Source organism: Rutidosis leptorrhynchoides, chromosome 10 (assembly GCF_046630445.1).
Source record: "Rutidosis leptorrhynchoides isolate AG116_Rl617_1_P2 chromosome 10, CSIRO_AGI_Rlap_v1, whole genome shotgun sequence".
Lineage (NCBI taxonomy): Eukaryota > Viridiplantae > Streptophyta > Magnoliopsida > Asterales > Asteraceae > Rutidosis > Rutidosis leptorrhynchoides.
The window spans coordinates 82,956,815-83,028,903 of NC_092342.1; positions in this window are offsets into that span (position 1 = coordinate 82,956,815).

Genomic DNA, 72,089 nt, shown 5'->3' on the forward strand with positions numbered 1-72,089 from the left:
TATAGAATAAACTTATTAACACGAATTATATAAATATTTACATATAATAAATTATTGATTTTCAACATAATATTAATCACGTAGTTATATATAAAACTATCTAAATATTTATTATTTTAAATGAATATGCAAACTAAGTATAAAAGATATACAAGTTGAGATATAATATATAAATTTGTTCGACTACAATTATGTGTGTTAATATATACATAAATGATATAGGTTCGTGAATCCGAGGCCAACCCTGCATTGTTCAATATAGTCATATGTATTTTTACTACAAAATACATTAGGTGAGTTCATTTGATTCCCTTTTACTCTTTAGATTTTTGGGACTGAGAATACATGCGCTACTTTTACAACTGCTTTATTAAATGCTTTTGAAATACATTTTGAATTGCGAATACATGAAATGCTTTTATAAATGTTTGACGAGATAGACACAAGCAAAACATTCCTCGAATGAATTATGTGGACATGATAATTGCCACCATTGAATTATGTGGACGTTTTATGAATCTAAATAGCAAAAATATAAGTTTATAGTCAGAAATATAGGTTATAAGTTGTTTTTGTAAAGGTAGTCATTTCAGTCGAAAGAACGACGTCTAGATGACCATTTTGGAAAACATACTTCTACTTTGAATTTAACCATGATTTTTGGATATAGTGTCATGTTCATAAGAAAAATCATTTTTCCAGAAGAACAACTTTTAAATCAAAGTGTATCATAGTTTTTAATTAACTAACCCAAAACAGCCCGCGGTGTTACTACGACGGCGTATATCCGGTTTTACTGTGTTTTTCGTGTTTCCCGGTTTTAAATCATTAAGTTAGCATATCATATAGATATATAAAATGTGTTTAGTTGATTTTAAAAGTCAAGTTAGAAGGATTAACTTTTGTTTGAGAACAAGTTTAGAATTAACTAAACTATGTTCTAGTGACTTCAAGTTTAAACCTTCGAATAAGGTAGTTTTATATATATGAATCAAATGATGTTATGAACATCATTACTATCTCAAGTTTAGTAGGTAAACCTACTGGAAGTGACAAGAAATGATCTAGCTTCAAAGGATCTTGAATGGCTTTAAAGTTCTTGAAGCAGAATCATGACACGAAAACAAGTTCAAGTAAGATTATCACTCGAATTAAGATAGTTATAGTTATAGGAATTGAATCAAAGTTTGTATATAAGTATTACCTTGATTTAGAATAATATCTTACTGTAAACAACAAGGATTTATTGAAGTTGGATGATCACTTTACAAGATTGGAAGTGAGCTAGTAAACTTGGAAGTATTCTTGATTTTATAAAACTAGAACTTGTAGAATTTATGAAGAACATTTAGAACTTGAAGATAGAACTTGAGAGAGATCACTTAGATGAAGAAAATTGAAGAATGAAAGTGTTTGTAGGTGTTTTTAGTCGTTGGTATATGGATTAGATATAAAGGATGTGTAATTTTGTTTACATGTAAATAAGTCATAAATGATTACTAATATTTTTGTAATTTTATGAGATATTTCATGTTAGTTGCCAAATGATGGTTCCCACATGTGTTAGGTAACTCACATGGGCTGCTAAGAGCTGATCATTGGAATGTATATACCAATAGTACATACATCTAAAAGCTGTGTATTGTACGAGTACGAATACGGGTGCATACGAGTAGAATTGTTGATGAAACTGAACGAGGATGTAATTGTAAGCATTTTTGTTAAGTAGAAGTATTTTGATAAGTGTATTGAAGTCTTTCAAAAGTGTATGAATACATATTAAAACACTACATGTATATACATTTTAACTGAGTCGTTAAGTCATCGTTAGTCGTTACATGTAAATGTTGTTTTGAAACCTTTAGGTTATCGATCTTGTTAAATGTTGTTAACCCATTGTTTATTATATCTAAAGAGATGGTAAATTATTACATTATCATGATATTATGATATATTAATATATCTTAGTATGATATATATACAGTTAAATGTTGTTACAACGATAATCGTTACATATATGCCTCGTTTCGAAATTCTTAAATTAGTAGTCTTGTTTTACATATGTAGTTCATTGTTAACACACTTAATAATACACTTAATTATCATTTTATCATGTTAAACATAGTGTATCAATATCTTAATATGATTCATATGTATTTAGTAAGACTTTGTTATAACGATAATCGTTGTATATATCGTTTTGAGTTTCTTAATTCAATAAACTCATTTTTATGTATATCACTCATTGTTAGCCATGATGACCTCAATCAAATTTTGGGATGAAATTTCTTTAACGGGTAGGTACTGTGACGACCCGGAGATTTTCGACCAAAATTAAACTTAATTCTTATTTAATTTTGATACGATAAACAAAGTCTGTTATGTTGAGTCTCAAAAATTTTGAACTAATTCATATATTCAATTGACCTTCGACTGTTCTCAACGATTCACGAACAATTAATTGTAAATAGATAGGTGTATATATATATATATATATATATATATATATATATATATATATATATATATATATATATATATATATATATATATATATATATATATATATATATATATATATATATATATATATATATATATATATATATATATAAGTAATAATTGGGAATATAATTTGAAATATTATATGAAGAAATTGTTAGAATTAATAATGTAAAATAAAATAATATATATGATTATTATTTAAAACATATCTATGTATATAAATGGAACATGTTGAATATATATATAGTTTTGAATTTATTTTATAAGCGACAATAACGTTCAAGTGTCATTCGATCGATATTAAGTAAGTTAAAACCAAACTTATATTATTTTAAAATAAATTGTGATCCGAAAATGAGTGATACAAATTATAGGCTTATTAAAAATGTATTTAGGAAGTATTTGTTAAATTTTGAAACTTTTATATTTTACTTGGGATTGGGAGTGAATAATTAATGCAATTTTTATTTAATAGTAAATAACCGAATTTTATACTATAATTACTAAAATAAATAAATATAATTACTGTAAAAATTTGGGAATTTTTCGGAATACTTTTATCCGCCACTAATTAACAAAGGAGCACGAAATCCAGTTCGCGAAGGAATAATTACAACAATAATGCAGACGGCTAAAAACTCTTGCACGTTTCTTTCAAATGAATTATATATATATTAATTATGTACAATGCATTCAATCATCACATTTCAGGTAGACAAATTGATCGATAAAGTTAGTGTGCACTGTATTTAATTGATTCATTTCACCCGATCACTTGCTATATGTTGAAATATGATATATTATTATATTATTATTAATATTAATATATCATTATTAATCTTAAGGGTAACTGTATTTGTATGCATATCTATGAGAATGCATATTGCATTCATTCTTCAACCAATAACCATCACAATCTTAACCACTTATTTTGTGAACCATCTTTAACTTTCACCACCGTCACCCATATCTCTAAATCATCACCTTCTCTTTCTGGATTAAATAAAACTTAAACCCGAGCCATAAACCAATCGAATTACTAGTTGTTTTTGGTTCCTGTTTTCCTATTTTGGCCAACCTACGAACCAAACCAATCTTCGAATTTCAACTAACCAAATCGTTACTTCTCGATTTCTACTTGTTGTGGACCGAAGCAAACCACTACACCTCAACTTCATCGACCCATCATCATCTTCAAGCTACCTTACTCGTACCATTGAACCCACTTCTGTGACTATGTTTCAATCGAGCTCCACCCATCGGCTACAACCATCAACCATCATGAGCCATCCTCCACCACCGGTTCCATTAAATATTTTTCTTGTTAGAAGACCATAAGAAACTTCAAGTACAAACTAACTTGATCACCATCTATTCTAGTGATAGTTCGATGATCAGATCAAACACACCTGTAACTATTCAAGGTATACGTTCTATTCGATAATTGATTATTGTTTCTTTTTTTTGTTGATCTCACAACAACCCAAACCAACTTGCTGTGCTACTACATAATTCGTTCCTGTCAATACTTGAGCACCGTCAAGTTTTCCATTGCGAGAACCATCATGTATTATGTTTAGTTTCGGTTCATCTTCTACAAGGACCACCACTACTTCCACAACCGCCACCTTCACTACACCGGACCACTATCACCATGACCTCCACTCTCGCCACCTTGTAAACAACCATCACTTTTGTCACTTCCATAACCGAACCCACTTATTCCCACTATTTTTTTTCTCTCCTTTTTGTTCTGTCACCAAGAATCACTATTGGACCACCCAAAATCATTGATATTATTCCGAATATTGCCTAAACTTTTTTTGTTCGATATAATTTTGACAAAGAATGAGAGATTTGAGGAGGAATAAGGGACGATAATGATAATGGTGACGATGTTTATTGGTAATAAAAATGAAGATTAACGATTAAGATTATAAGATGATAAATAAAGTTCGAGGATGATGTTGTATTGGACCTTTAATTATTTTTTTGTGAGGTTAATAATATTGGTGATTTTATAAGCAAAAATAACAAAAGTATTACTTTACCGCTAAGAGAGATTAGTGATGATAGTAGACAAAATAAATCAAAGGAGGTAATGTTTTCAATTAAGACCCCACGATTTCAACTAAATTGTTTGGAAGTCTTTCATTTGCAAACGTAAACAACCAACGATTAGATCTTGGGCTTATTTTAAACTGTTGGGTTGTGTTTGCACTTGGGCCGAGTTTGTTTTTCTGTTGGGCTGATATTATTGTGTTGGGCCGTAAAAAGGTCTAGTCTCTTTATTGGGCTGTGCTGGCTGCTGCTAGTCGAGTTAAATAGAAATAAACTATGAGTAAAACAGAAAAGCAGAAGGCAGGGGAGTTGTCTGAGGAGGTGTTTGGTGTACAAGAGGTCGTGGGTTCGAGCCTCGTCTGCGGTAGTTCTTTTTAGAAAAAGATTATAAAGGGTATACACTTTTAAATAATTTTATTATTATTATTATTATTATTATTATTATTATTATTATTATTATTATTATTATTATTATTATTATTATCATTGTTATTATTATTGTTATTGTTATTGTTAATATTAATTAAAATTATTAGTATTACAAGTATTACAATTATTATTATTATTATTATTATTATTATTATTATTATTATTATTATTATTATTATAAAAAGAAACAACTTTTTATTTACTATTACCAATATTATTTTATTATATAAATATTAGTTACTTAAAAAATATATTTAATACACATAACAAAACTATATTAAAATTTTTATAAATAAATATTAACTATTTATTTAAAAGTTTATATAAAATAAACATACTTAATTAATTAATAAAACCTATAAATTATTAAATATAACAAATATATTACCAATAAAAATATGTAAACTTATTCAATTACAATTCTATGTATTAATAAATATATGAATAATATAGGTTCGTGAATCCGAGACCAACCCTACACTTGTTCAATGACGTCTTATGTATTTTTACTACAAAATACAGTATGGTGAGTTCATTTGCTCCCTTTTACTCTTTACGTTTTTGGGTTGAGAATACATGCAAATGTTTTATTAACTGTTTTACAATATTTATATGCGTGAGTTCATTTTATTCCCTTTTACTCTTTACATTTTTGGGACTGAGAATACATGCACTACTTTTACAACTGCTTTATTTAATGCTTTTGAAATACATTTTGAACTGCGAATACATGAAATGCTTTTATAAATGTTTGACGAGATAGACACAAGCAAAACATTCCTCGAATGAATTATGTGGACGTGATAATTGCCACCATTGAATTATGTGGACGTGATAATTGCCACAATTGATATGAATATTTTTCCCCTGATTATTATTGCTTGGTAACCTAAGAATTAGGGAACATCACTAATTTTGAGAATTAGTGCACGCCTAATTGACGCGAATCCTAAAGGTAGCTACCGGGTTTAACACCCCCACCCAGAATGTTCACTAGACGGAAGAGCTAGTGGGCGTGGTGTTTAGTACTTCGAAGTTTATATGATTATTATACAGATGAGATGTTCTGTTTTGGGGATATTATTATGTGCATTATATGTTAAGGTCGGTTACCAAGCTAAGCTAGGAAAGCAATGAAAAGTGAATGTTATGTATCGAGAGAATGATTTTATACACATGTTATGTGTATGTTATTTTTGTACACAATATATGTGTACGGTTACTAAGATTTATGAAAGATGATTTCGTACACGAGAAAGGTGTACTGTATTTAAAAGATATCGCATGTTCATTACAGGTGGGTATAGGATTCAGGCCCATTTGTACCATGCAGGATTTAAATCTTGTGGTCTATCAAAATGATGAATTTTTATTGTTTTATGATAAACTTATGAACTCACCAACCTTTTGGTTGACACTTTAAAGCATGTTTATTCTCAGGTATGAAAGAAATCTTCCGCTGTGCATTTGTTCATATTACATAGAGTCGTTTATGGTATATAGAGGTCAGAACCTCGCAATGGGACCAACTGTTGAAGACTTCGTCCAGATGGATTAGGACGGGTCATTTCAGTATTATGATAATACTAAAATAATGATAATAATACTAATATTGATATTGATAATAATAATTTTTATAGTAATAATAATAATAATAGTGATAAAAATAATAATAATGTCTTTAAAATAATACAATTGTTAATAATAATAATAATAGTAATCCTAATAGTACTAAAAATGATGATTTTACTAAAAGTGCTACTTTTAATAATTAATAATAATGATAATGATGATAATAATAATAATAATAATAATGAAAATAATGATAATAATAATAATAATAATAATAATAATAATAATAATAATAATAATAATAATAATAATAATAATAAAGATATTTATATAAGAAAATATAGTTATTACATATATCATAAGTATATCTAATTTACTATTTTAATACAAAAACAACATACATACATATAGTTATATGTAGCATTTGAAATAATAAATACATGACTATTTTAAATAAGTAAAATATTATATGATTAATAAATATAAACCAAATTGAATATCATTATATGTTCATTATACGTGTTAATATATATATATATATATATATACTTGATATAGGTTCGTGAATCCGAGACCAACCCTACACTTTTCAATGATGTCATATGTATTTTTACTACGAAATACAGTATTGTGAGTTCATTTGCTCCCTTTTACTCTTTACATTTTTGGGACTGAGAATACGTGCGCTACTTTTACAACTACTTTATTAAATGCTTTTGAAATATATTTTGAACTGCGAATACATGAAATGCTTTTATAAATGTTTGATGAGATAGATACAAGCAAAACATTCCTCGAATGAATTATGTGGACGTGATAATTGCCACCATTGAATTATGTGGACGTGATAATTGTCATAATTGATATGAATTTTTTCCCCTGATTATTATTGCTTGGTAACCTAAGAATTAGGGAACATCACTAATTTTGAGAATTAGTGCACGCCTAATTGACGCGAATCCTAAAGGTAGCTACCGGGTTTAACACCCCCACCCAGAATGTTCACTAGACGGACCAACTGTAGTGACCCGTTATATACATGTCTCAGACTCGATCACAACTCAAAGTATATATATTATTTGAGAATCAACCTCAACCCTGTATAACTAACTCCAGCATTACTGCATATAGAGTGTCTATGGTTATTCCAAATAGTATATATAGATGCGTCGATATGATATGTCAAAACCTTGTATACGTGTCTCGATATTTAAATGCGTAAAATAAATAACAAAAATTAAATGACAATAAATAAAATTGCGAGAATATAAATTGCGATAATTAAATTGCGATAAATAAAATGTAATCAGTTAGCTAGGAACAGTTAGCTGGAAACAGTTAGCGTGAATTCTTAACAAAATTTTTCTCATAGTTAATTCGTTTGTTTCTAACAAATTTTATTTTGTCAAATGTTTTTGTTCATTTTGCCACTTGTTGAATTCTGATAAGTCAAAATCCAAATATGAAATTGAATGAAAATGTTTATTCTGTGATGAGCGGATTCGTACTTCTGTGGTTGTAAGTAGGATAGTAAATGACTATTGAATCAGATTCAAAGAATGTACAGTGTAACTTATTAATGCGAAATCTACATATTCCTCGGGTATTACCTACCCGTTAAATATTTTCAACATTAACAGTTTGTACGAAAGAATTTTTAATTACAATCTTTATGAAAATATACTTACATATATATTTTCTTCAGATTTAATCATGGACTTAATGAATTAATATGATATTAATCTCATTTACTTTTCGGTTTGAGCTAGAATAACTAATCTCTAAGACTTTAGAGATTACATAATCGCCATGTTCAGTGAAGATAAATGATATAGAACGATTCGTAAAACGAAAATTAATCGATGTAGAACAAGGTGTAAAACGAAGATTATGCTCGAGGTACAGAATGAGATGTTGAGGCATGGATTGTCGATGGTACTGGTGCTGTTACTGATGGTACTGTTGATGATGGTGATATTATTGAAGCTGGTAAGTTTTGCACCATATTTTTTTTAAGGCTATAACTCGGGCGCGAAGCTCGTTGACCTCTTCCATTATTCCGGGATGATTGTCGGTCGGAACAAGCGGACGAATAAGGTTTAGGATTGTGGATAGAATATAATCGTGACGAGCTACTCTGGAAATGAGAGAGAAAATAGTATCTCGAATAGGTTCGCCGGTAAGTGCTTCAGGTTCTTCGCCAAGAGGGCAATGTGGTGGATGGAAGGGATAACCTTCTTCTTGTCTCCAATGATTTAATAGACTACGAACCCATCAGATGAATTGGGGATAACTGATTTATTACTTCATTCTGGTGACACTGCTTTCGGAGCTTAGGTGAACATCCATGTCGGAATAGCTATCGGGTTCCGAAGAATTTGAACTATTTGTGGGTTTCATAGCATACTAGTGAATAAAGGATTTTTCGATATGAAATGAGTTTCGGATATCAGATGATATTATAATTACATCGAATACCTGTATTTAGTACAGAAGATCCCGTAGATTACGGAGAAAGTTAAGGAAACGTGTCAGATAAAGTCTACAGTAACAGATACGCTAAGATATGAATTTTTGTCTCTACACTATTCATGCAATCAATGCAATAAGAAGTGTCTAGACTAAGAATGATAAGCAGGTAATTTCCTAAGGATGATAAGTAGATGATTTTCGACACTAAATGATAAGCAAAACTTTTGACATGCAGATACGGTCGAAGTCCAGACCCACCAATGCATCTAAACAACTATCAGTTAGACACACTAATGCAAGACCTGGTTCGCTAAGACCATCGCTCTGATACCAACTGTAATGACCCGTCCTAATCCATCTGGACGAAGTCTTCAACAGCTGGTCTCATTGCGAGGTTCTGAACTCTATATGCCCTGACTGACTCCATGTAATATGAGCAAATGCATAGCGGAAGGTTTCTTTCATACCTGAGAATAAACATGCTTTAAAGTGTCAACCAAAAGGTTGGTGAGTTCATAGGTTTATCATAAAACAATAAAATTCATCATTTTGATAGACCACAAGATTTAAATGCTGCATGGTACAAATGGGCCCGAATCCTATACCCACCTGTAATGTACATGCGATATCTTTTAAATACAGTACACATTTCTCGTGTACGAAATCATCTTTCATAAATCTTAGTAACCGTACACATATCTCGTGCACAAAAATAACATACACATAACCTGTGTATAAAATCATTCTCTCGATACATAACATTCACTTTTCATTGCTTTCATAGCTTGGCTTGGTAACCGACCTTAACATATAATGCGCATAATAATATCCCCAAAACAGAACATCTCGTCTGTATAATAATCATATAAACTTCGAAGTACTAAACAACACGCCCACTAGCCCTTCCGTCTAGTGAACATTCTGGGTGGAGGTGTTAAACCCGGTAGCTACCTTTAGGATTCGCGTGAATTAGGGCCATACCCTTTTCTAATTCTTAGATTACCAAGCAATAATAATCAGGGGAAATATTCACAACAATTAGTGGCAATTATAACGTCCAACTAATTCAATAATAATCCACAGAACTTCTGTCTGCATAATAATTCATTCGAGGAATTTTTTGCTTGTGTCTATCTCGTCAAACTTTTATAAAAGCATCTCATGTATTCTCAGTTCAAAATATATTTCAAAAGCATTTAATAAAGTAGTTATAAAATCAGCGCATGTATTCTCAGTCCCAAAAATGTAAAGAGTAAAAGGGAATCAAATGAACTCACCATACTGTATTTTGTAGCAAAAATACATATGACGACATTGAAAAAGTGTAAGGTTGACCTTGGATTCACGAACCTATATCATTTATATACATTAACTCATATGATTGTAATTGAACGAATTTATATTATTAGTGATATTCTTGTTATTTTAATAACTTATGTATTATATGTTTTAAATATAGTGTTATGTACTAATTGTTATTTGGCAATATAATATTAATACTAGTAATTAAAAAGTTGTAATCGCTTTATAATGTTAATAATAATGATATCAATAGTGTCAATTCAGAATAATAATAAAAATGATAATTTTATTAATAATATAGTTTAGTAAGATGATAATTTTAACAATAATGATAATAAAATAAAAAGTTGTGTTAGTTTTACAATATAGATTATAATTGTGATAATAACTCTTAGTACTAATAATACTTATTAATAATGCTTGATAGTACTTGATGTTAATAACAATAATAATAATAATAATAATAATAATAATAATAATAATAATAACAATAATAATAATAATAATAATAATAATAATAATAATAATACTAATAATAATAATAATAATAATAATAATAATAATACTAATAGTAATAGTAATAGTAATAGTAATAATAATAGTAATAATAATAATAATAATAATAATAATAATAATAATAATAATAATAATAATAATAATAATAATAATAATAATAATAATAATAATAATAATAATAATAATAATAATAATATTAATAGAATAACTACCTCAAAAAGCTTTTCTTGAAAGGATGACTCGGACGGGTTCGTGGACAGGGCTCGAACCCGCGACCTCACGTTAAGCACAAGTACACTAAACCATTCGACTGTCTTGGTTTATCTGATATGATCTCATATGATAACCTATATAACTTATATTTTAATTTTTGGCCCAACAGCAATTACTCGGCCCAACTAATATTATAGAAAACTTGGCCCAATGGATTAACCTTCCCAAGCCCAACTATTTGATTAACCCACTAGGGAATATGATCTACAAATCCACTAATCCTATTAAAAGACTCGCCTGGTAATGGATCAAGTAGACAGTGAGATCGCTGTAAAGCAAAGTCATGACTTAACATCAATAATTCCATTGTTACTCCCATCATCTTCCACTAAAACTACATCATCATAAAAGAAATATAACGCATCATAAAGGAGTCCCATATTGGTCGGCCTAAACAAGATAGGTAGTTCACGGCCCATCATCCTAGTCCCAAGAGGACCCTTCGGCCAAACATAAAAAAAACAAATGTACAGCTTGATAGCAATTCTAAAGAAAATACTTCGGTCCCTTTTTCCTTTTATATTTGAGTGGGGATGGCCAACAACTCCTCATAGTCCCATATGTATAATTACATTTGATGTAAGATAATAATGCATCTATCCACGTCCCCACTGCCTAACCGAATGCTAGATCACAAGCTTAATAGGTGAAAATGTCATTGGATTGTTTTAACTTATATCATCCCACTAACTTAAAGGTGAAAATATCGGCCACCTTTGTCCAAGAGATTGGAATCCAAATTTCTTTATACAACACCCTTTCCATATATATATATATATATATATATATATATATATATATATATATATATATATATATATATATATATATATATATATATATATATATATATATATATATATATATATATATATATATATATATATATATCGTGTACGATTCAAAAGGGTATTGGAATTGATGAAGGTGGTGTTTTAATAATCGAAAGAAACAAGAGTTGGTTGGTGAATAGAAAGAGAACAGAAATAAGGAGCTGTAGTAGAAGAAGCTAACATTGACATAGCAGCATCAAATTCAGAGAAGTAGTTGCAGTAGCATTTTCATAATGCATCATCATACTTTTTAATCAGATAAAGAAAAAGAAAAAAAATTATGCAGCTGTAGCTGCCTTCGAACAGAAGTTGGAAGAAACACAAAATTATTGCAGTAGGTAGTTGTTTATTGGGTGATGTTGGAATAGAAAACGAGTATAGGATAAGGAGATAAATATCTATGATGATTGTGTAAGATCATATGTACATGTATATATAATTTTTTTCAAGATAGAAAACAGAAATAATACATGGTGGTCATCAAGGTGATAATAGGTGACGGGTTTTGCAGCAATTTTAAACTGAAAAGGGAAACGAGTGAAAGAGGAAAAAGAGAAGAGAAATAGAGTGGTTTTCTTTGAAGATGGGGGTGGCGGTTATGATTAATAAAAACAATTTTAGTAATGGTGATGGTTTTGGTAGTTGAAGAATTTTATCTGTTTTCTTTTAGAGTTTTCGTTTTTCTCCAACAAGTATAATAATTGATGATATAAATTGAGTTGTTGAATAATTGATGTAGCAGAATAATTCATGAAGACTGTTTTATGATGCAAGTGTGTCGACTGGAGATTCCATCCAGGAGGAAGAAGCCAAAAAAATAATAATAATCAGATATCAGATAGATAGTGTACGATATGTTGCTATAATATCATAAATAATACAGTTAATATAAATATAAATATCTTAATAATAATATTAATAATATTGTTATTATAAATATGTTTAATAATAATAATACTGTTAATAATAAATATTCATTGAAATATTAGTATTGATATAACAATTTATATTATCATCTAATTATGGAATGTTATAAATTTATATATATCAGTGATTACATATTTGTTTATAAAATTAAATTTTTAACTAATATTATTATTATATTAATTAATGATAATATTAATTTTATTACTAATAATAATGCTAAATACAACAAGTTATATATATCAACTTTCATTTTTATATGTATTAACCAATCAAACTAAAAAAAAATACATTACACCTTTAATACATTGATAACGTTAACAAATTATGTTTGAAATCATTTATATCCAATACGCTCTATCTATTTAAAGTAAAAATTTTTATTTATTTAAAAATTATCTTTTATAATAACTAATTTACATAATGGTTCATTTATATATTTAATATAATTATGTATATATGTAATTATTTATTTTTACATTTCTGTTTACGATTAAAGGTTCGTGAATCATTGAAAATAGTCACGGTTAAATGAATCCAAGTAAACAGTTCAAAATTTTTGAGACTCCACTTTACATACTCAGCTTATCGTGTCAAAACATATAAAGATTAAGTTTAAATTTGATCGGAAATTTTTGGGTCGTCACACACATCAGGTTTAGGTAATATTGATCATTTGATTATTTGAATGCTATGAATGAAGACATTAGCTATGAACATCACTTAGTTAATGTATGCTTTAGGTCCTACCTTATGAATGATATGTGACATTTAGCTTAACCTTTTAGGGATAATGATTGGTCTATGATTGTTATCTTGCTACTTGTTAATATAAGTTATGAAATAATTAATATATTTCCCTTATGATTCACACGTCCTTGTAATCACTTCTCTTTTATAATTGTTTAATTTGAATCTTTACTTTATTGCTTTATTATTTTGTTATTTTATTTATCTTCAATCATCTCTTTCCTAAGAGATAAGAATCAACAACTTAAAAACACAAAAAAATCTATCTTTAGTTCTTTAATAAGAGCTAAGCTATATAATAAACAACTCTTATCTGCTTCCACGCTCTCTTGGGACGATAACCTAAAATACTACATCTGATCGGGTTTTGTTGCTCGTTAGAGTGTTAAAAATGAATTAAAAGGTTATATAAATTTAAAAGTTTGAAAGGCAAATTAAGCACTACACACTTTTGCACATCAGTGCTCTTTCCGCCTCTAATTCCACGATCTTTGATTTCAACATTTAATTCTCTCGCGTGTAAGCAACACAAGATGGTGTTACACCCCATATATCAGTAGCCCGGACACCTAAGCTGTATAGGACAGCATTTCCATATTTATCGTTTCCCTTTACCTTTGAGAAAATGTCATATGGCCCAGGCGCATCGCTTGTACCAAGTGGACTGTTCTTTTTAATTTCATTCATTTCATGCTGTATCAAGCATAATAAACATCGTAAGACAGAATCCACATGTTAAATCTGTTTGATCAGTGTAAAGAAATATTACACATGAGCAAAATCATTCAGTCAAAAAATTTGCACCAGTAACAATATTACTTACAATGACATCTTTATCTTCCAAGCAATTTGTATTACCGTTATTAGAGAAACACTTTTTAAACATTTCAAAACGGCTTGGTTCTTGACCATTATTATTTGTCTGTTTCAATTAAATTAAAATTGGTTTAACAAAAAATGATATCCATAAATTTTATAAAATAACTTTTTCCCCTTTAATTAATTACCTTCATCTCTTCTCGAACACGTGCATAACTCTTTTTCCAAGTGAGTTGCATCAGCTTCTTCTTCACCCGGTTCGATTTGTATTTTTCACTAACTTCCTGAGGTAGGAAAGTGATGTCTCATATATGACAATACATTGATATATGTAATATATAAGATGTGGCATGATAAAAATTGTATACCTTGCTGCTTCTTCTATTCTAGTACCTTACAAGTCTTTTCCAATGCTCTTCTTGGACTTGTGAAGGCCTAGAATTATACAGTTCTTGGAGTGATAAAGTTGGACTCATAGTATTGCTTTTTTAATCTTGCCCTTTAATTCTTTACCTTCTTCCCTAATGATCTCAAGATCCACCCTTCAACAATATCAGGAATATCGAATTTCACCTACAATAATAACATGTAACTTGATCAATTAAGTGCACTAGTAGTATAAATACAGAACTCTGAATATGTACCTTTACTACGTTAAGCAACGATTTATTTTTAGCAACATGTCTCTTTTTATTAGAATTTAGTTTACTCTATCTCCTGTAGACTAGACAATATACGCTACTCATGGCCATGGTTCCCAAAAAATGGGTGAGTTCACTAATATTTTTACTAACTAGTTGCCCAAGATTATTACATAAAATGGGTGAGTTCACTAATATTTTTTACTCTCTGGTTAACAATGAACTAGATACATAAAATGAGAATACTAACAAAAGGTTTCGAAACAATACATATATGTAACGTTTAACGACGAATTGATGCCTTAATCAAAATGAATACATATGTATCGTATTATGATGTATTAATACACTTTTGAAAGACTTACTTACATATATCAAAATACTTATACTCAACAAAGATAACTACACTCATATTCGCATTCAATTTTCTCAAGAATTCTACTCGTATTCATACGGTACTTTCACCCGTATAATACCCAGCTTCTAGATGTATATACTATTGGTATGTACACATAATAATCAGCTCTTAGCAGCCCTAGATGAGTCAACATACATGTAGAACCAACCATTTAACAACTAGCATGACTTATGAGCAAGAAAACAAAACATGAACTTCTTTTAACCCCACTCACAACTCACCACTCACCATTCACTTTATTTCATTTCCAATTTTCTTTCTAATTCTCTCTCAAAACACACATACACACACACACACACACACTCAAGAACGAAATTTTCAGTGAACTAATCATCATCTTCATCAAAAACTACTTCAAGAATCAAGCTATAATCATCATAGGAAGAACACTTCAAGAACACTTCAAGAATCTTTCAAACTTGCAAGATTACTTTTAATCTTTCTAATCCATTCCAAGTAATCATCTAATATCAAGAAACCATTGTTATTTACAGTGGGTTATCATTCTAAATCAAGGTAATATTCATATTCAAGCTTTGATTCGATTTCTATATATATATAACTATCTTAAATCAAGTAGTAATTACTTGAACTTGTTTTCATTCCATGATTCTACTTCAAGAGTTTCCAAGCCATCAAAGATCCATTCAAGCTCAAGATTATTTCTTATTTTTCCAGTAGGTTTACCTTCTAAACTTGAGGTAGTAACCTTGTTCGATTCATATTCATATAACTATCTTATTCTTAAATGAAAAATTACCACGAATCTCAGGTAAACACTTGAGCTAATGCTAATTAGTAATGTAATTACATCATGACCAGAGAATGTTATCTAACTTTTCATTAAGACATTCTAAGCAACAGATGTATCACATTCAAACATCATATATATCTTATTCTTGAAAATATACTAAAAAACACCTCTAATTTACATTTAAAATGTTATTAACATTATAACTTCTTGCTGTAGACATGATGCAGAATAGTGGACTTACAATCAATTAAAGATAATTTCAAAACCAAATTCATTGAATTGATTATGCATCAGTCAAAATAAAAATAAAAAACTTACTGAAATATAGAACTAATACCATACCATGAGTTATGTTCAAAACATAAAAGTAATCACTAATTACAAATAGAAAAATGGAATATCGAAACATAAGATTACAAATTATTACAGAGTATAACGAATTCATAAAAAATAAACCGGAATTAAAAAAAGGATATAATCATACCATCAGATACAAACGAATTGAGAGACCATATAAACGGATATAATCTGAAAATTGGTAGCGTATTCATGTAATATAAACGAATTGATACAACATCAGATACTTGACTCGATGATTCATGTAATGCATAGGGATTGACTCGATGATCGGTGGATGTAATTAGGTTAAAGAATGAGAAATGGGGAAAAAAATAAGATGGAAAGGGATTAGGTTGGATGCGGGTGGGGTGTTTAGAATTAAGGGGATTTTAGAGATGTGTGTATTTTTAGTTGATTTATTAGCTAACTAATTTAGAGGATGAATAATGATCATTGGATTAAGGGGTAGTTTGAAGTAATTTTTTGATCTAATGGTGATTAAAGGGTCTTACAAATAAATTATTAGCTAATAAAAACCCTCTTTTAAGGTATAGAGTAATATATATATATATATATATATATATATATATATATATATATATATATATATATATATATATATATATATATATATATATATATATATATATATTGTAGGTAGTACCTCTTGATTAAGAAGATTGCTTCATGATCGATCTGCTCGTTCTTAGGATTTGCTTCATGATCGATCTGCTCGTTCTTAGGATTCATGTGTTTACTTCTTTATTATTATCGCCAAATGTTACTAGACTTTTATATTTGATTTTTGTAACTATGTATACTTCCAGATGAAACATATCTGAGATTCTGAGTTTGCCCTTAGAGGTAGATGAAATGTCCCGTTCTTATTGATTAAAAACGTTCCATATTAATTGATTTCGTTGCGAGGTTTTGACCTCTATATGAGACGTTTTTCAAAGACTGCATTCATTTTAAAACAAACCATAACCTTTATTTCATCAATAAAGGTTTAAAAAGCTTTACGTAGATTATCAAATAATGATAATCTAAAATATCCTGTTTACACACGACCATTACATAATGGTTTACAATACAAATATGTTACAACAAAATAAGTTTCTTGAATGCAGTTTTTACACAATATCATACAAGCATGGACTCCAAATCTTGTCCTTATTTAAGTATGCGACAGCGGAAGCTCTTAATAATCACCTGAGAATAAACATGCTTAAAACGTCAACAAAAAATGTTGGTGAGTTATAGGTTTAACCTATATATATCAAATCGTAATAATAGACCACAAGATTTCATATTTCAATACACATCCCATACATAGAGATAAAAATCATTTCATATGGTGAACACCTGGTAACCGACATTAACAAGATGCATATATTTAAGAATATCCCCATCATTCCGGGACACCCTTCGGATATGATATAAATTTCGAAGTACTAAAGCATCCGGTACTTTGGATGGGGTTTGTTAGGCCCAATAGATCTATCTTTAGGATTCGCGTCAATTAGGGTGTCTGTTCCCTAATTCTTAGATTACCAGACTTAATAAAAAGGGGCATATTCAATTTTGATAATTCAACCATAGAATGTAGTTTCACGTACTTGTGTCTATTTTGTAAATCATTTATAAAACCTGCATGTATTCTCATCCCAAAAATATTAGATTTTAAAAGTGGGACTATAACTCACTTTCACAGATTTTTACTTCGTCGAGAAGTAAGACTTGGCCACTGGTTGATTCACGAACCTATAACAATATATACATATATATCAAAGTATGTTCAAAATATATTTACAACACTTTTAATATATTTTGATGTTTTAAGTTTATTAAGTCAGCTGTCCTCGTTAGTAACCTACAACTAGTTGTCCACAGTTAGATATACAGAAATAAATCGATAAATATTATCTTGAATCAATCCACGACCCAGTGTATACATATCTCAGTATTGATCACAACTCAAACTATACATATTTTGGAATCAACCTCGACCCTGTATAGCTAACTCCAACATTCACATATAGAGTGTCTATGGTTGTTCCGAAATATATATAGATGTGTCGACATGATAGGTCGAAACATTGTATACGTGTCTATGGTATCTCAAGATTACATAATATACAATACAAGTTGATTAAGTTATGGTTGGAATATATTTGTTACCAATTTTCACGTAGCTAAAATGAGAAAAATTATCCAATCTTGTTTTACCCATAACTTCTTCATTTTAAATCCGTTTTGAGTGAATCAAATTGCTATGGTTTCATAGTGAACTCTATTTTATGAATCTAAACAGAAAAAGTATAGGTTTATAGTCGGAAAAATAAGTTACAAGTCGTTTTTGTAAAGGTAGTCATTTCAGTCGAAAGAACGACGTCTAGATGACCATTTTAGAAAACATACTTCCACTTTGAATTTAACCATAATTTTTGGATATAGTTTCATGTTCATAATAAAAATCATTTTCTCAGAATAACAACTTTTAAATCAAAGTTTATCATAGTTTTTAATTAACTAACCCAAAACAGCCCGCGGTGTTACTACGACGGCGTAAATCCGGTTTTACGGTGTTTTTCGTGTTTCCAGGTTTTAAATCATTAAGTTAGCATATCATATAGATATAGAACATGTGTTTAGTTGATTTTAAAAGTCAAGTTAGAAGGATTAACTTTTGTTTGCAAACAAGTTTAGAATTAACTAAACTATGTTCTAGTGATTACAAGTTTAAACCTTCGAATAAGATAGCTTTATATGTATGAATCGAATGATGTTATGAACATCATTACTACCTTAAGTTCCTTGGATAAACCTACTGGAAAAGAGAAAAATGGATCTAGCTTCAACGGATCCTTGGATGGCTCGAAGTTCTTGAAGCAGAATCATGACAAGAAAACAAGTTCAAGTAAGATCATCACTTGAAATAAGATTGTTATAGTTATAGAAATTGAACCAAAGTTTGAATATGATTATTACCTTGTATTAGAATGATAACCTACTGTAAGAAACAAAGATTTCTTGAGGTTGGATGATCACCTTACAAGATTGGAAGTGAGCTAGCAAACTTGAAAGTATTCTTGATTTTATGTAACTAGAACTTGTAGAATATATGAAGAACACTTAGAACTTGAAGATAGAACTTGAGAGAGATCAATTAGATGAAGAAAATTGAAGAATGAAAGTGTTTGTAGGTGTTTTTGGTCGTTGGTGTATGGATTAGATATAAAGGATATGTAATTTTGTTTTCATGTAAATAAGTCATGAATGATTACTCATATTTTTGTAATTTTATGAGATATTTCATGCTAGTTGCCAAATGATGGTTCCCACATGTGTTAGGTGACTCACATGGGCTTCTAAGAGCTGATCATTGGAGTGTATATACCAATAGTACATACATCTAAAAGCTGTGTATTGTACGAGTACGAATACGGGTGCATACGAGTAGAATTGTTGATGAAACTGAACGAGGATGTAATTGTAAGCATTTTTGTTAAGTAGAACTATTTTGATAAGTGTATTGAAGTCTTTCAAAAGTGTATAAATACATATTAAAACACTACATGTATATACATTTTAACTGAGTCGTTAAGTCATCGTTAGTTGTTACATGTAAGTGTTGTTTTGAAACTTTTAGGTTAACGATCTTGTTAAATGTTGTTAACCCAATGTTTATAATATCAAATGAGATTTTAAATTATTATATTATCATGATATTATCATGTATGAATATCTCTTAATATGATATATATACATTAAATGTCTTTACAACGATAATCGTTACATACATGTCTCGTTTAAAAATCATTAAGTTAGTAGCCTTGTTTTTACATATGTAGTTCATTGTTAATATACTTAACGATATGTTTACTTATCATAGTATCATGTTAACTATATATATATCCATATATATGTCATCATATAGTTTTTACAAGTTTTAACGTTCGTGAATCACCGGTCAACTTGGGTGGTCAATTGTCTATATGAAACATATTTCAATTAATCAAGTCTTAACAAGTTTGATTGCTTAACATGTTGGAAACATTTAATCATGTAAATATCAATCTAAATTAATATATATAAACATGGAAAAGTACGGGTCACTACAGTAGAAGTATCCCGAGTAGATATATTAGTGTTATTAAGGATATGTACGAAGGGGCGAAGTCTTGCGTTGGAATGCCGGTGGGAAATACAGAAGTTTTCCCAATAGAAGTAGGCCTGCATCAGGTGGGAGGATAGAATAAAGCTCGACTTGAAGGAGCTTTTATTGACCGAGGACATGACTTCTGATAGGAATGCGTGGAGGGCTAGAATTAGTGATAATGCTAAAAACGAACATATATTTCATAGCATTATCCCTCAAGAAAGACAAGCTTTTAGTTGCAATTGTTCTATTTACAAGTGATATTCGTTAAAAAAATAAAAGGTGAAGACAAAAGACAGATTCGACGAATTGAAGACCCAAATGACCAAAAAGCTAAAAAGTACAAAGTACAATCCAAGTGGTTCAAATTATTGATGAGAAAAGTCTAAAAATTACAAGAGTACAAGCCGTGAAACACAAAGTACAAGATATTAAATCGTACGAAAAGGCGTTCGAAAATCCGGAACCAAGACATGAACCAACTTTCAGCGCGCGACGCAATGGACCAAAAATTACAAGTCAACTATGCACAAGGATATAATATAATATATAATTAATTATATATATTATTATATATTATAATTATACGCAGCCCACGTTTTGAATTTAATCTATGAGCTGGATTCCAGACCTCCGCACTTGCAGAGCTTTAATGAAGAAAACCTCCGCACTCGCGGAGCTCAACAATGAAACGTGGGCCTATAAAAGGTCGCACATTCTGATCGATTCCTTACTCCTTTTTGAATCTCTCTCTCTCTCACGATATATATATATATATATATATATATATATATATATATATATATATATATATATATATTTTATAGTTTTAATTTTAATTTAAAATTAATAATAATAAAGTTATGTTAGCGAATGTTGTAAGTGTGTAAGTCAAAATTCTGTCCGTGTAACGCTACGCTATTATTAATCATTGTAAGTTATGTTCAACCTTTTTAAATTAATGTCTCGTAGCTAAGTTATTATTATGCTTATTTAAATCGAAGTAATCATGATGTTGGGCTAAAAATTAAAGACGGGGTAATTGGGCTTTGGACTATAATTGGGGTTTGGACAAAAGAACGACACTTGTAGAAATTGGACTATGGGCTATTAATAGGCTTTATATTTGTTTAAACTGAATGATAGTTTGTTAATTTAATATAAAGATTTACAATTGGACGTAATTATAAATAACCACATACACTCGATCGGACACGATGGGAGGGATATTTATAAGTACTAATAATCGTTCATTTGATCGGACAAGGGAATGGATTAATAGTCAATGGACTCATTAAAACAGGGGTGGATTACATGCAAGGACACTTGGCGTAATTGTTAACAATGTATTAAAACCTTGTTACAGTTTAAGTCACCAATTAGTTGGAATATTTGACTTCGGATATAAGAATAATTTGACGAGGACACTCGCACTTTATATTTATGACTGATGGAATGTTATGGACAAAAACGAGATGGACATATCGAATAATCCAGGACAAAGGACAATTAACCCATTGTAATAAATTAAAATCAACACGTCGAACATCATGATTACGGAAGTTTAAATAAGCATAATTCCTTTATTTCATATCTCATCGCATTTTTATTTACTGTCATTTTATTTATCGCACTTTTAATTATCGCAATTTTATTTACTGTCATTTTATTTATCGCACTTTAAATTATCGCACTTTTATTATCGTTATTTACTTTACACTTTAAATTAAGTTATTTGTATATTTAATATTTTACATTAGGTTTTAATTGTGACTTAAGTTTTAAAATCGACAAACCGGTCATTAAACGGTAAAAATCCCCCTTTTTATAATAATAATAATAACACGACTTATAAATATATATATATATATATATATATATATATATATATATATATATATATATATATATATATATATATATATTTTATACAAATATAGTTTAAAAATATAACGTTAAACTTGGCTAGCTCCCTGTGGAACGAACCGGACTTACTAAAAACTACACTACTGTACGATTAGGTACACTACCTATAAGTGTTGTAGCAAGGTTTAGGTATATCCACTCTATAAATAAATAAATAACTTGTGTAAAATTGTATCGTATTTAATAGTATTTCGTAACAAAAATATAACTATTTCGTACCCCTCTGCTTTAACATCAAGTATTTTTAGTGCCGCTGCCGGGGAAAATTCAACGCCGAAGCGAAACGCTATAAAAAAAGATTTTTATTAAGTTTTAATCTATTTTTGTAAAAATATAAAAAGTTTTAAAGAAAAATATAAAAACATAAAAAAATATATATCTATTTAGGTGTCTTAATTAAAAAGTTTAAATTTTTGTTTAGAATTATAAAAATCTAATAAGTAATTGTTAACATATAAGTTTATTTAAGTTATATTTTATAAAAACTAAAAACATAAAAAAATAAAAGTAAAAAAAGAAAAAAAAAATATATATATATATATATATATATATATATATATATATATATATATATATATATATATATATATATATATATATATATATATATATATATATATATATATATATAATTAAAGCTGAACCTGCGATTTTTGACCTGCATCTCTTCTGAACCTGCATACTCCGCACTCGCGGAGCTCCTGGGCAGAAAAAATCCGCACTCGCGGAGCCTGCCAGACTGAAACCTAGTACAGCATTAATTACGCAGTTAGGGCTTTAGTTTTATTATTATTTTTAATTAATTAAGATTAGGTTTAAATTAAATATTAATTAGTTTTAGTTTTAATTAATTTTGTATTTTAAGTTTTAATTAGCTTTATTACTTTATAAATTAGTACTTTATAAAATAATAATATAAAAATAATATTTTTATAAAAATAAGTAATTTTATCATTTTTTTTTATCTTTTTATAAATTGAATATTTTAAAAATTTATATATTTATCGTTCGTAATTAGTTTTAAACTTAGTTTTTGCCGTAGTTATTTTATATATCTAGATTTTTAGGCTTTGCCATAAAACCCCTTAAGTGCTTTTTCTTTAGACTAAGATTTAGATGCTTTAAGAATTTTGAAACGCCGTTTTAAGATTTTAGTACTTTTTAAGTTATTGCCGTTTTCGATATAGAATTCCTTTTAAGCTTTAATTCCTTTAGACGCAACTTTCAATATTTAGTTTTTAGACTTTTAAGTTTCGACGCTGCATATTATTTTTCGACGCTTAATTTTTCGACCTTTTATTTTTTGACGTTTTTCGACGCGCTCTTTTTCTTTCTTGTTTCTCGACGCTCTAGTTTTGAGGACATAGAATTTTCTATTTCTTCTCTAAAATTTCTTTAAAATTTCAAAACGAAAAATTATTTTAAGCGGTTAAATTAATAGACATCCAAAATTTTCTGGTTCGTTGTAATAGTTGGATTTGTTAGTGGTGAGTTGTGGGCTTCCGATTTAAAGGGTCCTGGCTACCTGCTGCATCTATTAGCTATTCGAAACGTGGGCAAAATCAGAAAAGTCTATTAATTTGATAACTTATATAATTTTTAACTTTTATAACTAATAGGATATTCAGTGAATACACCGAGCAAAACGTTCATCACCTTTTATACGTTCACCACCGGTAACTCGATCAAGACATCTAGCCAATATTGTCGCCGTTGATTTTTCTTTAGAATCGTCATCTAGTCGACCAAGTACTCCAATTCAAATTTCCGATAATCCATTTTTTGAACCCGACCTCACAAAAGAGAATCCGGAGGATATTCAGGGACAATTCAGAGATCCTGAACCACTAATCATTCCTCCTGAACCACAAATCACTCATCCAGAGATTGTCGAGGAAGAAACCATTAAGTCAGAATCCTCTAGTGATTCAGATTCAACAAATTCAATCATGGAAAATCTGAAACCTCTAAGTATGGAAGACCGAATGAGAGCTAAACGCACTGGCCAAGGTCATGCAATTACTCAACCAGATATTAATGCAACAGATTATGAAATAAAAGGACAAATCCTATACATGGTAACTAATCAATGCCAATTTAGTGGTGCGCCGAAGGAAGATCCAAACGAACTTCTTCGTACCTTTAATAGGATCTGTACTCTATTCAAAACCAGAGAAGTTGAGGATGAACAGATATATCTCATATTATTTCCCTGGAGTTTAAAGGGAGAAGCCAAAGATTGGTTAGAATCGTTACCTGAAGGGGCGATTGATACATGGGATGTCTTAGTTGAAAATTTTCTTAAACAATTCTTTCCGGCATCTAAAGCCGTAAGACTTCAAGGAGAAATTGTTACATTCATGCAAAAGCCAAATGAAACTTTATATGAGGCGTGGACAAGATTTGGAAAGCTATTGAGAGGATGTCCGCAACATGGTTTAGACACTTATCAAATAGTACAAATATTCTACCAAGGATGCGACATCACTACACGAAAAGACATCGACATAGCAGCTGGTGGTTCCATTATGAAGAAAACCGCAACTGAAGCTTACAAAATTATTGATAACACTGCTTCCCACTCACATGAGTGGCACCAGGAAAAAGATATCGTTAGATCATCTAAAGCGGCTAGAGCCGATTCTAGCCATGACTTTGATTCCATTTCTGCAAAGATAGATGCTGTCGAGAGACGAATGGAAAAGATGACTAAAGATATTCACTCAATACGAATTAGTTATGAGCAGTGTGGAGGACCACATTTGACAAAAGATTTTCTCAGTATTGAACAAACAATGGAACAAAGAGAGAATGTTTCATACATAAACCAAAGGCCTGGAAATAATTATCAGAATAATTATCAACCGCCAAGACCAATCTACAATCAAAATTAGAATTATAACCGAAATGTTCCATACAACAATCAACAAGGTCCTAGCAATCAACAAGTATCCAACAATACTTACAATCAGCAAAGACCTATTTTTCCAATTAAACCACCACAAACCGATGATAAAAAGCCAAATTTAGAAGATATGATGTCAAAGCTAGTTGAATCTCAAACTCAATTTTTCACATCTCAGAAACAAACGAATGAACAGAATGCTCAACCATTTAGAAATCAACAAGCTTCAATTCAAAATTTGGAACAAGAAGTAAGCAACCTAGCAAGGTTGATAGGTGAAAGAAAACCAGGAAGTCTACCTAGCGATACAAATGCTAACTCCCGGAATGAAACAGCTAAAGCAATTACCACGAGAAGTGGTATTACACTTAAACCACTTGAAATACCTGAAATTTCTGATGACTCCATTCCTACTACACAAGAACCATAGTCTGAACAAGAAAAGGAAAAAGAACCGGCAGTTGAAAATGTTAATGAAGATAACACAGCTAAGGCAAAGCCTTATGTTAAACCATACCAACCACCGCTTCCTTATCCGAGTAAAATTAGAAAAGAAAGACTTGAAGTCGAGCAATCCAAATTCCTGGATATGTTTAAACAAATAAATTTCAATCTTCCTTTCATTGATGTGATTTCAGGAATGCCTAGGTATGCCAAATTCTTGAAAGATCTAATCACAAATAGAAAGAAAATAGAAGAACTTTTGGCTGTTACTATGAATGCTAATTGTTCTGCAGTACTGTTGAATAAGATACCAGAAAAACTCTCAGATCCAGGAAGTTTCACAATTCCCTATTTTCTGGGTAGTCTTAGTTTAATAGAAGCATTGGTAGACTTAGGTGCTAGTATAAATTTAATACCGTATTCACTATACGCTAAACTAGACCTTGGAGAATTGAAATCAACACGAATAAGCATACAACTAGCCGATCGATCAGTAAAATATCCTAGAGGGATAATGGAGAACATGCTAGTTAAAGTTGGTACTTTAGTATTTCCAGTAGATTTTGTTATTCTGGACATGGAAGAAGATTCTCGAGTTCCTCCCATATTAGGAAGACCATTCTTAAATACGGCTAAAGCAATAATAGACGTGTTCGGTAAGAAATTGACCCTAAGTATAGAGGACGAGAGCGTTACCTTTTCTGTTGATAGAGCCATGCAGAAACCGCAATCTGCAGATGATACATGTTATTATATTCAAACTATAGATTCACATGCAGAATTATTAGAAGAATTTCCAGAATTACAAGGAACGGGAGAATGTTCTTTAGGAGAAGGAACTGAACCAATTGATGAAGCTGAAATGTTAGCCGCACTCATGGCTAATGGATATGAACCAACAACAGAAGAACTTCAAATGCTAAAAGAGGAAGACAGATATCGATACAAATAATCGATAGAAGAACCACCGATATTAGAGTTAAAGCCACTTCCAAACCATTTGGAATACGCTTATTTAGATGGTGAATCTGAATTACCTGTAATAATTTATCTTCTCTTACGGAAAATGAAAAATCTCGACTCATTTCTGTGCTAAAAGCTCATAAACCATCTATTGCATAGAAGATTCATGACATTAAAGGTATAAGTCCTTCGTATTGCACACATAAAATCCTTACGGAAGAAGGTCATAAAACATATGTGCAACGCCAACGAAGACTAAATCCTAATATGCAAGATGTTATTAAGAAAGAAATTATTAAACTGCTAGATGCAGGTTTAATTTATCCAATCTCTGATAGTCCATGGGTAAGCCCAGTTCAATGCGTACCTAAGAAGGGTGGCATGACTGTCATCACAAATGAAAAAATGAGCTTATTCCTACAAGGACTGTAACAGGATGGCGTGTTTGTATTGATTATAGAAAATTAAATGATGCCACCAGAAAAGATCACTTTCCCTTACCTTTCATTGATCAAATGATGGAAAGGTTAGCTGAGAATAGTTACTATTGTTTTCTTGACGGTTTTTTTGGATATTTTCAAATTCCAATCGCACCCGAGGATCAAGAGAAAACCACGTTCACGTGCCCTTATGGTACGTTTGCTTACAAACGCATGCCATTTGGACTTTGCAACGCCCCTGCAACCTTTCAAAGGTGCATGATGGCGATTTTTCACTACATGATAGAAGAATGCATGGAAGTTTTCATGGATGACTTTTCAGTCTTCGGTGATACTTTTGAATCTTGTCTAGTTAATCTTGAACGAATGCTTATTAGATACGAACAATCAAATCTAGTACTTAATTGGGAGAAATGCCATTTCATGGTTAGAGAAGGCATCGTTCTTGGTCATAAAATTTTAAAGGAAGGAATTGAAGTGGATAGAGCTAAAGTAGATGTAATTGCTAAACTTTCACATCCCACCAATGTTAGAGGAGTTAGGAGTTTTCTAGGGCATGCCGGTTTTTACCGACGTTTCATAAAAGATTTTTCTAAAATTGCCACTCCTATGAATAAACTCCTAGAAAAGGATGCTTCATTTATCTTTTCGGATATATGCATCAAATCTTTTAATATTCTTAAAGAAAAACTCACTAATACGCCGATCATGATAACTCCAAATTGGAATCTACCATTTGAACTCATGTGCAATGAAAGTGATTTTGCAATGGGAGCCGTTTTAGGAAAAAGGATTGAAAAACGATTTCAACCTATTTATTACGCTAGTAAGACGTTACAAGGAGTGCAAACGAATTACACAACTACTGAAAAAGAACTCCTTGCTATTGTCTTTGCTTTTGACAAATTTCGTTCATATCTCGTTCTAGCTAAAACGGTGGTCTATACCGACCATTCTGCTCTTAGATACCTATTTTTGAAACAAGATGCCAAACCACGATTAATCCGTTGGATCTTACTCATACAAGAGTTTGATATTGAAATCCGAGATAAAAAAGGAGCAGGAAATCTCACCGCTGATCATCTTTCTCGTCATGAAAATCCTGAATTAGAAGTTCTAGATGAATCGGCTATACATGACAACTTTACTGATGAATATCTTTTGAAGATCGATTATAATGAAATTCCATGGTTTGTAGACTATGCAAACTACTTAGTATGTGGATTCCTTGAAAAAGGGTTGTCGTACCAAAAACGAAAGAAATTCTTTAGTGATATAAAACACTATTTCTGGGAAGATCCACATTTGTTTAAAAGTTGTCCAGATGGAATAATACGCCGATACGTATTCGGAGATGAAGCAAGTCAAATCTTAAACCATTGTCACACAGGACCAACAGGAGGGCATTATGGACATCAACTTACAGCAAGAAAAGTTTACGATGCTGGGTTCTATTGGCCTACAATTTTCAAAGACGCACACCTTCTTTGCAAATCCTGTGATGCATGTCAAAGGGCCAGAAAAATAAGTCAATGTGATGAAATGCCACAAAATGTCATTCAAGTATGTTAAGTATTTGACGTTTGGGGTATTGACTTTATGGGTCCATTTCCAAAATCTCATAATAATCTCTACATTCTCATTGCCATTGATTATGTATCTAAATGGGCGGAATCACAAGCTCTCCCAACTAACGATGCACGAGTTGTAGTCAACTTCTTAAAACTTCTTTTTGCAAGGTTCGGAACACTGAAAGCTTTAATAAGTGATCGGGGTACTCATTTCTGTAATAATCAACTTGAGAAAGTTCTCAAAAGATATGGAGTAACTCATAAAATCTCAACCGCTTATCATCCACAAACAAGTGGACAAGTTGAAAATACCAACCGAGCTTTAAAATGTACTCTAGAGAAAATCGTAGGATCAAATCCGAAGGAATGGTCCATGAAATTGGAGGATGCACTCTGGGCTTTTAGAACAACCTACAAAACTCCAATTGGAACCACACCTTTCAGACTCGTTGACGGAAAGGCATGTCACCTTTCAGTAGAAATTGAGCACAAAGCATTTTGGGCTTTGAAGACATGTAATCTTGATTTGCATGAAGCCAGACGTTTACGATTAAGTCAACTAAACGAATTAGAAGAATTGAGACATGAAGCATACGAAAATTTGTTAATCTATAAAGAAAAAACGAAGAAATGGCATGATAAAAGAATCAGAAGTTCAAAAGAATTTAAAGAAGGAGACAGAGTTCTTCTTTTCAATTCACGATTCAAGCTATTTCCTGAAAAATTGAAATTAAGATGGTCTGGACCATTCATAGTCAAAAGAGTTTTCCTATACGGAACAGTAGAATTAATAAATTCAAATGGAATTGAATTTAAAGTTAATGGTCACAGAGTTAAACTTTACATAGATAATTCAATGGAAGTTGAAGATGAAGTTAATCACAATTTTGATACCACACCTAACTAAGTGTGGGAAGATTTGAATTTTTTTAAGGGTAATATGTATTTCTGTTAGAGTTAGATATTATGTTTTCTTGTAGTTCTCAAAAATGGAATCCGCATGGTCTTTCCCTAGCAGACCCTAAAGAACTAGTCTTCGCCCTCCATTCTGAATTTTTATTTTTTTAGGTTTTACGAGATGAAGAATTTCTTTGATCTGAACCATGGTCTACTCCGTAATAATAACATCTTCTCGAATGAACTGGTATCATTCATAAGAGGAAAAATGGACGAAGTAAGGAAAGAACTCAGGAAAGATCATCATAAGATACATTTTGGTAAAGGAAAATCAAAATCCGCAATAAAAAGAAGAGCACGACACCTTGAAAGATGTCATAAATGCGGAAAATGGTCACACGAAGGTAAATGTTCGAAAAATCAAACATATTCAAATACCGAATTTGTTACTCTATGCGGAGAAGGACCGGTCATATGTTTAGAAGAAAAGTTATTAAAGAATCGAGGTTACGCTTATGTAGCTATGGAAAACCAAATCACACGACTCTCCTAGGTCTCTGAGAATTCTTTCTCACAGGTAAATATGTACAGTTTTTATTTGTTTTTATTTATTGCTTTTAACCTTTTGATAATAAACGCTAAATCGTTCGCTATAAAGTATTAAATTGGTATTCAATAAAATTAGGTATACAAAACTGAAATTATTGATATCATACAAAAATTTATTACATCACTACGAAATTTACCGTTTATTCTTAAGGTATTTCAGAAATTCAAAATATTCTTAAGGTATTTTAGAAATTCAAAATATTACCGTTTAATCAATCAATTCAAAATATTTTAGAAATTCACCAGGAGTAAAACTAAGTAAATAGCTGAAATTACTTTACCCAAAAGTGGGGCGTATATTTTTCATAATATTTGATTGATTAAAGTGGGAAAAAAAAACCAAAAAGATTTTTAATTTTATTTTTACCTTGTTTTTAAAATTAATATATAAATATTAAATTATTATTGTAAATCTTTTTAAATCAATATATTTAAGTTTTTAAATATTTTAAAAATTAATATTTTCAATATAAGTTTGTAAAATTAATGTATAAAAATATTAATATGAATTTTTAATTTTATGCGTTATAAATTTAAGTTTGGTGTGAATTTAAAAACAAAAAAATTTACTTTATTTCATTAAGTTAAAAATTTGATATTTAAAATTCGTCGTGAGTTGAAGACTAGGTCATTGAACCGAAATTGCTTTACCCGAGGGCGGGACGAGAAATTTTGTTATCATTATTTTTAATCTTATTGATTTAAAGTATGCCAAAAATATTTAAAAAAAAACCCAAAAATCTTTGCTTTTAAAACAAACGCTTTAAAATGACATATTTTAAAATTTTGTCAAGGGACGGACTAGGTAAACGTACCGAAACAACCTCGTCCTAAATAAAAAGGAAAACAAAATTTTAAATTTAATTAATTGTTTTATTATTAAATATTTTACATATATATAAAAAAATCCAATATGTTTGGAAACTTTGGTAAAATTTAATAATTTTTCTACGCTAATCACCCTCAATAATTTAAATTGTTACTGATTTCTTGCAAATGAGGGCATTGTAAGATCTTAAGTGTGGGAAGGGGTTAAATTCTCTCGGATTTAAAAAAAATTAATTTAAACACTTGGTTACCATTAAAAATACTAGTAACGCAGTAGTTGTATTAGAAACTAGTGCTCTCTGATACTAAAGAACAGCCCTAGTCTTATATACTGACTACAGTAATTGTTTAAACCATAGTTATTACAGTCATCCAGGTGTTACGTTAACCAAAAGCCTTTACACACACACATATATATAATACAGAAATCAGAGTTATGCGTTTCAAACATATCATACAGACAAACTTATCCCAATACCCGGCATAAACATCCAAACCTGCAAGGGAGGAAACATGGGGGATTAGCACAAGGCTAAGTGAATGCAAACATCCTAACAGCTATAGGCATCTAGCATCAAGCTAAGTACAATTGCATTACACAACAATTAAATAACCAATACAGTAACAAAAGGACCGACAGCTTGCGGGCCATCAACGACTAGCTGATCGGGCTAGAGTTTATCAATAGTTCCTATTACTGGCTCCTTCTTATAGTAATCCGAACGCAGGGAATGCGTCATTCAAACTATACTACATAAATAGTAACACTTGAACCCAACCTCACTATTCAAGGTTGACCTCTTGCCCAACTTCACTATTCAAAGCCGGTTGTTAGATTCACTATTCAAAGCCGATCATACCCATGTGCATATAATCATCAAAAACAACATATTACATCATATACTATCAACACCCCAACCTAGAGTAGCTAAGTGGGGAAGTAAAATTAATCCTTGTTCATACATAGGCTTAAAAAAGCAAAGATTTCTCTTTCTTATGATATAATATATAAAAAGGGGAGTCTTTACTATAAAACTTTACTCAAATAATGATGTATAAGTAGGAACCTTTTTCAAATATCAAGTAGCAAGATTTGTAATTTCGAATCATTCATTATAGGTTTTATCTTTGGGAAGTTGAAAATGGGTCAGTCTATCTTATTAAGTCACTTGAAGAAGCAGAATCAAGTAGAATTTACTTATGCGTGTGATGCTAGACTAAACATAGCAGGATAACAGTATCATAACCCGCTAATACATACATATCGCAATTAAGATAGTCCTACTCACCTGATATCATCCAACACTCAGAACTCTAATATTACTGAGCCTTTTCCTTTGCTTAATCACCTGAGAATAGCATATCTCGAGTTAGTACTCTTTTTTCAAATTATGTTTTATCACAACAATGACATAAAACATTTCAATGTATCAGATGGGTCATGATGTCACTTAACCCATTCACATAATCGAGTTTCGCGCACAGAACATCTGGTACGCGCGGATAACCTGACACACCTGTCAAAATCATCATTTTATTATGATCATATGTTATGTTTGTTTTTACATGAAAAACGAATCATTATACGCATGTACGACTCTTAAATCGCACAATTAGCGCTTGGCGCGCGTGATGAAAATCTCACACTTGTGGGCTGACAAGAGTGAGCCTGAAACGCGTGGTTGAGCACTCAATCGTACTGTTGAGCACTCACTCGCATGGTCATTCGCGTGGTTGAGCTCACTTGCGTGGTCAAATGTACGGTTGAGTTGTCAAACGCGTGGGAGCTGAAGAACAGCACTAGTTTGTTAGTTTTGTGTTTTTACACCCAAAAATCAATTTCTGCTTGTTTTGGTCAATACAAAGGCTCAATAATACCATATAACACATATGGAAACTATTATAATCATCAAAACACCAAAATAACACTTAAGATCAAGAATCAAACCCAAAACCCAAGTGGAAATCGTTCTCTCGGGTAACCCATATAACCATGCACTTTCCTCCACCGTGAGCGTCAACGGGAAAAGCTTCAAATAAAAAACCTCATGAAGAATATCCTTGATGTTAAACAAACTGCAGATTCTCTTAAGAACTCGAATATGCTCGTTAGCATCCTCACTTGACTTTCCTCCAACTGACACTTATTGTTAATCATTTGAAGAATCGGTCCCTTGATCATATATTCAGTTGTCACCACCAGTTGAGTAATGGCATTGCCTTGGCCGGTTCGGGTGGCATTCATCTTGGCAGCCATACTTTGAGTTTGTTTAGCCCTCTCAGGTCTTTCAGGTGTTTGAGGAATAACATTTTCAACTTCACTATCCAATGGGATAAAAGTTCGACTAGAAGAAGATGAAGAATCCACTGCATCTGCCTGTTCAGTATTCACTCTCCACAAAATTCTCTTCGGTTCAGGATAAGGTAAACGCGAAGAAGAACCAGAAGAATGGGTACTTGGCATACACCACCTGTAATCTTCAAAACACAACTAACAAACAATTACGAGCACCGACACAAAACAGAATAAAAACTAAAAGCAAACAAATCACAATGAATCACGAACTAAAAAGAAAAGCACACACGACTCAAATAATCACAAACTAGCAAATATCTTAAATCGACACAACTGTCACCGGCAGCGGTGCCAAAAACTTGATGTGTAAAATCACGTATGTTTTTTATTAACAAGAATTACCATTTAGAATTACACACATTCACAGGCAGTGTACCCGATCATGTAGTAGTATAGATTTTGGTAAAATCTAAATTATCGTTCCAAGACAGTGTTCTCGCAAATCAAGATTATATAACTAATGCAATTGACTAAAGTAAATAATATAAAGGAAAGAACAAATAATTGTTTTGAATATTTAATGATTAGCCGAATCAAAGACAGTTTCAAATTAAAGATAATTGTTTATAATGTTTTAAAATAAAAAAACAAAAAAGATATATATAACCAAATGATGGAAAATATGTCCACCCAGGCTCTCTACACAATGTTGGATGTTCTAAGTTAATATTCTGATCCATAATCATGCAAATGCAACTAAACTGACCGGTTCACTAAGAGTTCTCTTTGGTGAACACAAAAATATAGAGTACACAAGTGCAGGGTTCCCTGTCCCTGTATACCTCTAGATTATGGCTAGCTAAATTAACTAATCTATAGACTTAAGTTGTGACTCAGAGTTCTCTAAATCAACAATTGTGCTAAAGTTCGTTGAACACAACCAACCCCTATATCAACTAGTTCACAACATGATTCAATATCCTTGGTCCATATAAAGTTCAATTAACCCAACCCAAATAACCACATGAACAATTATAACAGACTCCAATTTGTGTCAATAAATTGGAAAATCAAATCAATTAAGTAATATAGTGTTGAACAACTGAAAACATACACAATAGATTTCAAAGAGTGTTTACTCGATTGGAAAAGCACATATACCAACCAATTTGTTCATAAGTATCAATAAGAATTAAAGTTTCTTAAACAATAAATTATCATAAGCATAAGAATCAATCAATCAAAATAACACACAATAATTGTATTTAGCCTAGGTGAACATAAATCATTTAGCCAACAATTATATTCAAAGATACAATCAAAACAAAATTAAAGAAAGAAATCATGTTTGGTGAAGAAGAAATCAACCTAATTACAATAATGATCTCAAATGATGAAGAGATCAATGGATGAATCCAGAATGATTCGGATGTTTAGATGGCTTGAAGTTCTCCAAAAACCACCAAGAATCGCCCTGAATGCTCCCAAAATCGGCAAGGCACGAGGTATTAGGTTTAGGGCTTCAAAAATCATTAAAAACTACAGCTGCAAAATTTCGCGTGCTGATGTGCTGGATGCACAAATGCATTTGTGCGATGCACACATTGGCTGAATTTTTATGTTCAAGTTTCCTTCATACATGTGGGGAGCGCACCCACCCATGTGTGATGACCCGAGAATTTCCGACCAAATTTAAACTTAATCTTTATATGATTTCGATACGATAAGCAAAGTCTGAAAGGTTGAGTCTCAAAAAGTTTGAACTATTTCATATATTCAATTGACCATCTACTGCTCCCGACGATTCACGAACAATTGTTTGTAAATAAATAAATATGTGTATAGAAATATAAATAGATATAAATGTAAATATATAATAATATGAAATAATAAAATACAATTAAAACATTAGAATTAAGTAAAGCAACATATTAGATAATAAAGATCTATGTAAAATATATACATATATGGATATGATTTTTAAACATAATTAATACTATATGTATATTATAATATTTATATAAAACGTATAATTATTAAATATTAAATATATATTATATAAGTAATATAACACATAGTTTATAAAATGTAATAATATATATTAAATTTAAATTATAAGTTAAAATTTTTATAGTAATATAATTATCATTTACAATGTTAATATCAAAGTTAATATTAGTAATATTATTATCACACATAGGTATGAAATTTAATTGTTATATTATTATTATCAATATGTTAGTTAGTTATATCATTATTATTAATACTATTAATATTATAATTACTATAATTATTAATATTATTATTATTGTTGTAATACTAGCATTTTTATTATTAATAATATTAATGGTAGTATAATTATTAATATGTTTATTAACATAAATTAGTTTATATATAATAGATTAAATATAAAAGTGTATGCATCATTTTCTGTATCTGTTTTTATTTTTTTTCCTGATATACTATACAGCTCGTGATTTTTCCTATCCATTCTGTTACATGTCTAAATCAATTAGTATACAAACAAATTATCTTTAATAACTTTATATATATCTGATTACTATAAGTAAAAGAGGCAATCTCGCTTGCGAATTAAAAAAAAAATTAAAATTACAGCTCGTTACTCTGTCGAGGTATTTTTTTTTCATAACTTGAATTCGAAACATTTGTAAAAATCTAAAATTGCAGAGTTGTTTGGAATAATCTAACTAAACTATCTGCAAATTTTCAAGTCTTATTTCGCGAAAATGAAATCGAATTTGAGAGTCAAAGTTCTTGAAATAAAAGTCAACCGTGAGTTCTTCGTTAAAATTCGAATCTGTTTTGAGGTTTTAAGTTCGATTAATACTTCCAATAGTTTCTAAGGATGAATTGAAACCTAATTTGTTTTATAATTTCTGTCTAAAACTTCTTTAATCTCAAAATCAAAATTTTTTTTTTACTTCTAGCGACGAACAGAAGTTTTGTTTTTTTTTATCTTATATTTTTTTTTGCGTTTATTAATTTAATATCTCACTTATGAAATGTTTAAGGATTAATTTTATATCCTAAAATTATCAAATTAAATCTCTGATTTGTAATGGTGGAGCTCTGGTCGAATTGTGTATTGAGGAAGAAGAACATAAAATTTACGAGGGTATTAAAATAAATGGAGGGAGTTTAAAACAGATTAATAGGTGACAGAGCCTTGGTGAAGGGTGTTAGCATTATCCGAGAGGTCTCGGGTTCGATCCCCGGCGTTGGCATTTTTTTTTAAACCTCTTCTATTGAGGTATAACTATGTTTATTATTATTATTATCTCTTATTATCTCTTATTATTATTATTATTATTATTATTATTATTATTATTGATTATTGATACTAGTATTATTATTGTTGTTATTGTTATGATAAATAATTATAATTGTTATTAAATACACTAGGATTAATACTAAAATTATTATTATTATAAGTATTAATCTTAAGTAGTATAATTATTAATAGTATCATTTTTTTATAAGAATCCTATTATTATTAGTATAAGTGTTATAACTGTTATCATTAAGGATTATTATTATTATTATGAAATATAATTCAAGTTATCATTTTTCTCATTAATATTAGTACTAGTATCACTTTTGTAACAATTAATATTATTATTATTATTACTAAACAAAGGTATCATTATTAACAATATCTTTATTAATATTATCATTTTTAACAAAGTAATTATTATTATTATTATAAGTAAATCATTAATTTCATGACCACCAAAAACAATAAAATTAATATTGTTACAAGTACTATTATTAATATCATTGCTATTATCACCAATAGGATTATTATTAACATATGTATATTATTAATGTTATTATCATTACTAATATTAACTTAGTATATTAGAACTACTGTTTTGATAGACAAATTAAATACATACATAAATATATATATATATATATATATATATATATATATATATATATATATATATATATATATATATATATATATATATATATATATATATATATATATATATATATATATATAATGAACATATAAAACATATATATATTATTAACATAAAAATGATATAAATAATACTTTTATATATATACATATATATGTGTTCAATTACAAATATGAATATTAATAAATATACAAATGTTTTAGGTTCGTGAATCCGAGGCCAACCCTGCATTGTTCAGTTGCTTAATGTCGTTATATGTATTTTTACTACAAAATACATTAGGTGAGTTTCATTTGACCTTTTTACTCTTTACGTTTTTGGGCTGATAATACATGCAACTGCTTTATTAACTGTTTTACAATATTTATATGCGTGAGTTTCATTTACCTTTTTACCCTTTATATTTTTGGGCTGAGAATACATGCGCTTTTATAAATGTTTTACGAAATAGACACAAGTAATCGAAACTACATTATATGGTTGAATGATCGAAATCGAATATGCCCGTTTTTATTAAGTCTGGTAATCTAAGAATTAGGGAACAGAAACCCTAATTGACGCGAACTCTAAAGAGAGATCTATCGGGCCCAACAAGCCCCATCCAAAGTACCGGATGCTTTAGTACTTCGAAATTTATATCATGTCCGATGGAGGATCCCGGAATGATGGGGATATTCTTATATGTATATTGTGAATGTCGGTTACCAGGTGTTCAATCCATATGAATGATATTTTTGTCTCTATGCACGGGACGTATGTTTATGAGAAATGGAAAGATGATATCTTGTGGTCTATTAAAATTATGAAATGACTATTTATGTTAAACTAATGAACTCACCAACCTTTTGGTTGACACTTGAAAGCATGTTTATTCTCAGGTATGAAAGAAGTCTTCCGCTGTGCAATTGCTCATTTTAAAGATATTACTTGGAGTCATTCATGACATATTTCAAAAGACGTTGCATTCGAGTCGTTGAATTCATCAAGATTATTATTAAGTCAATTATAGTTAGATATATTATAAAATAGTATGCACGCCATCAACTTTCGATGTAATGAAAGATTGTCTTTTCAAAAACGAATGCAATGTTTGTAAGATGTATCATATAGAGGTCAAGTACCTCGCGATGAAATCAACTGTTGTGAATCGTTTATAATCGATATGGACTTCGTCCGAATGGATTAGGACGGGTCTTGACAGTTGGTATCAGAGCAGTGGTCTTAGCGAACCATGTCTGCATTAGTGTGTCTAACTGATAAGTCGTTAGGATGCATTATTGAGTCAGGACTTCGACCGTGTCTGCATGTCAAAAGTTTTGCTTATCATTTTTGTCGAAAATCATCTTCTTATCATCCTTAGGAAATTACATGCTCATTATTCTTAGTCTAGACACGTTTTACTGCATTGACTGCATAAATAGTGTATAGACAAAATTCATATCTTAGCGTATCTGTTACTGTAGATCTTGCCTGATATCTTCCGTAAATTTCTCCGTAATTTAAGGGAACCTGGTACTATATATCTATGCATATCATGCATTGAGAATACCATCCAACTATCAATTGCTGTCACTAAACTCTTCATACCAAAAATCTATTCTGAGATCGCATAAGATGGCCTCTACGAACCAACCAAGTTCATCTGACTCCGAAGATAGCGTGACAGGAGCACACCAACCAATCAACTACCGTGGTTACTGGAGAAAATGGGGGTGGGTTCGCGACATACTCACCCTATGGAGAAGGGAAGAAGGTACTCCATATCATGAACCGAATCTACCACCTAACCTTGGAGTACTTGACCCACTCACCGGCGAACCCGTTCGCAACACCATTTATACCCTTTTTGCAAGAATTTTTCGTCTTGAGGCTACCATTAATGGAAATAGAGAAGATATCCGACCTCTATCTCACACTGATAACCAACCAGGGTTAGTAGAAGAAGTTATAGAACTTCGAGCTCGAGTATTAACTTTAGAGAGCACGGTACACAATTTACAAGCACCCGCAGTATCACCAACACCAGTAACGTCACCAGCCTCAGCACTAACGGCACCAGTACCACCAACAACCCAAGTTTCAACAATCCATGCCTCAACATCTCATTCTGTACCTCGAGTATAATCATCGTTCTACGTATGGTTCTACATCAATTACCTTCGTTCTTCATGGCGATTATGTAATCTCTAATGTTTTAGAAATTATGTATTCTTGTTCTAACGGTAAATCAGATGTGTTAATATCATATCAACTCATTAAATCCATGATTGCATCTGAATAAAATATATATGTATATATGTTTTCATAAAGATTGTAATTAAAAATTCTTTTGTATAAACTGTTAATGGTGAAAATATTCTAACGGGTAGGTAATACCCGAGGAAATATTTAACTTTCATATTAACATGTTATACTGTACATTCTTCGAATCTTATTCAAGTCATTTACTATCCTATTTACATCCACAGATATACGTATCCGTTTACAGCAAAATAACCATTTTCCTTCAATTTCATATTTGAATTTTGACCTACCAGAATCCAACAGGTGGCATAATGAAGAAAACATTGGAAAAATAAAATTTGTTAGAAACAAACAAATTAACTATGAGAAATTCTATTAAGAATCCACGCTAACAAAATCCTAGCTAACTGTTCCTAGCTAACTGATTACATTTTATTTATCGCAGTTTATTTATCGCAATTTAATTATCACAATTTTATTTATCGTCATTTAATTTCTGTTATTTACTTTACGCACTTTATTTATCGTCATTTAATTTTTGTTATTTATTTTACGCACTTTAAATATCGGGACACGTATACACGGTTTTGACATATCATATCGACGCATCTATATATATTATTTGGAATCACCATAGACACTCTATATGCAGTAATGATCGAGTTCTCTATACAGGGTTGAGGTTGATTCTATAATAATATATATACTTTGAGTTGTGATCGAGTCTGAGACGTATACGGGTCACGACACGTATTAATTAATTCAAATATGATATATTAAACTATATATGAATTATTGAACTGTCAACTGTGGACTATCGACTGTGGACTAATAAGATTGGACAATTAAAAATGAATTAAAATATTGATTATAACATATGAAACTAAACAATTCTTCAAGTTTGCCACTTGATTTCATCTTAAACCTCATTGTATCTTGACAATTACAATCTGCGTTCAAACCTTTCATGATTCTTGAAAACACCTCAATCAAGAGGATGAACCAACCACACTTTATCTACGGAGGGAAAGATTTATGCATTTAGTTACGCACCTGGAAACTCTCGGAAACTGAGTAAAAGTTTAACACGTAGCCGCGTCAGATCCTTTGGCATTTATTAGCAAAAATAACTTTGCGATCTCTTTTCAAAGTAGCAAATTTTGTCACAGCTTCAGCAAATCAACTTCGACTTTTAGTTCGAAAAACCTTATTATCACCTTGATTATTATGTATGTTCTTTTATTGTTACCGGGGAACCTTCCATATTTTACCATATTACTAGCAGACGTACCAACAACCTCGTTGCTTCTTGGTTTAAATCTCTCCGATAAATCATTATATTTCTTCATTGAAACCCTATCATATACTCATCCGCATCTTGTAACGAGAACTGCCATAACAATTACCGGGAATCAGCAATCAGTACTTTGAAAACTCACAGCAAATCTACATCAACAGTTATATATATGACATTTATCTCTTAGAATTATGATCTCTCATTCTGAAATTCTAAAAAGCACTCAGTCACAAATCAATACTCTGAATGTTGAAAAAGCTGAATGAAGCAGCAGAAACTGTAGATAACCGAAAATGACCATAATCATCGAAAGTTTGATGATAAAGATTAGTATGTTGGAAAAGCTCAAAAAAAGTAGAACTGGAAAGCGGATTGAGCTAACCATAAAGGAAACCAAGGAGAAATACAAGTAACATACCCTAAATTCATAGAACCCAGATAAATCTAGATTCATTGAAATCTTTAAAGAATATCTTGCTCTGAAGTCATGTTAAAATCTTGCGGAAAATCTTTCTCCATCAACCATCAACCATCGAACTTAGAAATTTCAAAATATCATCATCAACATCTTCGATATTTCTGAGGATATTTTCATAAATATTCTCGTCCGAAATTATATACCTCTTCGTGCTTCCTGTGTATCATTATATTGGAAATATTCAATAGAAAATTTAGTACCGAAAAGCAGATTATGCGAAACTATGAAGAACGCCATGGACAAATCGCAAAGAATAAGTTTGACTTCAAAGAATCCAAATGATTCTGTTTCTAATGAAATCTTTAGCGAATACCTTGCTTCCGAATCTAAACCTTTACGGATAAATCTTCTTCATCATCCATCGATATTAGAAATTCTAAGATATCATCGTATCTTTCATTATAAATATCCTTCATATTTCTGAAGATATTTTCATAACTATTCTTATCTGAAATCATTAATCTCTTCGTGCTATCAGTATTACATCATATAGAAACTGTTAGTTTCTATATTCTGTAAACTTTCGAGCTTAAAATATGAATGTTATTGAAGTAGTGTTGAGAACTGATGCATGAGTTAGTATAATATAATGACACTTGATCAACGTGATTATATTACAGTAAGTCATGATGAGTTTCTAATGAAACGTGATGATGGTTCACAGTAGATCATACCATCATCATGCGTCATGTTACATAACTTTTTCATCCTACTTAACTGCTAAACATATCAAGATAATATATTCTTGATAGTTCTATTCACTGCGATTCTGGTAATTTGACAAGTCAAATTGTGCTATTACCGTTTCTTTCTCAGGACATTGACAATGTTCATTCTGAAACTTATATCTGCAAATTCAAGACCATTACAAGAGATGCCCAATCGCAAGAAGAAGAAGAAACGAAGGGACAAAGCTCCGAAGTAGAAATTGGAGTATAAATCGCAGTAAATAGGGGGAAAGTATTAATTGGGGATGACAATGATTATAGAAGATAGAAGCAGGGACTTTGAAATATCAGGGAAGATATAAAGCCCAATAACAACACATAAATTACAAACCATGAATATCAGTGCGTATAGCAATATAAAGACATGGGAGGATTATAAATACAATAATCACTAGAGCATAGTAGAAATAAACAGATTCTTCTGGTGGAAGTTGGAAAATAAGAACGAACATTACGATAGTCAGAATGAGAACAAGGATTAGAACGGGATTAAGCATTTTCACAATCTTTTGGAGGTATGAACTAAGAAAGAAAGTACAGGAATGGTGAGAATAATGGAACGGAGAAGTTTAATTTATAATGGAAATATCAGATAGAGTAATCAAGGCAGATCACCGTATTTAATTATAGAAATCTTAATCTCCTTATTCGCCGAAGAACCAAATCTTTTAGATTTTGAAGATCTTCTTTAAATCCCTTGAATTTCAGAATTCAACCCTCTACGTCAAAAGCTATGACGCACCATATCTTCTAAATTCAACCATGACTAGTCAAAAGTTATGATGAAACATGTCTTTCTCATTTCACTATATAGTGATAACTTCACTCGTACGCTTCGAGAAATTGAACCATTTTATCCATATTACTTAATGATAATAAAATTCTATTTATCAACTTATATTCATCATAAAAACATCTTTATTGTTAGTCATGACCACCTCACTCAAATTTCGGGACGAAATTTCTTTAACGGGTAGGTACTGTGATGACCCGGGAATTTCCGACCAAATTTAAACTTAATCTTTATATGATTTCGATACGATAAGCAAAGTCTGAAAGGTTGAGTCTCAAAAAGTTTGAACTATTTCATATATTCAATCGACCTTCTACTGCTCCCGACGATTCACGAACAATTGTTTGTAAATAAATAAATATGTGTATAGAAATATAAATAGATATAAATGTAAATATATAATAATATGAAATAATAAAATACAATTAAAACATTAGAATTAAGTAAAGCAACATATTAGATAATAAAGATCTATGTAAAATATATACATATATGGATATGATTTTTAAACATAATTAATACTATATGTATATTATAATATTTATATAAAATGTATAATTATTAAATATTAAATATATATTATATAAGTAATATAACACATAGTTTATAAAATGTAATAATATATATTAAATTTAAATTATAAGTTAAAATTTTTATAGTAATATAATTATCATTTACAATGTTAATATCAAAGTTAATATTAGTAATATTATTATCACACATACGTATGAAATTTAATTGTTATATTATTATTATCAATATGTTAGTTAGTTATATCATTATTATTAATACTATTAATATTATAATTACTATTATTATTAATATTATTATTATTGTTGTAATACTAGCATTTTTATTATTAATAATATTAATGGTAGTATAATTATTAATATGTTTATTAACATAAATTAGTTTATATATAATAGATTAAATATAAAAGTGTATGCATCATTTTCTGTATCTGTTTTTATTTTTTTTCCTGATATACTATACAGCTCGTGATTTTTCCTATCCATTCTGTTACATGTCTAAATCAATTAGTATACAAACAAATTATCTTTAATAACTTTATATATATCTGATTACTATAAGTAAAAGAGGCAATCTCACTTGCAAATTAAAAAAAAAAATTAAAATTACAGCTCATTACTCTGTCGAGGTATTTTTTTTTCATAACTTGAATTCGAAACATTTGTAAAAATCTAAAATTGCAGAGTTGTTTGGAATAATCTAACTAAACTATCTGCAAATTTTCAAGTCTTATTTCGCGAAAATGAAATCGAATTTGAGAGTCAAAGTTCTTGAAATAAAAGTCAACCGTGAGTTCTTCGTTAAAATTCGAATCTGTTTTGAGGTTTTAAGTTCGATTAATACTTCCAATAGTTTCTAAGGATGAATTGAAACCTAATTCGTTTTATAATTTCTGTCTAAAACTTCTTTAATCTCAAAATCAAAATTTTTTTTTTACTTCTAGCGACAAACAGAAGTTTTGTTTTTTTTTTATCTTATATTTTTTTTTTGCGTTTATTAATTTAATATCTCACTTATGAAACGTTTAAGGATTAATTTTATATCCTAAAATTATCAAATTAAATCTCTGATTTGTAATGGTGGAGCTCTGGTCGAATTGTGTATTGAGGAAGAAGAACATAAAATTTACGAGGGTATTAAAATAAATGGAGGGAGTTTAAAACAGATTAATAGGTGACAGAGCCTTGGTGAAGGGTGTTAGCATTATCCGAGAGGTCTCAGGTTTGATCCCCGGCGTTGGCTTTTTTTTTAAACCTCTTCTATTGAGGTATAACTATGTTTATTATTATTATTATCTCTTATTATTATTATTATTATTATTATTATTATTATTATTATTATTATTATTATTATTATTATTATTATTGATTATTGATACTAGTATTATTATTGTTGTTATTGTTATGATTAATAATTATAATTGTTATTAAATACACTAGGATTAATACTAAAATTATTATTATTATAAGTATTAATCTTAAGTAGTATAATTATTAATAGTATCATTTTTTTATAAGAATCCTATTATTATTAGTATAAGTGTTATAACTATTATCATTAAGGATTATTATTATTATTATGAAATATAATTCAAGTTATCATTTTTCTCATTAATATTAGTACTAGTATCACTTTTGTAACAATTAATATTATTATTATTATTATTACTAAACAAAGGTATCATTATTAACAATATCTTTATTAATATTATCATTTTTAACGAAGTAATTATTATTATTATAAGTAAATCATTAATTTCATGACCACCAAAAACAATAAAATTAATATTGTTACAAGTACTATTATTAATATCATCGTTATTATCACCAATAGGATTATTATTAACATATGTATATTATTAATGTTATTATCATTACTAATATTAACTTAGTATGTTAGAACTACTGTTTTGATAGACAAATTAAATACATACATATATATATATATATATATATATATATATATATATATATATATATATATATATATATATTTAACACATATAACATAACAAAACTTAATATCATTATATATATATATATATAAAATGAACATATAAAACATATATATATTATTAACATAAAAATGATATAAATAATACTTTTATATATATACATATATATGTTTTCAATTACAAATATGAATATTAATAAATATACAAATATTTTAGGTTCGTGAATCCGAGACCAACCCTGCATTGTTCAGTGGCTTAATGTCGTTATATGTATTTTTACTACAAAATACATTAGGTGAGTTTCATTTGCCCTTTTTACTCTTTACGCTTTTGGGCTGAGAATACATGCAAATGCTTTATTAACTGTTTTACAATATTTATATGCGTGAGTTTCATTTACCTTTTTACCCTTTATATTTTTGGGCTGAGAATACATGCGCTTTTATAAATGTTTTACGAAATAGACACAAGTAATCGAAACTACATTATATGATTGAATGATCGAAATCGAATATGCCCATTTTTATTAAGTCTGGTAATCTAAGAATTAGGGAACAGACACCCTAATTGACGCGAACTCTAAAGATAGATCTATCGGGCCCAACAAGCCCCATCCAAAGTACCGGATGCTTTAGTACTTCGAAATTTATATCATGTCCGATGGAGGATCCCGGAATGATGGGGATATTCTTATATGTATATTGTGAATGTCGGTTACCAGGTGTTCTGTGACAACCCGGAAATTTCTAACCAAATTTAAACTTTATCTTTATATTATTCCGACACAATAAGCAAAGTTTGTTAAGTTAAATCTCAAGAATTTTAAATTGTGTTCATACATTCATTATAACCTCGACCAAATTCCAACGATTCACTAACCATTATATATAAATAAATATGTATATATATGTATATATATATTTATATTATAACTTGAGAATATTAATAAAGTATTAAACGTATAATACTTTACATGAACGTATTTGTTTCAATATGTTTATCGATGAAATTAGAAGATAATATCAAATGATTGATTTATCAGATACATTGTGATATGATTACGGGTCTATGTTATGAGGTCCATTGTGATTTAAGAAATCTATTCTTTTTGACAACATTCGGAAAATGGTAAAGTGATTTATAAGTAAGAACGTGGAGTGTAAATAACTTAGATGTTGGATATCGACAAGTTAAGTAACTCGACATTTTTCATTCAGATGATTTCATACGTTTATTTAACCTTTGAACTTTATCGCATGCTTCACCAACAGACTGTAATTTAAAAACTTGAAACCTATTATGAATATATATGATTTTACTTTTCTAAAATGTTTTATGATATAACGATTTCCATTATTTTAACCTTTAAACAAAATGATTCCTAAATATATTTAGTTTTGGAAAACAAAATTATCATATTTATTTGATTTAGTTTCAAACGTACAAAAACGTTTTCAGTTTAAAAAGAACTTTATTATTAAAACGTATATAACTTTTATAAATATCTAGAACCACTTTTGACAACTCATTACTTAACCAGTATGATAAAGATAACGATATTTATATTTTATTAAATATATATAACGATTTAAATTAATATTATATATATTTATACGCGTATTATACGTACATAGTTTTAAACTTTTACTATACTTAAACTTTACCTTTACTTTATTTTTACTTTACTTTAACTTTAATAATTGACTTTAATAATTCATACTTTAATAATTCACTTTAATAATTCATACTTTAATAATTCACTTTAATAATTCATACTTTAATAATTCACTTTAATAATTCATACTTTAATAATTTACTTTAATAATTCATACTTTAATAATTCACTTTAATAATTCAAAAATCTATTATAAATAGAATTCAATAGGTTTCATTATTTTATAGAAACTTGAAAATATTTTTCTCTAAACTCTCTCAATCGATTTACATATATATATTTACTCCGTATTATTTCAAGATATTATTAGTATACATAAAATATTACGACGGAGTGCTGTCCGAGTGATTTCGAAATTGTTTTTCGAGCGTGATAGAGCTAAGGAAATTATGGGTTATAGCTATGGAGGTGATGGGTAATGTTCGAGGGTATGCTCGTAAGGTCAATCTAGTGTTTATCGTCTCCGTTGCGTTTACGTACCTTTCCTGCAATATTGAATCTCAATATTGATACGTGAGTACTCATAATTTAACTTTTACATACTAATAGTATATCCCTGACTAGTGCTCGAGTATATAGGATTATGCATGTTTGTATTTTTGATATTGCCTTTAGTTAGGTTATGTTGAATCCTGAATTAGTTATATATACGGTTGAGATAAGGTATAAGATATGCATGTCATTGAAAAGCTAGCGAAAAATTAAGAACTTTTCCTTTAGATATCGAATGGTTTCGATGAACGGATTTAAAGTTATAGTCAATCGAATTTTTGTATTATTATTAAAAATAATTATTATTATCGTCGTTATTATCGTCGTTCTAGTTTTATCTTATTATTATTATTTTATTATCTTTATCAATAAAAGGATTTATCATTAAAAATTGTTATTTTTATTATTATTACTATTGTTATTATCGTTAAATTTATAATTAGTATTATTATTATTATTATCTAATTATTATTATTATTATTATTATTATTATTATTATTATTATTATTATTAATATATATATATATATATATATATATATATATATATATATATATATATATATATATATATATATATATATATATATATATATATATCATTATTTAAAAATGGTTATTGTTATTGTTATTATTATTATTATATTATCATTAAAATAATTATTAGTATTATCGTTAATAATGTCATAGTAATTATCATTATTAGTATTATTGTAATTAAAACTAATATTAGTAACACCTAATTATTTTGATTACTATTATTATCATATATTATGAACACGATATAAAAGTCGATTAAAAGCTATTAAACGAAATGATTAGGAAATAATGAGTATGTGTATCATGATGAAATTAAAATATTATAAGATATTGATTTAGATAAAATTATCGTTCTTATTATTTTTATCATTACTATTATTATTAAAAGTATCGTTAGTATTAAAACTATCATTTTAACAAAAATTATAATTTTAATAGAAATATCATTGTTATTATAAAATATCATTATTAATAGAATTATTATTTTAAATATAATATTAAAAAGTATCGTAAATATTAAAGTTATCATAATTAGAATTATCATTTTATCATAATGTCATTTTAGTAACTATAAGTATTGATATTTTAGTAATAGAATAATAATAATTATTATTACAAAAGAATACAACTTTTACTTACTATTATTATAGATATTATTTTATCAAATAAATATGTGATACAAACATATTTTACTACGTGTAATAAAATTACTTTAATAATACCTATCATATTATCTTTATGATATTAGATGAACTCTATAAATTTTATTACTTAATATATATAAGAGTATATTTTATTATATAAATTTCAATATAAAAATTTTATTTATTAATAAATGAATTTTATTATTTACTCTAATAAATCTTTTAAAAATATTTAAAAATATAAAAATGACGATATTTAAACTCTATAATAATCATGTATAAATTTTGGAAATTATTTTTTAGTCAAATTGACTTTTGTTGACATTTGCATATTAGTCTCGAGTATTAGGATTGTGATACACTATGACCTGACCTAAATTGTTAGACAAATATTGACCAACATATAAATATATATACTTAATTTAGGTTCGTGAATCCGAGGCCAACCTTGCACTTGTTCAATGACGTTATATGTATTTTTACTACGAAATACAGTATGGTGAGTTTCATTTGCCTTTTTACCCTTTATATTTTTGGGCTGAGAATACATGCGCAATTTTTATAAATGTTTTACGAAATAGACACAAGTAATCGAAACTACATTATATGGTTGAATTATCGAAATCGAATATGCCCCTTTTTATAGTCTGGTAATCTAAGAATTAGGGAACAGACACCCTAATTGACGCGAACTCTAAAGATAGATCTATCGGGCCCAACAAGCCCCATCCAAAGTACCGGATGCTTTAGTACTTCGAAATTTATATCATGTCCGAAGGAGGATCCCGGAATGATTGGGATATTCTTATATGCATATTGTGAATGTCAGTTACCAGGTGTTCAATCCATATGAATGATATTTTGTCTCTATGCATGGGACGTATATTTATGAGAACTGAAAATGAAATTCTTGTGGTCTATTAAAATGATGGAAATGAATGATTATGATAAACTAATGAACTCACCAACCTTTTGATTGACACTTTAAAGCATGTTTATTCTCAGGTATGAAAGAAATCTTTCGCTGTGCATTTGCTCATTTTAGAGATATTACTCGGAGTCATTCATGACATATTTCGAAAGACGTTGCATTCGAGTCGTTGAGTTCATCAAGATTATTATTAAGTCAATTATAGTTGGATGTATTATGAAATGGTATGCATGCCGTCAACTTTCGTTGTAAAGAAAGTTTGTCTTTTAAAAACGAATGCAATGTTTGTAAAATGTATCATATAGAGGTCAAATACCTCGCGATGTAATTAACTATTGTGAATCATTTATAATGTATATGAATGGGTCCTTTAAGTTGGTATCAGAGCGGTGGTCTTAGCGAACCAGGTCTGCATTAGTGTGTCTAACTGATAAGTCGTTAGGATGCATTAGTGAGTCTGGACTTCGACCGTGTCTGCATGACAAAAGTTTTGCTTATCACTTCTAGTCGGAAATCATCTGCTTATCATCCTTAGGAAATTACCTGCTTATCATTATTAGTCTAGACATGTCTTGCTACATTAATTGCAAGAGTAGTGTAAAGACAAAATTCATATCTTAGCGTATCTGCTAAATCATATCTTATCGTATCTGTTACTTTAAACTTTGACTGATATATTCCGTAAATTCCTCCGTAATTTACGAAATCTTTTGCTCTATATATATATATATAGATATTCTATATAATTAGAATATCATCCGATAGCCGGAAGATCATTTCATATCGAAAAATTCTTTATTAAATCGTACGAAATGGAATTCGTCATTAGTTCAAGTCACTCGGATTCCGAAATGGAATCTCACTCAAGCTCCGAAAGCAGTGTGACCGGAATGGATCAACCAATCAGTCATCACCTATTCTGGATGAATTGGGGATGAGTTCGTAGCCTCCTCAATCATTGGAGACAAGAAGAAGGCGATCCTTTCCATCCATCACATTGCCCTCTTGACGAAGAACCTAAAGCACTTACCGGCGAACCTGTCCGAAACACCATTTTCTCTCTCATTTCCAGAGTATCTCGTCACGATTATATATTACATCAAATTCTAGATTTTATTTATCCGCTCGTCCGAACCGAAAACCACCCCGGTGTAATAGAAGAAGTCAACGAGCTTCGCGCTCGGGTAGTGGCTTTGGAGAATATGGTGCAGAGATTACAAACACCAGCAGCAACACCAGCAGCATAACCAGTACCACCATCATCAACGCCAACAGTACAATTACCACCTCCAACCACAACCATGTCGTAAACCTCAACTTCACAATCTGTCCCACGAGCATCAACGTCATACGCACCATGGATACCAAGGAGTACCAACAACAATAACTGGTGAAGTATTAATTCATAACTTCATTGGAGAAACATTCCGCGGCGATTATGTAATCTCTAAAGTTTTAGAGATTATCTAATCTAGCCCTAACCATAAATCAGTTAAGCAAACCAAAATGATAGAAGGAAGAGTAGAAACCCTGACAAAAATGGTGTGTGATTAATAAGCTAAACTTGTTTTACCAACAGCATCAACAGTATCATCAGCGTCATCAGCATCATCAGTACAGTCAACATCAGAATCAACAACACCTATAACATCACAAACTCCGTCAGTTCAAGAATCATTGTGGACATCACTACGAATCAATAACGCGTATATTGCATCAACGAGTTACGAAGAATTAACTCATTCCCTCTGAAGAAATTATATGTATATTTTATATATATATATTTTGAAATAAAAATAAATCTTTCAATGCTAAGCTATTGTGTGTGTGTGAATCTTAACTACTCGGTTAATTCATATTACAAATATGTAATAATGTACGTCCTTCGCCCGCAACTTAACCATCGTCAACTACAATCTCTGTTTTAATTCAAAAAAATTCCATCTCATAATAAATCAAGTATATTATTCAAATATATGTTTGATTTTACACTTTCATCATCGATGTACTCGAAACTTTTCAAATAACATCATTTGTACTTTGCGAAATTCACAAGAATTCCACGAACCGAACATCATACATCAACAAATAACGAAGTATTGATTCATAATTTCAATGTCATTAAAGAAATACTCCGTAAAAGTTATGTAATTTTTAAAGCCTTTAGGGATTATTCAATTCTAGTTTCAACCGTAAATCAAATGAGTTTAATTTAACATTAACTCATTAAATCTATGTTACATCTGAAGAAAATATACATATATATATATTTTTTCATAAAGACTGTAATAAAATTATTTTGTACAAAATATTAATTGTGATTTTTTTTAACGGGTAGGTAATACCCGAGAGATATATAAATTCACAATTAATATGTTACATTCTTCGAATCTGATTCAGCAAATCATCCATTATACTCCCTACTTTCACAACAATATACATTCTTTTATAGAAATCAAAGCAACCATACTCATTCAAAATTTAATTACATATTTTGATTTTGAAATCTCAGAATTCAACTCGAGATATGACCAAAATCATCACTCTTAGATCCTTACATCTTTCACAAGCTATACTTTGACTTCAAACTGTGTTAGAACATCATATGTATATTAAAGATTACAATATGTGTTCAAAACCCTTCGAAATTCCTGAAGACACTTTAAATAATGAAAAATCGAGATGATGATCCAACCATATATTAACCACGGTCTTGCATCTGAAAAGCTCTCGAAACCAGAGTCATAATTTAACACGTATCCATGTCAGACCCTTTGGCATTTATTAGCAAAAATAACTTTGCGATTCCTTTTCAAATTAGTCAGTTTTGTCACAGCTCTAGCAAGTCAACATCGACTTTTTAGTTGAAACAGTCTTATTATGATCTTGATATAGACGTTGCCCTTTCGTCATCGTGACCGGAGAACCTTTTATGTCTCACCACATTAGAAATAAACTTACCAACAACTTCACTGATCTTTGAATTTCCGAAAAATCATTATATTTATCGGAACCCCATCGTTTACTCATTCGCATCTTGTAACAAGAATTGTCATGTCAATTACTGGGAATCAGCAATCAGTATTTTGAAATCTTGCAGCATGTCTCCACCAACGGTTATAGGTGTATATATAACATCTACCTCCTAGACTTATATACTTCGAATGTGAAGTTTCTGAAAAACACCCTAAACTGCGAACTAGTTCTCCGAAGTTTGGAAAATGCTGATGAAGCAGCAAAAACTGTAAACGACCTTAACAGTCAAAAGTTTGATAATAAAGGATAGTGTATTAGAAAAGCTCAGAAAAAGAGAAGGTTTGGAACTTGAAAACGGATTAAGCAAACCATGAAGGAGGCTGTGGACAAATCACAAAGACTAAACCTGCCTTTAAAGAATCCAAATGATTCAGTGTCTGCTGAAATTATTATCAAATACCTTACTCTTGACTCTAAACCCTTATGAATAATATTCTTCATCATCCTCTGATCTTAGATATTCTAAGATATCATCATATCTTTCATTATAAATATCTTCAATGCTTCTGAAGATATCTTCATAACTATTGTTATTCGAAATCATTTATCTCTTTGCGCTATCTGTGTTACATCATAAAAGAAACTATTTTAGTTTCTAAATTCTGAAAAATTCGAATTTAAAATATGTATACTATTGAAGTAGTTTTGGGAACTGAAGCATGAGTTAGTATAATATAATGACACTTGATCAATGTGATTATATTACAGTAAGTCATGCTGAGTTTTTAAATGGAACGTGATGATTCACAGATCATAACATCATCATGTGCCAGGTTACACGACTCTTGTATTCTATTTAACCTATAAAATATTAAGAAAATATTTCTTGATGATTCGGTCTTTTCCAGGGTATTCTGGTAATTTAACAAATCAAGACCGTGCCATTACCATTTCCTTCTTATAACATTAACAATGTTCATTCCGAAATTTATATCTGCGAATTATGGACCATTACAAGCGATGCTTAATCGCAAGAAGAAGAAACGAAAGGACAAAGCTCCAAAATAGAAATTGGAGTATAAATCGCAGCAAATAGGAGGGAGTATTAACTGTGGATGACAATGATTATAGAAGACAGAAGCAGGGACTTTGAAGTATAAGGGAAGATATAAAACCCGACAACAACCCAGAAATTACAAACCATATATATAGATTCATATAGCAATATAAAGACACGGGAGAACTAAAAACACTATAAAACCAAGAGTATAGTAGAAATAAATAGATTCTTCCGGCGGCAGATAAAAAAGAATAATGACAGATATGAAAGTTAGGAGTATATCAAGAATCAGAACTGGATGGAGCATATTAGCGAATGCTATAAAGTATGAATTGAGGGAGAAAGAATAAAAGGTGTGAGTTGTGAAAATAAGGAAACGAAGGGGGTGGATATATAGTAAAATATCCGACAGAGAAATCAAAACAGATTATCGCATTTAATCAAAGCTGATCCTAACTTCCTTAATTACCGAAGAACCAAATCTTATTACGAAGATTTTCTCTAAATTCCTTAAATTCCGGAAATCAACCGTGATTATGTCATTGGTTAAAAAGAACGTGCATTTACTCATTTCATTCTTTTGTGATAACTTCACTCGTACTCTTCACAAAAATCAAATTGCTTTATCTATATTACTTGATGATAATAAAACTCTAAATTTCAACTCGTATACGTCATGAAAACATACTTATTGTCAGCCATGACCATCCCATTCAAATTTCGGGACGAAATTTCTTTAACGGGTAGGTACTGTGACAACCCAGAAATTTCCAACCAAATTTAAACTTTATCTTTATATTATTCCGACACGATAAGCAAAGTTTGTTAAGTTAAATCTCAAAAATTTTAAATTGTGTTCATACATTCATTATAACCTCGACCAAATTCTGACGATTCACGAACCATTATATATAAATAAATATGTATATATATATATATATATATATATATATATATATATATATATATATATATATATATTATAACTTGAGAATATTAATAAAGTATTAAACGTATAATACTTTACATGAACGTATTTGTTTCAATATGTTTATCGATAAAATTAGAAGATAATATCAAATGATTGATTTATCAGATACATTGTGATATGATTACGGGTCTACGTTATGAGGTCCACTGTGATTTAAGAAATCTATTCTTTTTGACAACATTCGGAAAATGGTAAAGTGATTTATAAGTAAGAACGTGGAGTGTAAATAACTTAGATGTTGGATATCGACAAGTTAATTAACTTGATATTTTTCATTAAGATGATTTCATACGTTTATTTAACCTTTGAACTTTATCGCATGCTTCACCAACAGACTGTAATTTAAAAACTTGAAACCTATTATGAATATATATGATTTTACTTTTCTAAAACGTTTTATGATATAACGATTTCCATTATTTTAACCTTTAAACAAAATGATTCTTAAATATATTTAGTTTTGGAAAATAAAATTATCATATTTATTTGATTTAGTTTCAAACGTACAAAAACGTTTTCAGTTTAAAAAGAACTTTATTATTAAAACGTATATAACTTTTATAAATATCTAGAACCACTTTTGACAACTCATTACTTAACCAGTATGATAAAGATAACGATATTTATATTTTATTAAATATATATAACGATTTAAATTAATATTATATATATTTATACGCGTATTATACGTACATAGTTTTATACTTTTACTATACTTAAACTTTACCTTTACTTTATTTTTACTTTACTTTAACTTTAATAATTGACTTTAATAATTCATACTTTAATAATTCACTTTAATAATTCATACTTTAATAATTCACTTTAATAATTCATACTTTAATAATTTACTTTAATAATTCATACTTTAATAATTCACTTTAATAATTCAAAAATCTATTATAAATAGAATTCAATAGGTTTCATTATTTTATAGAAACTTGAAATTATTTTTCTCTAAACTCTCTCAATCGATTTACATATATATATTTACTCCGTATTATTTCAAGATATTATTAGTATACATAAAATATTACGACGGAGTGCTGTCCGAGTGATTTCGAAATTGTTTTTCGAGCGTGATAGAGCTAAGGAAATTATGAGTTATAGCTATGGAGGTGATGGGTAATGTTCGAGGGTATGCTCGTAAGGTCAATCTAGTGTTTATCGTCTCCGTTGCGTTTACGTACCTTTCCTGCAATATTGAATCTCAATATTGATACGTGAGTACTCATAATTTAACTTTTACATACTAATAGTATATCCCTGACTAGTGCTCGAGTATATAGAATTATGCATGTTTGTACTTTTGATATTGCCTTTAGTTAGGTTATGTTGAATCCTGAATTAGTTATATATGAGGTTGAGATAAGGTATAAGATATGCATGTCATTGAAAAGCTAGACAAAAATTAAGAACTTTTCCTTTAGATATCGAATGGTTTCGATGAACGGATTTAAAGTTATAGTCAATCGAATTTTTGTATTATTATTAAAAATGATTATTATTATCGTCGTTATTATCGTCGTTCTAGTTTTATCTTATTATTATTATTTTATTATCTTTATCAATAAAAGGATTTATCATTAAAAATTGTTATTTTTATTATTATTACTATTGTTATTATCGTTAAATTTATAATTAGTATTATTATTATTATTATCTAATTATTATTATTATTATTATTATTATTATTATTATTATTATCATTATTATTATTATTATTATCATTATTAATATATATATATATATATATATATATATATATATATATATCATTATTTAAAAATGGTTATTGTTATTATTATTATTATTATATTATCATTAAAATAATTATTAGTATTATCGTTAATAATGTCATAGTAATTATCATTATTAGTATTATTGTAATTAAAACTAATATTAGTAACACCTAATTATTTTGATTACTATTATTATCATATTATGAACACGATATAAAAGTCGATTAAAAGCTATTAAACGAAATGATTAGGAAATAATGAGTATGTGTATCATGATGAAATTAAAATATTATAAGATATTGATTTAGATAAAATTATCGTTCTTATTATTTTTATCATTACTATTATTATTAAAAGTATCGTTAGTATTAAAACTATCATTTTAACAAAAATTATAATTTTAATAGAAATTTCATTGTTATTATAAAATATCATTATTAATAGAATTATAATTTTAAAGATAATATTAAAAAGTATCGTAAATATTAAAGTTATCATAATTAGAATTATCATTTTATCATAATGTCATTTTAGTAACTATAAGTATTGATATTTTAGTAATAGAATAATAATAATTATTATTACAAAATAATACAACTTTTACTTACTATTATTATAGATATTATTTTATCAAATAAATATGTGATACAAACATATTTTACTACGTGTAATAAAATTACTTTAATAATACCTATCATATTATCTTTATGATATTAGATGAACTCTATAAATTTTATTACTTAATATATATAAGAGTATATTTTATTATATAAATTTTAATATAAAAATTTTATTTATTAATAAATGAATTTTATTATTTACTCTAATAAATCTTTTAAAAATATTTAAAAATATAAAAATGACGATATTTAAACTCTATAATAATCATGTATAAATTTTGGAAATTATTTTTTAGTCAAATTGACTTTTGTTGACTTTTGCATATTAGTCTCGAGCATTAGGATTGTGATACACTATGACCTGACCTAAATTGTTAGACAAATATTGACCAACATATAAATATATATACTTAATTTAGGTTCGTGAATCCGATGCCAACCTTGCACTTGTTCAATGACGTTATATGTATTTTTACTACGAAATACAGTATGGTGAGTTTCATTTGCCTTTTTACCCTTTATATTTTTGGGCTGAGAATACATGCGCAATTTTTATAAATGTTTTACGAAATAGACACAAGTAATCGAAACTACATTATATGGTTGAATTATCGAAATCGAATATGCCCCTTTTTATAGTCTGGTAATCTAAGAATTAGGGAACAGACACCCTAATTGACGCGAACTCTAAAGATAGATCTATCGGGCCCAACAAGCCCCATCCAAAGTACCGGATGCTTTAGTACTTCGAAATTTATATCATGTCCGAAGGAGGATCCCGGAATGATGGGGATATTCTTATATGCATATTGTGAATGTCGGTTACCAGGTGTTCAATCCATATGAATGATATTTTGTCTCTATGCATGGGACGTATATTTATGAGAACTGAAAATGAAATTCTTGTGGTCTATTAAAATGATGGAAATGAATGATTATGATAAACTAATGAACTCACCAACATTTTGGTTGACACTTTAAAGCATGTTTATTCTCAGGTATGAAAGAAATCTTTCGCTGTGCATTTGCTCATTTTAGAGATATTACTCGGAGTCATTCATGACATATTTCGAAAGACGTTGCATTCGAGTCGTTGAGTTCATCAAGATTATTATTAAGTCAATTATAGTTGGATGTATTATGAAATGGTATGCATGCCGTCAACTTTCGTTGTAAAGAAAGTTTGTCTTTTAAAAACGAATGCAATGTTTGTAAAATGTATCATATAGAGGTCAAATACCTCGCGATGTAATCAACTATTGTGAATCGTTTATAATGTATATGAACGGGTCCTTTCATGTTCAATCCATATGAATGATATTTTTGTCTCTATGCACGGGACGTATGTTTATGAGAAATGGAAATATGAAATCTTGCGGTCTATTAAAATTATGAAATGACTATTTATGTTAAACTAATGAACTCACCAACCTTTTGGTTGACACTTGAAAGCATGTTTATTCTCAGGTATAAAAGAAGTCTTCCGCTGTGCAATTGCTCATTTTAAAGATATTACTTGGTGTCATTCATGACATATTTCAAAAGACGTTGCATTCGAGTCGTTGAATTCATCAAGATTATTATTAAGTCAATTATAGTTAGATATATTATAAAATAGTATGCACGCCGTCAACTTTCGATGTAATGAAAGATTGTCTTTTCAAAAACGAATGCAATGTTTGTAAGATGTATCATATAGAGGTCAAGTACCTCGCGATGAAATCAACTGTTGTGAATCGTTTATAATCGATATGGACTTCGTCCGAATGGATTAGGACAGGTCTTGACACCATGCGCGATGCACACTTCTCAGACACCAAAATAAGCTCAAAAACCATAGATTTGACCCCAAAACAAACCGGAACAACCATGATAATCAAATAGCTTTGAAAACAATCCAAAATCGCTAAAACACAATCTGAAACACTTCTTGGTGCAAAATATAATCCTTCCTAGATATCACCAAAAATATCCAAACTAATACAAAACCGAAGAAAAATCGTTTGATATTGCGAGAGAATAAGTGTCCGATTTGAGCAATATCATTCATCACCACTTATGTATGAAAAAACATGATCATGCTTAGTATCTACCTTTAAGCTCGTACGGTTACGACACACCATCAATTTGAAAATTTTTATTACAAAATATTTTTTGAATTGTATGAAACATCATTAAATTTAGTTATAGGGCCCCTCTATTTTTCGAATTTATAGTTTTTTAGGTAAGCAACCATTATACTTTTCAAATTGTGTATGACATTACAATTTTTAACTATGTAACCTCATATTTGTAGAATTTATAGGCTTTTTTACGTTAACAATCACTAAGTAGCACTCGTACTTTAAAAATAAAATTCGAGACCTCTTTGAATTTTGATTTTGAAATCGCCACGGATCATACTTCAATCGTAAAACACTATATTTCCTTAGGACTAAATTTAAAACACATGAAAATTTGATTTTACCATTTTCATGGCGTCTCAATTTTATTTTTAAATTTTATTTGTTTAAAAAAAATTTCTACTTATTGCCGGAGGTCCATTCGGAAGCAATCTCTCTATCCGTCGAATATAGAGAGAGATGATTTTCTCTACTTTTGAGAGTGTTTTACTTTAGGTGGAGAAATGACTTGTCTTTATTCTCGGATAGGGGAAAAATTGTCTACATACCACCTCCTCCATACACCACTTATGTGATATTGGGTATTGTTGTTGTTGTTGTATAGATATTTAAATTATTTCGTGCGAGTCTTTCATTCTCACTTTTTAATTATATTACACATGATATTTTAATATCATGTGTTGCTTGCCTTAAAAAAAAAACAACCATTTCTAAAGGTTAATTTGTTTCTTGAATAATTTAAAATACATATAATGAGACTTTTGAAAATATTAAATATTTATTAAACATATATTTTTCTTTAAAGGGAAAGTTTAATATTAATAAATACTCCGTATATCTTAACACATTACTATACTATCTAAGAGACAAAACCCTGTAGTACTATTCATCAATAGTAATTAGGGGTATTTTCATCATTTCACTTTTTTTTTGTCTCCAACGATAAAAGAAGCAACTTTCGTAAAAGAACCAACCCTTCAATGTTACCAAAAGATGTCAAAAAAAATTCTTTTTTACAAAAAAATCAACTACCTTTTTTTTCCTTCCTCAACGATAAAAGAGGCAACTTTCATAAAAGGAACAACCCTTCAATGCTACCAAAAGATGTCGAAAAACATTCTTTTTTACAAAATAGATCAACTAACTTAAAAAAAAAAGCTAAAAAAGCAACTTTCACAAAAGGAACAACCCTTCAATGTTAGATGTCGAAAAAAATTCTTTTTTACAAAATAGATCAAGACTTTTTTTTTTAACTCGCATTCAAAACGGAATCTCCGACGCGAAGCGAGGGCTCCACAACTGGTTAAAACTCTAAAAGAAAATCTAACATGAGATCAAATATGCAATTACAAGTTATTTGTCGCCATTTCAGACTTTTAGTGGTCAAAAAGTGAGGCTCATAGTGTAGGGGTTTGCCTAGTTTTTTATTATTTATTTTTTCGTTTCGTGTAATATCTTTGATATTCCAACATTATATTATTTAATACGACTAACTCAAGGTTATATTATTATTAGTGTTAACATTAATATTAGTATATTAGTATGATCAGTATTAAATTTTAGTATATTCTTATCAGTATTAAATTTCACTTCTAGCATTTTATCCTGCGATTTTTAACCAAAATTAACGAGTCGTAACAAAGTAGAATATGATTGTCAAGATATTTAAATAGCATATTCGTTAACATAGTACTCTGTGTTACTATTAGGAGAAATGATATATTCATATATTTCCTTTTAATAAAAACACATAATATGTGCATGTTACATTAACATGTTAAAAAATATAAATAAACAAATTCAATAAAATCTATCTCACATGTACTCTTTGAATTTTTATTTATCTATTTTTTTTTTTTTCAAAAAAGCAAAAACAACTATCCAAAGATCAATATGATATAAACCCAATCATCCTGAATCGGAAACTACCCTATAAACAAACTATCAAAAAAGCGAAAACTAACAAGCTAAACCAAATAAACATAACAAACCACCAACAGGGTAGGAAACGGTAAATAAGGCTATCTAAACAAACATGGCTAAGATCTAAAATCCTAAACCCAAAGCGCCTAAACCATTTTCGACAATGCATGAAACCACCGGGAAACGCCATGCCTCTACAACTTTGAAAATCAAAAGGCAGAAACAACCTGACCGCATCGAGACTATTGAAGTCGCCACGAAAATGATCCCAACCGCAAAAAATCAGTCCCACCCCCAAATAAGAAACATGATCTCCAACATGGAGGTCGTTACCTAGTCCAAACCCGAAGGCGCAACTGGAAAAGAAAGGACACAAAGAAAACACCCACGACAACAAAGAATCTAAGACCGCAACTACACGCCAACCAACACCTCCCCAATGACGACGGGTAATTACCACCAACGGGGCGGTGTGCCATCCGAGAAAGCCACCAAAGATATACAAACTCTACCACAACAAACAACCAGCAGCAGTCGGTGCCCATCACCAACAAGGTGGTGAACCACGAACAACACCAACTGTAAGAGTAAAAGTTGGTCACCCACCACCCACTCAGCAACCAACCAATGCCGTTGGCCACCACCAATTAGGCGGTGAGCCACAGCGCCGCCAACAAGAATGAGATGCCAAGACATGAAAGGGAGAACCCACCAACAGGTTTTTTGCCATCAACCACCACCACACATAGGTGGCTCCAGCAAACAAAGAAGCCAAAAAGGAAAAAGAGAAAAGGCAGAAAGTGGAGATACCGGACCACCATTGCCTAACCCACAACGAGAACGATAGTGGAGGAATGCTATGTGTAGGATTAATGTGCAAGGTACAACATATAACTATATGGCCAACCTCATTTGAGCCTTCGGGGTCACACATATATACACCGAGACGTCAAATAAAATATATATATATGATGTATATATATCACTCAAGTAACAAAATAGTAAATCGAAATTAATTCATTTACTATTCATATGAATAGTAAATGAATCGAAATTAATTAATTTACTATTAACATGAAAGCGACATGACATGATAGAAATTATTAATTATAAGTTACATAATATACTCCTGAAGTATTTGAGAAATACGACTTTAAGTAATTTGAATTCACGGGTTCATTTAAAAAGGGTTCACGGGTGTTGTTTTTTTCTCAAAAATAATATTATGCCTTTATTATTCCACTGACTCAAAGAGTTTCTTTTTACTCCTAATTATGTTATATATATGGTTTTGGTTGGCTTGTGAAAGAGTTAGTTTCGACTAACACAAATCCAGAGAAAAGAAGAACAAAACTTGAAAGTTTATTATTGCTAACTAATACCAAACCACATTCACAAGTTTTTATTTGTTTCTCTTTTGCAAACAAGAAACCATATATATACGGAGTATTATTATTTATTATAATAATTAGATTATTATTATTTATTATAATAATTAGATTAGTTACTTGGGTTTGAACTAGCATCCATTGACTGTCGTTTAAAGTGTAGTGTGGACTATCCAAAGAGACGGTCATACTTTTGATCGTAAGTTTCTCTCCGTCTCATCAATTCTTCAAGAAAGGTATATCGTTAACTCCACTTTTGTTTTATATTCATGACAATTATTATGATGTAACTGGATCATTGGGAAAGATTAATCGTGTGCGTGTTTCATTAAACAAGTGAAAATTTAATCTTGTTAAATTTTGTTCATAAAATAATAAAAGATTATTATTTTAACTATCTGCTGCGTTAATCTGTTTTGGTAAAAGTACACATGATTTTTCATTAGTGGTATCCTAACCGCTTTTACATCATCTTAATTGTATTGTGACTATTCTTTAGATTTAGCTTTGTGGTATATTGGTGAAAGTCGAAACCTTTTTGGTTTTTAAAGTCAACTCGGTTGATCTAAACTTAACCTCATGACACACAAATATAATTGAAAGAATATCACTATTTTAAATTGTAGATTTAATTGTTATGGCTTGAATATTTATTATAATTGTTGATTGTTTTATTACATGGTTATACACATGCATTGTAACCATGGACAAGCCATATTTAAGTTTTAATAATGTAGTTATTAAAATTGTGATTGCACTCATAGCCCATAATGCCTCGACCTATGTATGATTGTTGTGATTATTGATTACGACAATATTATGTCATGTTGATTATTTGTATTATTATAAAGGCCAATTTTGAAGCCAAAGTTGTATTATATTTATTTTTCATTTTCATAGTATTGTATTTAAGTTTATTTCAATTTGTAAAAGTACTAGTTTAGTTGTATTTTTAAATTTAAATAAATGTAACAAGATGAAGATTGAAGATAAAATACAACGTGCTTTTGGCTTAGAAGATGGCGAACAGGTCAAGTTGACAATGATGGCATTTGTCAAGTTTTCACTTGATTCTTGAATCAAGTGGGAGCTATGATATTACCCTTAGTTTGACCTCTTGATCCCATGTCGGCTCATGAGATCAAGCATAGGATTTTTGGGCTAGGCTATGTGTGTGTGATGCATGGTATGGTTGTGTTTTATTTTTCTGCATTTATATTTAATTGTTGATTATAATATATGCTAAATGTTTTTAATGAAAACATCAAATAAAACTAGTAACGAGTTTCAAAGGTTAAAATTGATGATTTTTTTTTAAAAAAAAGTTAAACTCTAACGAGTTTAAAGTTAATTTTTTTTTTTAAACTCAAATAATATATATGAGCGACATCTTTTAAAAATGTTTTAAAATGATACACAATGTGTATTTGTTATTTTTTTTATATAAAATAAAATAACAAACTAGACGCATAAACACGATCGACATATATAAAATTGGTTAAAATAATTTTTAACAAATAGTGTAGCAAATCTTGTGTGCATGCATTATTCGTTAACACAAACATTTTCAAAATACCCGTCAAATTTAAGTCATGCCATCCAATGAGCTTGTAAACACTCCTCGTTATTTTTTGATTACGGTGAGACCTAATCGAATTATAGCCACGAGGTGGATTTTCAGTTACGAGTGAGACTAGGCTGAATTTCCACTGTTTCCAAATTGGACGACTTAATCGTATTCACGGTGAGACTTGAGTTCGAGGCAAGGATGGGACAAACATGCCAATAGATAATAGTGGTTTGTTAGACTACACGTATCTCAAGGTCCCATAAAGATCTAAGAGTTGCACATGTGATGCAATTGGTACTCGCTACCTACCAGTAGACTTTATAACGGTTAGCTGATTAACAGATGTAGTTATGGAACCTCTATGTGGATCTTAGGCTTTCGTAAATTAATTGTTTTTAAATATATTAAAACTTGGGTAATTAATTTATTAAAGTATTATATCGAAAATACTAAAATTAAACCTTGTTCTTTTGTAGATGTCAAACAATCAAAACGTAAACCAAAACACCCTTCGTTCTTTGTTGGAGAAGGAGAAACTCAATGGTTCAAACTTCCTCGATTGGTACCGCAACCTGAGAATTGTTCTCAAATATGAAGGAAAGTTGAACAAAATTGAAGAACCCTTACCCGAAGCTCCTCCCGAGACAGCTACTGCTGCTCAAAAGAATGCTTATCAGAAGTTGTTTGATGAGCAAGAGAAGATAGCTTTAATCATGCTTGCTAGTATGACTTCTGACCTCCAAAAGGAAATGAAAGATCGTACAGCATATGATATGATGACTAAGCTGAAATATATGTTTCAAAAACAGGCTAGTCAAGAGTTATATGAAACTTATAAGCTTCTTCAAACATGAAAAATGGAGGAGGGTGATATCGCGTATTTTATACACATTTTCATTAGCGATATCAGTTACATTTTGGTCCATTTGGATACGATTTGGCGATTATATTGATGATATTGAGAAGGTTCGAGTTTGAAGAGGTAATTGTTGATAAGCGGTGATTTATGATGTTTTTAAGGCACTTTGTTAATCGTTTGTTACTACTGGTGCACCGAGGATGAAAACATTAAGTATACATCAGGTTTTATGGTTTCTCAAGGATTTAAGTGAAGAAATAGTGAAAATAGCCGAAGGATTCAGTTTCAGTTATTTACCGCGGCGCGACAGAGGCCTCCGCGGCGCGGCATTTCACTAGTTTCCAGATCAGAATGTGGGATAAGAAGGTTCAATTTTCACGTGTTTCTCCGCGGCGCGACAAATAAGGTCGCGGCGCGACAGTCCTGTCGGTTCAGCTATTTTGGCAAGTATTTAAGCCCGAATTTAACCCTAATCAATCATAATCGTATCCTGACGAATTCCAGCCACTTTTTGACGAACTTAGGTGATTTTTGGAGATCTTTAAGGTCATTCTAAGGTACTAATCATTCCGGGAACAAGTCTCGATTCGTGTATTGTTCAGATTTCAATCTTTGATTAGGTTTATTCTTTTGTTATCAACAATGAATTTCTCTATGTTTTTGATTGTTATTTTGATTTCAGCCATGATTGTAGGCTAAACTCTTAATGTTTGTCTAGATTGAATATTTGCAAGTGTTTGGATGATACTTTAATGTTTTATTGATTGATGCATGATTAATTATGAGTTTTGATTAAAGAACCATTCTTGTGGGTGTTAATTATTGTTACTAGGCTGATTAGTGAAACTTGTTTGAACAAAGGGAACCCTGTTTCAATTTAGTGATCTAATTTCCAATTGATTTGTCTTAACCGATTGGGTGCTTACTGGACCAAGGGGGTAAACCGTGTAACGTAATTAACCAAAATAGGGGTGAATTGTGTGGAGCGAACGCGTAACCAATTGAATCTTAATCTTATAATTAGCTAGTTACTAAGTCACAAATGAATGATGGTTTTTGGTGAAAAGGAACCCTAAGCCAATAAGTCCTAGTTTGATGTGTTTGCTAAAAGAGAACTCTGGGTAAACCGACTCTGTAATTGCGTGCATTGATTAATAGAACTAGTGCTTAATAACAAATCATCCAACACTGCGAATAGGATATCTAGGCGAACATTCTTTTATCCATTGAATTCAAATATCTTTATTTTTCTGTCGAGTCTGCATTTATTTTATTTAAACTTAAAAACCAAAAATATTGTCTTTTATTTTCAAAGCTTTCTTGATTTGGCTAATCGTTAAATAGCCGCAAAACAAACTATCTCGTACTTTCGATTTTCATAGCTTAACTTAGTTTACTTTTCTTAGTTGCAAACTTAATTCTCACGTTGATACTGTCCTTGGAACGATACTTGGAATTACCATTTATATACTATTGCACGATCGGGTACACTGCCCGTTAGTGTGTAGTAATATTTAAACCAGGCATATTTCCAGTGATAAATTATATACTAGATTTCACACATCAAGTTTTTGGCGCCGCTGCCGGGGACGATCGGAAGACTTTACTTCCTTATGAGTGGATCTGAATCACTCGGAAGTGCCAATCTGTTTCAATTGACACCGGTTTTGAAAAATCCCGAAAACCTTCGGGTTCCATAGCTTTTGGCTATGGGTTGTGTTGTCTAAGCAAACACAAGCACGTAGCTATTGCTCCTAAAAAGGACAGCACTGGTGAAGCTCAAGGCTCCTCTTCCCACAGTATCACACCATTAGATGATGTAATAATAAAATGATATAGTTTCAGAAGTATGCTATACCAAGTAACCAAAAAGTTTTTGATCTGGCACGTGATTCGGTCACAATCACGCTATGCAATCACCGCTCTCTCACGGTTTACACCCGTTTTGGTACAGGTGACCTACTATTTAGTTCCCCGAACTAGTAGGATTTCATGTTCAATGGTAATGAACATGTGGAACCACTTTGGCTTCTTTAAACATAATGAAATAAAGATATCAAGCCATACTTAAACAAGGGTTTTGGTCGAATTTTTAACTACATTTTATATTTTTTTTTCTTTTTTCACTAACTAATTTTTCATTTTTTTTTTTATATTTTTCCCTAAATTTTTCAATTTTTTTTTTTTTTCGACCAAAACCCCGTGAAACGTTAAGTCTTTTAGATGTCAAAACCAAAATAATGATGATTCTATTAATAACCAACCCGAGAGATTTTACATCCCCCACCCCACACTTGATGGATTAAAATCAAAAGGGTAAGAAAAATAAAAACTTATCGAGCATAACCACAGATCGTGGAATGACAGTGACAGATGGCGCTGAACTGACTGCCAGCATAAGAACATTGTCCATTCCCGATTCTCACACCAATATCATCACTCAAGTAGTTTTGCTGAACTTAATGCCAGACTTGAAAACTCGTTTCACCGACAAACCTATGAAAAAGAAAAAAAAACACACCAAATACATAAATGGGCAAGGTGGTACCACCCGGTACCGAAACGCCTTGCCCCTAATAAGGTCTCAAGTTCATCATATGAAAAATAAAAATATCAAGTACAACCAAATCGAAATGAAAATAGTTTTAAACGAATACAACAAAGATCACGGGCTCGCAGGCCCTCGTCACTGAAAACCGCCATACGGCCAGCTGCCGTATGGGTACTGCTGCTGAAAACGCTCTCGCGCGTTCTCCAACCTTTCCTGCTCGTCATAAATCGGGGCCTGAACACGTGGCCGAACATCACTGCGGTAATAGACTGGTGTCTGAGCTGTGGTGTCATAGTAATTATTCGGATCGTAATAATAGAGGCGATCATTGTGGCGCTGCCAGTCATTGCCATAGGCAATCCACTGCTGATCATGGTTTATCTCATCTAACCTTTCCTCCTGCCTAGAATTACTCGTCTCTATTCTTTGTTGGCTCGCCCACATGCGGTTATCATGTTCCCGCTGATCACCCCGAAAATCACTAAACCCTCTCGACATACCAACCTGTATATTACCCACTGATGAAACCAAACCATCCCAAATTTCTTGGGAAATTCCCCATTGCTGCTCACCCCCTGCTTGCACATTTGGAGCAACCGGCTCCGGCTCATTTACACCCTGATTAGCACCCCCAACCTCGGGTGCTTGTGGCTCAACAAACGGCACCACAACATCTCGACTCGCATTCCACATAACGAAATTAGCATTAAAATAAAACCTTAGATTAAAAGGTTTCATAATCTGCAGCTGATCAGTCAATCTGGTGCACCTGCTGAAATCTATATTGAAAAATTTTGCAATTCGCGTAACATAATGGCCACCAAGAATTGGTCGTGTGGCTCGAGTCTCTCGTGAATGATTTGACAAATATGTGCCAATAAGATTGCACAAATCCACATGTGCACCTCGCGTATACCTAAACAAAATCCATAACTCGGTGGAATTTACTTTATCATTCCCATTCCGTCGGGCACAAAAAGTACTTGATAAAAGTTTTTGAAACAACCGTAAATCCTTTCGTTGAATATCAGAGCCCTTGGATTCATTAGACACGAATGGTACCAAACCCGATATTTCCTCCCAAAAATCTCGCTCAAGATAACCTTCCTGACTACCAATAAATTCTGTTTCCTGTAAATACCGTTTCAAAAGATTGTCGGTCCACCCTTCAAACAAATTCAACGCTCGCGCTAAATCGAATCGACTCATCGCCCTTCTCTCGCCCCCCAATCGAAAAGTTAAGAACCCTTTATCTTCCCCATTTCGTCTAGTACGGAAGCTAAGAGAGGAGAAAAATTCAACAATTAATTCCCTATAAAGATCCTCCCTTAGGGACATAGCGCGTTCCCATGAATCTAGTTCGAACCCACAATAAGACATCGACAATATGGACGCAATTTCCTCTTTAACCTCATCAGATGCTCTGTCTAACTCATCCCAGCTGAAGAACCAAGTAGCTTGGATGTTTCGAACCGAAATAAATGCATAGTACTGAGAAAAGTTTTCCTGAACGGTTTCCAACCAAACTTCCGGGTTTGTTCGTCGTTCTTCCTCCATACGGGCTTGAGCCGTGGAGGAAGATGGTGCATTAGTTCTGTTTCTCTGCACAAATTAAACAAAAACAAATCCAAACACAAAACATTTAAGAGTTAGCGTTAAGCGAAGTCAACATGTTCCACATACTTGCATCAATTGCCATAAAACTCGTTTCAACCTCAATTAAGCATTCAAACAATAACAAGTATCCAAAACATATGTTTGTGTTTCATGTTATCACATTCAAACTAATTCCAAAACTCTTAAAGCATAAAAGTTCCTCATTGAAACAACTCACTTTAAACTCCATATAACAAACTCAACATATCAATAAACCTATTCCAACAAAATTAAACAACTCCAACATCCAAATAATCATCGCATGAATCACAAAAACTCCTCAAGTTTAACCAATTTCAAATTCACACATAAAACCCGCCCAAATTACCCCACACTATCTTAAAACATACCATCATTAACAATCAACACCCTTACAAACAAAATCCCCAAATATTTAACATGAAATTCGGATTTAATCACTACCATAATTTCAAGAATCAATATCATGCATAATCAACACAATAAATCATGAAGAAACACACTAATATCAAATTCATCAACAATTAACTCATATTAAAGCATAAAAGATTCAATTAAACATAACCCCTTAAATTTTCAAACATGACCCCTAAAATTAACAAGATTAATCAAGATTAATGAAAGAAAAAGTAAGAGATTAGTTAAAATCGGACCTTGACCGGCATGTTTAAGCAAACAATTGAAGAAATCAAGTAGTAATTTGGGTTAATTGAAGTTAGGGTTTGAAAGCTTTAGGTTTTCTTGAGAGAAAAGTGTTAGAGTTTTGTGGTGAAAACCGATGCAAATACCCTAAAAAGGGTTATAAACGCGACGGGTCATGTATCTATTCGGGTTGGCCCATTTATTATAAACCAAATTCGGGGGTCAGAATCGTCGCGCCTGAAATGTCGCGCCGCGACTTTACGTACCGCGCCGCGGCATTACACAGTACCTGACACAAATTCTTTTGAAATACGTAATACCCAAAAACCAGTTATAGCTCGCGCCGCGACCCAAATTGTCGCGACGCGGTAATCAACGTATTCATAAAATCAACTTTAAGCTTGTTTCTGTTACCAAAGTGTTTGCATCGTCGCGCCGCGAAGGCCTTTGCCGCGACGCGGCAATACACAGGAGACTGACACTTCTTTTTTTATAATTCAGCATCCTTTTAAAAAAAAAACCCAATAACCAAAAACTACCACAAATCCAACTAGTAATCAATCAAAATCAATCATTTAGCAATTTGGACTCAACAAACCCATGATCGCACCTAATTATACACACTATACAACAATGTGAACCTTATTTAACGAGTCGTTCACGCAACTCGTCCCCAACTTCAAGTGGCGTTGGGATCGGGTTCAACGCGAACCTCATCATTAATCTCTAACGGACCCTCAAAATACTTCTTCACACGATGTCCGTTAACCTTAAAGGTGATACCATTTGCATTTTTCAACTCAATCGTACCGTACGGGTACACCTTAACAACCTCAAATGGCCCCGACCACCGGGACTTGAGTTTTCCCGGTAAAAGCTTTAATCTAGAGTTAAACAAAAGCACTCGGTCGCCTTCGTTAAACTCTTTTGGACCCTTTAACTTCCTATCATGCCATTGCTTGGTTTTCTCTTTATAAATCAACGAATTCTCGTACGCATCTAGGCGTAATTCACCAAGTTCATTCAATTGCCCCGCCCTTAGGCGTCCGGCTTCCTTCAAATCTAAATTGCACTTTTGAAGTGCCCACATAGCTTTATGCTCAATCTTCAACGGGAGATGGCACGCTTTCCCATAAACCAACCGATAAGGAGTGGTACCAAGTGGCGTTTTGAAGGCGGTTCTAAACGCCCACAAAGCTTCATCGAGCTTATTTGCCCACTCCTTCGGATTCGAACCCACAGTTTTCTCAAGAATACTTTTAAGAGCTCGATTTGTATTCTCAACTTGTCCGCTCGTTTGGGGATGGTATGAAGTAGAAACTTTATGGAGAACTCCATATCGCTTCAATACCTTCTCCATTTGGGCGTTACAAAAATGAGTACCCCTATCGCTAATTAAAGCTTTAGGAGTTCCAAATCGAGAGAATAAACGCTTAAGGAACGAAATCACAACTCGTGCATCATTTGTGGGTAAAGCTTGCGCTTCGGCCCATTTAGACACGTAGTCGATGGCAACGAGTATGTAACTATAATTCTGAGATTTCGGAAATGGCCCCATAAAGTCAATTCCCCAAACGTCAAATACTTCACAAACTTGGATGCTTTGTTGAGGCATCTCATCACGTTTGGTGACTTTACCGGCCCTTTGGCACGAATCACATGACTTACAAACCAGGTGAGCATCCTTGAAGATTGTCGGCCAATAAAAGCCGGCATCATAAACTTTACGCCCCGTAATTTGGGGTCCAAAATGCCCACCGGTAGGCCCACTATGGCACTCGGTTAGAATTCGCATACACTCATCATCGGAAACACACCGGCGGATAACTCCATCGGGACAACAACGAAAAAGATAGGGATCCTCCCAGAAATAGTACTTAAGGTCACTGAAGAATTTCTTCCTCTTTTGATGTGACCACCCTTTCTCCAAGAATCTCCCAACGAGATAATTAGCAATGTCCACGTACCACGGCTCATCAACCTTATCCACCTTCATGAGATATTCGCCGGGAAAATCATCATGAATGGTAGTCTCATCGAGAACCTCACGGGAGGGGTTCTCGAGACGGGAAAGGTGATCGGCCGCCAAGTTTTCAGCACCCCT